General features: G+C 32.5%; 8 protein-coding genes and 1 long non-coding RNA gene across 10 annotated transcripts; 6 read left to right on the top strand and 3 right to left on the bottom strand.

Moving 5' to 3' along the window:
• The first annotated feature begins 1,405 nt into the window (after positions 1-1,405).
• On the top strand, positions 1,406-10,058 carry LOC120332855 (scavenger receptor cysteine-rich domain-containing group B protein-like). The gene is made up of 12 exons (XM_078119554.1): positions 1,406-1,645; positions 2,289-2,426; positions 2,572-2,697; positions 4,587-4,925; positions 5,183-5,497; positions 6,424-6,738; positions 6,974-7,297; positions 7,689-7,814; positions 8,215-8,337; positions 9,079-9,230; positions 9,347-9,404; positions 9,485-10,058. Exons 1-12 carry the CDS (start codon positions 1,546-1,548, stop codon positions 9,508-9,510), a joined length of 2,142 nt encoding a protein of 713 aa, XP_077975680.1. The 5' UTR covers positions 1,406-1,545; the 3' UTR covers positions 9,511-10,058.
• A 4,669-nt stretch (positions 10,059-14,727) lies between these two features.
• On the bottom strand, positions 14,728-17,802 carry LOC120332990 (uncharacterized). Its single transcript, XM_039400336.2, has 4 exons — positions 17,165-17,802; positions 16,322-16,454; positions 15,865-15,902; positions 14,728-15,481 (listed from the first exon to the last, which is right to left on the bottom strand). Exons 1-4 carry the CDS (start codon positions 17,240-17,242, stop codon positions 15,428-15,430), a joined length of 303 nt encoding a protein of 100 aa, XP_039256270.2. The 5' UTR covers positions 17,243-17,802; the 3' UTR covers positions 14,728-15,427.
• A 2,188-nt stretch (positions 17,803-19,990) lies between these two features.
• Positions 19,991-23,314, bottom strand: LOC120332648 (uncharacterized). Of its 2 annotated transcripts, none has more exons than XM_039399942.2 (4): positions 23,198-23,314; positions 22,018-22,169; positions 21,643-21,683; positions 19,991-21,401 (listed from the first exon to the last, which is right to left on the bottom strand). In XM_039399942.2, the coding sequence occupies exons 2-4, from the start codon at positions 22,154-22,156 to the stop codon at positions 20,961-20,963; spliced, it is 621 nt and encodes a 206-aa protein (XP_039255876.2). In that variant the 5' UTR covers positions 22,157-22,169; positions 23,198-23,314; the 3' UTR covers positions 19,991-20,960. The 2 variants fall into 2 exon arrangements, with proteins under 2 accessions (XP_039255876.2, XP_039255877.2); XM_039399943.2 differs by lacking the exon at positions 23,198-23,314 and adding an exon at positions 23,062-23,194.
• A 3,000-nt stretch (positions 23,315-26,314) lies between these two features.
• Positions 26,315-28,066, top strand: LOC120333285 (uncharacterized). Its single transcript, XM_039400680.2, has 3 exons — positions 26,315-26,422; positions 26,707-26,854; positions 27,263-28,066. Exons 1-3 carry the CDS (start codon positions 26,345-26,347, stop codon positions 27,364-27,366), a joined length of 330 nt encoding a protein of 109 aa, XP_039256614.2. The 5' UTR covers positions 26,315-26,344; the 3' UTR covers positions 27,367-28,066.
• A 1,043-nt stretch (positions 28,067-29,109) lies between these two features.
• LOC120332171 (uncharacterized) lies at positions 29,110-30,101 on the top strand. Its single transcript, XR_005568076.2, has 3 exons — positions 29,110-29,193; positions 29,735-29,888; positions 30,041-30,101. It is a non-coding gene; the product is annotated as an uncharacterized LOC120332171 (long non-coding RNA).
• A 6,482-nt stretch (positions 30,102-36,583) lies between these two features.
• Positions 36,584-38,165, top strand: LOC120333345 (uncharacterized). The gene is made up of 3 exons (XM_039400745.2): positions 36,584-36,757; positions 37,305-37,458; positions 37,676-38,165. Exons 1-3 carry the CDS (start codon positions 36,680-36,682, stop codon positions 37,825-37,827), a joined length of 384 nt encoding a protein of 127 aa, XP_039256679.2. The 5' UTR covers positions 36,584-36,679; the 3' UTR covers positions 37,828-38,165.
• Positions 38,166-41,616: 3,451 nt separating this feature from the next.
• Positions 41,617-43,386, top strand: LOC120333015 (uncharacterized). Its single transcript, XM_039400362.2, has 4 exons — positions 41,617-41,866; positions 42,208-42,364; positions 42,625-42,665; positions 43,060-43,386. The coding sequence occupies exons 1-4, from the start codon at positions 41,768-41,770 to the stop codon at positions 43,384-43,386; spliced, it is 624 nt and encodes a 207-aa protein (XP_039256296.2). The 5' UTR covers positions 41,617-41,767.
• A 1,404-nt stretch (positions 43,387-44,790) lies between these two features.
• LOC120332917 (uncharacterized) lies at positions 44,791-46,659 on the top strand. The gene is made up of 4 exons (XM_039400260.2): positions 44,791-44,901; positions 45,311-45,464; positions 46,150-46,178; positions 46,399-46,659. Exons 1-4 carry the CDS (start codon positions 44,830-44,832, stop codon positions 46,450-46,452), a joined length of 309 nt encoding a protein of 102 aa, XP_039256194.2. The 5' UTR covers positions 44,791-44,829; the 3' UTR covers positions 46,453-46,659.
• Positions 46,660-47,613: 954 nt separating this feature from the next.
• On the bottom strand, positions 47,614-55,504 carry LOC120333016 (multicopper oxidase mco-like). Its single transcript, XM_078119466.1, has 15 exons — positions 55,402-55,504; positions 54,704-54,903; positions 54,412-54,513; positions 54,167-54,298; positions 53,075-53,268; positions 52,741-52,860; positions 51,449-51,650; positions 50,727-50,983; positions 50,501-50,597; positions 49,955-50,096; positions 49,371-49,534; positions 49,192-49,294; positions 48,751-48,808; positions 48,422-48,574; positions 47,614-47,671 (listed from the first exon to the last, which is right to left on the bottom strand). The coding sequence occupies exons 1-15, from the start codon at positions 55,502-55,504 to the stop codon at positions 47,614-47,616; spliced, it is 2,085 nt and encodes a 694-aa protein (XP_077975592.1).
• Positions 55,505-56,447: the final 943 nt, after the last annotated feature.

The following is a 56,447-nucleotide window of genomic DNA, read 5'->3' on the forward strand; positions in this document are numbered from 1 at the left end:
TGCCCCATCTCATCCAAGCCTGGATATAATATAGAAGGGCGCGCCCTATTGATCCCGAAGACGAATTTAGCTATTTTATGAGATGAAGGGAATACGAAATAAAAGTTGATAAAATCTTTTGGTAGCGCATATATGCTTATTATTTATTGTATTATCACCAGAACTCTGGAAGTATACAAGTATTTTTCTTATTGAAGAAGAGATCGAAATCAAGTCAAGTGTTTCTGGTCGGGTGCTTGTTTGAGTTCAGGTTTGAGTACAAATGTACAAATAGTTAGCTTATTCATTCAATGAATTTTGCTCTACAATTTTATATTAATTCTGCATGTCGTAAAATGATATTTAATAAATTATATTCAATAACTATATTGTAAAGCAGCTCAGTTGGAACATTAAATTTATCACGTTAAATTCAACTTAATAAATTTTGCGTAATTTTTCACTGAGGTTTAGTTTAGAATAACCAGAAACTGTATGTTGCAAAAATTGTCAATAATTCTTTTTCTTTTTCAATATTGATAAACTTTTTTTTGTCCAGCCTTCTCACGAATGTGGTAAAGCCGAAAAAAACAATAGTTTTTGATTTCCATTTTTAGTATATTGGGAGGGTTTGCGGTGGTTAGCTACTACAAATATAATAGGAAATCCCTTAAATACCATCACATCTCCGTGACGACGGGGGATAATCACACTGGAAAAATTAATACATATAACTTAAATATTGCGGTATTTGCAATAAAACAAACTTTATAAATACGGAAGTGTTTTGTATGAATTCAAAGAAATAAAGGAGATAATTACGTAAAAGGTACAAAATTCGAAAGCAGTTGAACAGTAAAATTATTATTAATTTTGCATCACTTTAAAAGTATCCTATTACAGAAAAAGTTATTCCGTATTTCATGTCTAGTCGAGCATCGATATTGTGGCGGCTTTCCGCAGCACATCCTTGGTCTGCTTATTGATATAATGATATGGGTATATATATGACTTTCGTGAAAACAGACATAAATTACCCACTTCAAATTGCGGAATGGGTCAGGGTGTCTGAACGCCAAAGTTTAGTAATGTCGCAGTAATATGGTCTGATACTATATGTATTCCGATGTGCCAAACAGTGAAAGATTTTTATAATTTAGTTTCAGAACTGCTATAAAAACTAACAAAGTGTGGGTAAATATACTGTAATTTGCGTTTCTTGATTTTACAAGCTATAGACCAGACCAGACAGGGTCCTGTAATATTACATTGATACGCTGATAGAACACATTTTTCACATAACTATAATAGTTATTGGGAAGTATTCAATCGTCTTAAATAATGAAGATTTTTATTTATTTTTTGACAAATATTTAATATTTAAAATTTTTATACCAATTTTCGATAGATAAGCAAAATGGGCGGAAAATAAAAAAAAATGGTTCTTAAAAATTTGAGTTTTAATACTAAGAAATATAATCAGCATGTAGAAAATAAGAAAACAAATATTGTACTGAAATTTTATTCATTAATTTTTCAAATGAGATATAAAGCTACTCTGCTGCTATGTATTCTAATATACTCACTACGCTTGTAATGTTATGTATCCAACAATTCAACAGTATCTTGGGATTAATGGAAGATCAATTTGATAAATCAGTGAACGGTAAGGGTAAATGTATTGTTTGTTGCATTATTATGTTAAGATTTATTTTATTTTATTGTATTGCTTCTCTCTTTTGCTTATTGATCTTATTTTGATATTGATCTGTTTTGATATTGATTTGACACGTAATTTAGGAAAATCTTAGAACTTTAAATGATATAGATCTATTCACTATTGTATGTTACATCATCGTTGATATAATGATTTTGATATTGGTCTCTTATAATTGAGCAAACAAATTAAGCTTAAAAGGATCCGAACCAAAAACTATGCCCTATCGTAACTTCATATTTTATAGACATATATACTAAAACAATAATGAAAATAAAATACCCAAATATAATAATTCAATGATTTTATTGAAACAAAATATACCATTGTGTTAGGATTCTATATTAACAATATTGAAAGAATAAAAACGTATAAGAGAATTAAATAGTGGTACGATACAGTTTTCAAATACAATGAGCTAACAAGCCTAAAAATTAGAAGTTCAGATCGAACTAACTACTATAAATGCAATAATAATTACATAGGTCATAGATGAATCTTTATCAAGAAAAAAATTCAGCAATCCTCCTATTGTAGTTTTCTGTTACATTATTCCATTTTTATATGAGAGAGATAAAAATGTTTGTTACAGAGGAAAATGCAATCGCTGAATCAGTAAGAATTTCTGATTCTTGGAATTCTATGGTTGATCAGTCAAGAGTGGAAATTTTCAATGCAGCATCCTCTTCTAGTCATATCAGACCAAGAAAGAAACGAACAGTTTCAACAGGTGAAGTAATATGTTTAAAAAGAGGAAGGTTTTCAAGGCTCGTATGTTTCAACATTCGGGCATCATCAAATCACATCATTGAATTATAACTAAAAAAGTTTAATCGAGTAATTAAGGCAATTTATTGAAACAAGTTCTATTTCAGAAAACAACGCGTGTGTAACCGGAGAGCATAATTGCGGAGAAAATGCAGTTTGTTTGATAACTTCGTGGTCTGATTACAAATGCAATTGTAAGATTGGATTTGTATGGAATGGTAACCAGTGCACAAGTGAGTTTTTCAATCCTGAAATAAGCTGGACGGTACGATAACTTTATGATATTTAGACTATGAAATCTTAGATTTACAAATAATTAATCAATTTTATTTGGGGAAATCGCTTAATTTTGGCCATATATTATATCATGTGAGTAGAATTAGAAACATGACACTTTAAAACAGAAACATGACACTTCAAACAAAGCGGAAGTAAAAAGGAAACTCGAATCTTATCACGTTTTAAAATAATTGCGGAGAACATAGTTCGACAAATCCACTTAGCTCATAGACGAGGTCAAGATGTCTAACATGATTTGTCAAATCTTTTAAAAAAAAATGTAATGATAGATTTGTAAACTATTAGTTTTTGTCCATGAATACAGGTCACATTCACGATTTAATTGTAAAACTAAAAATTGAAATACCAAGTATAGGCAAAAGTAGCTTTTCGTAAGCTATACTACTACTTTATAATATATTGAAGTAGAAAAATGCTCAACATGTGAACTAGAATCTTGACAGCAATGTCTGACAATGTCAGAATGTCTGACAGCAAAATTTTGAACAAAGTAACAATTTATGTAAATATGTAATTTTCATTCCGCAGGAGCTAAAACTATTTATATGGTATCAAATCAAGGAATTTCTATACAGTTGTCGCTAAAAAGCAATACATACACTGTAAAATATTTTTGTTTGTTTGTGAAAAAAATAAGTATATATCCGTAAAAATACGAGCTGTGGTGAGGGGAATTTCGCATTAGGAAGCCATTGCGTACGAACATTTTGTAACACTTCGTATTCTTACGTTTGTTTGGCCAATTGTCTGAACATTTGGGTATATGTCTGATTGGTGTCGCGTTTGAAAACTTGATTATTTTTTCAAACAACAAATATTCCTGCAGACGTATTGCCAGAATGCGCAATATAATGGATCAACTGTAAATCCACAGTCATTCTGCAACTTTTGAAAGAGGTTTTCTCATTAATGGCAAGTTTGTTGTATAAACAACAAAGTTTTGAAAATAGACCGAAAACACCCTTCAATTTTAAAAAAGTCGTACTGCAAAACAGAAACCCTGTATTAGATTACAGGAAGTTGTATACATAAATATTACTTCTTGCTCATCCGCTGTTGAAAATGTCTGAGCAAAATAGGGTTAAGATTAGAATTGATTTCACATTTTTCTTTTAATTCAAATTTTATTCAACTTACAGATAGTTTTTATTTATGAATTTTTAACCAGTTTCTCCCAAGAAATGGATTGATATAATAATTGTTTACAAAAATAAATTCTCATTGGACCTCCTGAAGTATGCGCACCAAGATGGCGCACAGCCTGAAATCAGGTTGTGTACCAGGTTAGGTTTCAGGTTATGCGACATCTTGGTGCGCATACTTCAGGAGTACCGTCTCATTTTTGGATATGATATATATATGGTCCACACTATTTATAAAAAAAAATGAACGCAAAGATTATCCGGCATCATAGGCTATCAATTAAGGGGTCTCATTTCAACATCAAAGAAATTGTGATGAATCTAATACAGAAAGAAACAAACTTGCATATATACTAGCCTTTCATAAGCTCAAACGTCAACTAAGAGTCTCAAAGCAGCACAAACCAAAAAATGAATTTCAAATCAAAACACCATGCTATTAAAGGACGAACAATATACGTCACCAGGGTCAAATGTCGTGGCTGTTTTATGCGTTGCTAGATTTTCAGACATAAATCAACACAAAGTACTGTCCTCCGAAGAATGATTTGTATTTGCTACATATATAATTTGATTAATAAAAATTTCTGCGTATTTCCCCAAATTTTTTGAACTGTTGCTGTGTGATTGTTCGGTTACTTTGATAAAGTCAGCTATTCCCAAAACAATCATTTATACAGGGACTGATGAAGTATACGTTCGTCTGAATGGAGTATTTTCTTCAAATGCTGGAGTTAATCGTGGAAGAGCAGAAATTTTCCACGACGGTGAATGGGGAGCAATATGTGATGATGGATTTGGTATAGAAGAAGCACAAGTAATTTGTAGAATGGCGGGATTTATAGACGCGTTAGAGGCTCCTTTAGCTGGATATTATGGACTACCGGATGTGGATGTAAAAATTTTGATTACTAGTTTGGATTGTGATGGAACGGAAACAAGCATAAACGATTGTAAGCATTCTGGGTGGGGAAATCATTCTTGTAACAGAGGAGAGGAGGCTTCTGTTGTATGTACAGGTATAATTTTCCATAATGATTTTTACATATCTAAATCCAGAATAAAATTATTCCTGAGGGTATTAAATGAGATAGAAATTTAATACTATATATCGGAGTTTGGTGAAAGATTGGAGGAACTTAAATATTCACAAACAAAACTATTCTACGTAATAAAAACAATTGGAAATGAAATTTTTTTCAAACAAACAAAATACTGAATATTTTACGAAAAGATAATTTTTTTTAACTCAAATTTTGTTTTTTCTAATTTCCAGGTAACACAATTCGTTTAAGAGACTCAAAATATAATTATGAAGGAAGAGTTGAAATATTTCACGACGGAGAATGGGGAACAATTGGTGATGATTCATGGGATAACCTCAATGCTTTGGTAGTTTGTCGAATGCTTGGATTTCCTGGAGCGGTATGGGGAATCCAAGACGCCTATTTTGGCGAAGGTACAGGAAAAATTTGGTTGAATGACGTCTCATGTAGAGGAGATGAACATAATGTGGAATACTGTCGACGTAGTGAGTGGGGGAATCCAGGTGCCGATCACAGTGAGGATGCATCTGTTGTTTGCATGCCAAGTAAGCAGCATTATCCGTGGCTACCGGTAACTGACTTTTTTCAAAAATTTAAATAGTGAAATTTGTTCTATAGGAGAGAGTCGGAAACACTTTTTTTCTTTTACATCTTTTGGAGTAATGTAGAGAAGAGTAAAATGTAGTTTTTAATCAGCGACTAAGATTATACCCAAGCAAGATACACTCACCACCAAAATACCTTGTAAAACGTTTGTCACGAGCCTACTTCACCCCACTGGTTGAGCACATTCGGACACACTTTGGTGCACGGTGAAGGAATTTGTTCAACTCAACAAAAATATCAACAAATCAGAATCGTTATTCAAACATTTTGAGGAACTGCGGAATTTCAAATTTGGAGATTTATTAGTTTGAAATTAATTTTCAATCAAAATATTCCAGACCTTTTTCAGAAAAATTCTTGATAGTTTTTTTCCACATTGGCAGTATAAAGCTATCTCAACGACATACGTATCTGAATAGATTTTTATTGTTGAATTGTCTGTTAAATATTTTAGATCCTTATTATTAAATATGAAATAAATTCATTGTGTTTTCCTTTGAATAATGCGTTATTCCAATCAGGTGAAAAGGCGTTTTGAAAGTTAGATTCTCGACAATTATAATTTTCTTGTAAAAGGGCCGAAGAGTCTCTGAGTGCTTAAAAAGAACAATAATTGAAAGTGTAATTTTTTCCAATGGCCTGAACTGTTCACGGTGTTAAACAAAACAACGAAATCACCAGATATAGAAACATTCGAAATGCCTGGCCAGAGCCCAGAGGCGACTAATTTCCTCTTTCGAATAAATTCAAAAATTTTATGTTTGAATCTGGGAATATATTCCAAATTGGCCCGGAAAATTGCACACAACATAACGCATTCCCAGGTCTTTAAGTACTCAATGGATAAAGGGCTGATATTTTTCAGCAATTATGGTGCGTCTCTATGGATCAACAGGAAAGCATCAAGGAAGAGTGGAAGTTCTGCATGATGGAGAATGGGGGACAGTTTGTGACGAATCATGGGACATACGAGCTGCTGATGTCGTCTGTCGGATGCTTGGATATATTGGTGCAGACTCCGCACGTAGTGGCGCTTATTTTGGGAAAGGAATGGGAAAGGTTTGGTACAATAACGTTAATTGTACTGGATATGAAGATCACATGGATGAATGCAAAATATCGATTGGAGACGGGAGCTGTGGACATGATCGTGACGCCTCAGTGATATGCATACCTTCAAGTACCCCTTATCATACTTTATTGTTTACGCATTGCGTATTCTATATTGTCTTCGATATTATTTTTCCTTTATATGATTCTAATTCAATATTCTCCCAAGAAAATATTTTGATCTATGGTATTACAAATCAATTTACGTTGTAGAAAAGATGATATAAGTGCCTTGTGTGAGCGAAGAAGTTATGTCCATGAGATTCTATCATATGCTTTTTCAAGTTATAAATCTTTTATTTCAGTATCTCCCAGCAAAGTTCGTCTTGTAGATGACAAAACAGGTTTACAAGACAGAGGTCGAGTTGAAATTCTGCATCACGGAGTTTGGGGTACAATATGTGATGATAACTGGGATTTTGAAGACGCAAGAGTTATTTGTCGCATGTTGCAGTTTCAAGACGCGATGGATGCACCAGGTCAGGCTTATTTTGGGGAAGGAAAAGGAGTAATTTGGATGGATGAAGTTGAATGCACAGGAATGGAAACAGACATCAAAACTTGTCCACAGAGAAAATGGGGTTTGCACAATTGTTATCACGACGAAGATGCATCTGCAGTGTGCATTGGTAATTATAATATAGAACAGTTCTTCGCTATTAATTATTTATTACTAAAATAATATCTAGTTTTGAACATTTTACAATATGCTCATAAGGTGTGAATCACTAAACAATATTTTAGCTGACACATTAAATGCTATAATATGATACGACTTTCCTGCTGAAATATTGCCATGAAAATCTGCAGTGAAGTCGTATGTACTATAAGCTAAAAACACCCAACCAATTTGTCAATTAGATGTTGATTGGCCTGGCTCAGTCTAATGTTTAATGCGGTCATTTCTTCAGCTCGCGGCTGGAATATCTTAATTTCATATATTGTAGTTATAAAACTTAAATTATTTAAAATTAGAATAAAAAACAAGGTATTTAATTAGTCTTATATTATGTGCTCAAGATGTTGACGAGTGTTCTTCGTCTGATATGCACAACTGTGATACAAATGCAATTTGCACAAATATTCCTGGTCGATTTGTTTGTACTTGTAAGAGTGGATGGAGGGGGAACGGAATCTCTTGTAAAGGTAAAAAAAAATGGCATATATAATTAATATTTATATAAACATTATTGTTATACAACTTATAATATCAAGATTATGAAATATATTTTTACAAAATATGAGAACAATTATTTTCAAATTTTGTCACACATTTTCATTTGCCACATTTTTTAATACTTATGAATACTACTAAAATATTCGGCACAAGTTACTTTTACTTGTTAAAATTTCAAAACCATATTACGAACAAAGAAATAAAAGGATTTGAAAAACATTCCATGTATTCAAACCAAACGATTTTTCTCAAATAACTACAAACAACTGATATTAATAATAATTTTATAAAACACGTAAAATTGCAGTTTTTCAAATATAACCATTTTAGTATGAGTGTACATCAAACGTTTTTTTTTCTTCTTTTCAGATGTGGATGAGTGTATTGAGATGAATGACTGCGATCCACTCAATGGAATATGCACCAATACAGATGGAGGATATTATTGCTCGTGCCCTACTGGGTGGAGTGGAAGTGGAAGTGAATGCATAGGTAGATGAATTTCAGAAATAAAATGCTCTTCATTGACATTGTATCGGTTGATTGAATAGGAGCTATAGCGATAAACTATAACACAATAGTACTGGATTATGTGTATGTATATAAGTAGACAAAAGAAAGCGATCAACTATTTTTTGTCTCTCAATGTCATCTCTGATTCATCTAACGCTGACATGGGCAAACTACGACTCGCAGGCCAAATTCGGCGAGCTTAGTAATTCAATCTGGCCTGGCTGATGCCGTCACAAACAAACCCAACCTCGAATTTTGATGTTTTAGATAAAAAATAGCACAAGTAATTTGTTGAGATTGCGATTAAATTTGGTTTTGGCACAAGGATTATTGTTTTTGCTTTTGTAAAACTGTAAATATTGTTCCTAAAATGAAACTTTTTGCATCACGATTACTCGACCCGCCAGTCTATTTGGGCAAAAAATTTTTGCCCCTGATCCAAAAACCGTATCACCCCTGAATTTTAACGTTATGATAACAAAAACAAATTTATATTATAAACACAGAATATGCTCTTAGACAGTTTTTGTAATAATCCAATGAGAAAATGTAATAATCGGAAATAAAATAAAACACACAATTATCGTACATTATTCAAGTTTTTTTTATTGCAATTAAACCCATTTTTAAAATTGTAGGGACTAAAAAAAATAGGTTAGTCTGCATAACATAGAATATTTAAGAGTGTGATTTATCTATTCATTTCTCTCTATTCATCAGAGGGATTGACCCTACCGAAGTTGGCAGGTATAATAGCCGGAGTAATCGTGTTTTCACTCATCGTTGTACTGTTGATAAGTTGGAAGTTTTTGAAAGATAAGGAACTGATAATTTGCTGCATGCGCACGAGAGGAAACAGAGAACGAAATCAAGTATTTATATTTTATACTTATTCATTAAGATCAGATTGTATTCTCAGATCCCCTTTTTCTCGTCATTATCTTAAAATTCAGCTATAATACTCATGAAAATATTTAATTTCACCCAGGGATTAGATGAGGATGGGACACCGCGTCCGAATGAAAGAGCTGGAAACGTATTTCATGGTAAAATGAACTTTATCAATCAAATGTGAAATGCCTCTTTGTGCATATGTATATATTTATATTATTTTTTTGTTTTTCAGTGAACGGAAACATAAATTTGGCCTAGCAATTTAATGATGGCCCGAAATTTTATGAAATTTCATGAAGTGATTCGAATATGACTTTGAGACATCACAATTTTTCGAGCAATGCCCTTCTTTGCACCACTGAGAGATGCCAAAATAAACAATAAATCATTTGACCGAGGCGAATATGACAGCGGAAAACACATTTAACAACATTTCTTTTTTAGCTCTGTGATATATTTTGTATTTTATGAACCTATGGCAATCCCAATTATAACAAAAAATTCTCGTATGGATTTTAGACGAAAATAAAATATTAGTAATCAACATTTTTGAAGCAAAATATATGACATGCTTTACGTTGTATTATTTGCTGGCCTGTCCTTATAATAGAGAAACCATAATTATTAATATAATTTTAATTGCGGGCTTTAAAAAACTAGGGTATAACCCATCATATTCAATATATATAAGAGTGCGCACATTCCGAGTTGAAATTTACTTCTTGTATTCTGTCATTTTATGTTTCTTTGCCAAAAAAGGTTCGTAAAATTCTTAAATCATAAATAATACACATTAGTTATGAATATAACAATCTCGTCGTTATTACAAACTTATGGTTTCTCGGTTTCGCTTTTATCTGAAACTGTTGATACTTCTTTTATTTGTCCAGTTGCATAGTTATCGCTGATTGTCGTTCCGCTGGATATTTCCGGTTTATTCAGGTAAAATCTAACTCTTGCATAGCTTTTGCGAACCGGCCCTTGTTGTTGAGTGTTGAGGGCGGTCTGAGTTGTAAGTTTCTGCACAGAACCATATTCAATTTGTTTGTAATTAGCAAGTGTCAAAAAAACTACCAAAAAACTTATTAAAGCGCCTTAGTAATGTATCATCCGCAGGTCTATTCCATACATTATTACACTGAACTAAAATCGATCTAGTCATTATAAATTGGACTAATCGTGTGTATTCAAAATCGGATAAATACTACTTTTTTAAAATTAATTTTCTCGCTGAAAAAAACTGTAGCTCAACTTGCGCTAAGCAAGTAAAAACGTCGTGTAAAACAAATATTACGATTTAGTAAAAATAATGAATTTTGAAACTCACAGTACAAATACATATGCTGAAAACGCATACCAATGTCAATAGGACAACTGAAAAAGAAGAAAAGAATAGGAGATTTATAGAGTGAACAATATTTTCTAGCGGATTCCAGGAGTTGAGACGCTTTTGTCAATCACCTAACGATACAAAAATTCTTCTAAAACACAAGGAGCATGCAAGTGGAGCGCCATCTTGTGGCGTTTGCGTTTGTTAATAAGCATTACAAAAATAAAATGTTTGCAGTTGTCACGATAAAAAAATCAGCCTAATATCATCAAAGTGAAACAGATATGACATCACTTCCAATTAACTATCATTGTATTTATTTCAAAATAGAATTCACGACTGGGACTGGGCTAAAACAACGCTGCCACCATACATTTTAATAAAACTTACTTATTACTAATCCTACGACGACTATTGCAATCCAATTTGGATTAGCACATGTGCATTCACACTTACAAATGCAGGTAAAATTTTTGTCGTCTTTAGAATTTTCCTCAATCTATTTAAAATAATATGTGTGAAAAGTAAGAAAATCCAAACGATTGAATATTCAAAATCGCATGCAATTATTTATTTTATTGACTCAACTTTAGAAAAGCGTAGAAATTTGTTTTGTAAGTTCAAACATTACAGAGAAATAGCTCCCATATGTCAAAATGCAACAAAAAATGTCACATTAAAGTTTAATAAAAGTATGCCTGAAATATAAAATATTATATAATATAAATGATTAACTGGATTCGTGACTTAATCTGTTTTTAAAGTTAATAATTTGAAGGTTTTGTCGGGAACCTTGTTCGAGATTAACTCAAATGCAACTTGAAAAGCAAGGTCGCCGAATGACTCCGATTACAGATATCTGTGTAAAATGAAAATTCAGGTTCACGGGGTTTTAGAAATTTATGTCTTTGAAAATTAATCAAAATATTTATTATCAAATAACGTCATTTGGTGATTCACGACTCTTAAAATTTTGTCACGGGCATTTTAGAGCCTCTTTTCAATTATATTAGTTCATTTAAAAAAAGTTCTTTTGATCAAATTATTTTCTCATAAAAACCAACAAAAATCGTTGATAATTAAAATTAGAGACTTTTTCTATTTTTGCTAAACTATACAAATGGAAGTGAATGAGCCAACTGTGGACATGGGCAATCAGCTTATAGTGATTTGAGTACCTCTGCTTTAAGGAAATTTTATGGGAATTCGTTACATTGCTTTCAATAAAATAAAATTCCGTATGATCAGAAAACAGTATCTTACCTCTTGACACCATGCTATACTTGCTACGAATAACACGATTACTAATTTCCGCATTTTATCTAACCACAATAAAGCAATACTAATCTGATATTGACCTTTGATCTCAGTCACTGCCTCGTTATAGAATCTTTAGCAGGAATAGATGAACTACAAATGCTTTGAATGCACTTTTCAAGAAATCAAATATTTTGGTTTTAGTTTTTAAACTGCATTACTACTGATGAACTATTTTCAAATCTATTTTTATAGTAAATAAAAAGATTGAAAACCGCATAACCAGTGACAATGCAATGTTCGTTTTCAATTTTTCAAATGCAACTTTCTACAGAAATTACCAGTTACCTTATACCGACTGAATTAAATATACGAAACAATATGTTTATATGCAGCAATGACTGGCTGTTGCATTGTTCGCATGACGCTTGTCACGTTCACAGATGTAACGATTAATGAACAAAATTTCGACTGAGACTCGAGATTTAATTATTTGTCTTTTGAACGGCACATATTTTAAAACGATAAATTAATGAGAAAATTGTGTCGGTAAATTCTACGAGAGGTATGACAATTTTCTCAAATTTGGGAAAATTTCCGGACAATTTGATGTTGCCAAATAAGACTGTTGGAAACATTTTGTACACTATAAAGTTAAAATCTAAATATAATATGAAATTATGAATGTACACAGGTTTAAGCGTGACATAAAGTTTGTTTGTAGCACAACGCGTGGTGGACGCTGGTTGGACACGTTAGTGGACATAGCGATCGTTTTGTTATAATGTTGTTGTGGTTCTTGTTCTTCTTTGTCACAGAAAAAATCGCTTTTTTCTCTGATCACCGGAACAATAGCTTTGGAATTTTCAGTGCTCAAAGATTAAATTATTCTCTAAAATGCTATTACTTTTATTTATTTTAAATATTCCGGTGAGCTGTATGGAATTCGATTTTTGTGTTCTACCACGTCATTAACATTTGCCACTATGTAGCGCTACGTGTCCATATATTTGAGCATAGCTCTCTTGTTTTTATTTATATCATCAGGTATACCATATCATTTTATATTATATCGTTCATGAGAAAATATGACAAACTAAATCAATTACTTGCAAATATTTTATTCTAAATACGAGTTGTATCCATTTTATTGCTTATAGTTATTGGGATAATATATTTAATGCCCGTTGATACCGTTGTTTAACCTGGGTTCGATCGAACCCCTGGGGATCGGTGGAGCTGTTGCATGTGTTTTAAGAAGGTCTTCTGGAATAGTTTTTCTCACAATTATGAAAATATCCAAACTTGCGTTGCGTTGTCTCGCACAGATATAATCCTATTGGAACTGTCAATGACGGTTATACTTTAGAAAGTTCACTACTTCGAAAACTCGATTTATCGTCACAGATGGAGCGAGTGTACTTCTGTATGATAGCGTTTTTAGATGTTTTCTGCTTATAGCTTCACAATATCTTAGGTTGTTAGTTACAAACCTCGGGGGTTTAAGCCCAATATTTGCGTGATCGACACCTCATTCAAAATATACTATTAAAAACTACATGTTGCAGACAAGTTGAAAGTCGAAATTAAGATAGCATGAATGAAAGTGAAATCAGATAAGTTTGAAGATTACTGACTGATAAAAGTTGCGGCAAAGGGTATTATAGCAGTTCAATATAGCAGCTCTTGTTGCAATTTATGTTGTTATAACCAGTCGAGAATCCATAGGGTTGATGGTTGATCCCTCTTTGATAATGCATGCCATTTGAATTCAAACCTAAAAGCCTAACCTGTGCACAAAAATAACGCAAAAAATTCATAGTCTATCAATTGAAGACGGTTGAATTTTGTATAACCTGCTGCACAAAAGTAGCTTCCCCTTTTTTTAAGTGCAAATGCTCCTGGTTTTCAACTGTTCGAAACGTTGGATTTCGGCGGAAGCTTGCAGAACAACTTATGAATTCAGCAGGTTCACAAAGGTTAAGAACGACTACTACCTTATACCCAAGAGAATATACTATTGCTTACTGCGTTATATCGCTATTCGATTCAAAGAATTTGGTTTTGGATGTGGCGGCATAAACTGTTCTAAATCAGTATGATCGTCCCTCGACTGACAGCGTTTACAATTCTAGCGGTTGAGTGCACGCTTGGTTTGAAACCAGAGAATAACTTGACTGATTTCAATAAAAACGTAATGACCACTCGTATAGTCACATGTGAACAAAGTAGCATTACATTCAACCGAACCATCAAGCCAAAGTACTAACAGTGTATTGCAGATATACTTTGGGAAACGTCTTGAAATTAAACCATTTTTTTACTAAATACCTCCCAAAATCTGCCTGTTGGTATATTCAGACGGTGGTATGAAACATTCACTAAAGCAATGTCTTACTCCAAGGTTTTTGAAATAGGTTTATGGTTTCCACAAACTTTTCAAATCAATTGATTGTCGAATAAATAACCTTCCGTACATATGCCGTCAGGCGAAGCGTCTGATACCTGCGACCAGAATCATCAACTTTGAATGTACAATTGATTGTTCATAGCGTTTGCTTGAATTTTCCACACTCAGAAAATTTGTATATCACATCCTATTTTACAGTATTGATTTGCTTGAACTATTTTTTGTATAGTTGTTTATCTTTTATCATTGTCTATCATGGTAACTTCGCGAGCATGAGTGTAAATGCAGGAAGTTGAAGAAATTTTGTATTCGACACATCAACTGGGGCAATAATAAGATTATTATGCCAAACAAGAGACAAATCATACACGAACGGAAGAATTCTAACTAATAAGAATTTAAAACAATTAAAAGGTCAATGAGATGAAAAATCATTCTGATCGTTGCTCCTGAAAGAATTTTCTGCTTTTGTGTACTATTTATATTTTAGTTGTGCTCTGATATAATTGTTCCATAATATTAATTGGAGGGTATTTATTATGATTTACTCAATTACCTAATTGCAATAGTAAATAAAAACATAAAAAAGGCAATAAAAATAATTTGACGAATGATTAAAGAGTTCCTGTCGTTTAAAAAACAGAATATTATATATAGCACCAAAATACTTTTCAGCGGTGTTTTACGAAATCATATTCAGAAAAGAATTTTTAGATTGATGAGTCCACACACAATATCAAAGCCGTATTCGGTCTAGACCGGAGATACATTCTACTTGAAAATAAAAGCAAGGCCAAATAATTGAACATCATTCATTTAAATGAATAAATGAATTTATAAATTTAGCACAAAATATAAGTAATATTTTATTCAAATTAGCGGATGAATTTTCTGTAAATAATAAAAAAATTAATTATAAACTATAAAATTATACGGGTCATGTCAAACTTGCTTTAAAAATAATTATGAACAATTGTTGGTAATTTACATGTCAGTAAATCGTATGCCAATAAGTGTCATGGGTGTCGTGAAAATCCTAGAGTGTTTTGCAACATGTATTAATTAGAAAAATTATTTGCAATTTTCATAAATAGTATATTTGCATAATTTTGATAGCTTGCATAAAAAGGTTGTGACAAACAGGTAAAGATGTATTATCGCGAAACCTATTTCGAGTGTCAGACATCGTTTGCTAAAATCGCCCAGGGCGAGGCAGCATCCGCAGACTTCCTCTGAAAAATAATTTATAAATCACATGAATGTTGAATACTTGATGTAAATAAAGGTCGATTGGGTTTCCGTTTTGGTCACATCCTTACATTGAGGAAGGTCTGTGGTTTCAAGTCTGTGGTTACTTTTGAAGCGTTTAGTATGTGAACCGAATCTCATTTTACACCCGCGACATCAAATTTCAAGAATTGAAACATTTTGTAAATATCATTTGTCGGCTTGGTCAAATTAAAAGGTTTGAGGTGCAAAGAATATTGTAGGAAGTAATGGGATATATAAAACTGATCAAAATTCAATCAAAAATGTGTATTGAATGCTAACGAAACTTTTTGTTTATTAGATACACAATTAGGAAAATTATTTTCAAAATTACTAATATATTTACCGATAGACATTTTATGACAACAGCCGCAAGTAGAATACCTGAAAAATAAAAAAATGAACATTAGAAGTTTGACACGTTGAGCTTGCTATCCGTATATTGGTCGTGATATGGTAAATTGTTAAAATTTGCTACAAACTTGATGAAAATTTTATTTAATTGAAAAAAAAAAAGATTTTATTCTGAGAATTTGACTTCAGCAAATTCATATAGGCATTGTGTTTAAATATTTATGCATTAATTGGGATTAGTTTTAAAAATTTGTAGCAGCCAAACAGTCGGTGTATTATGCTGAGTTTTCAAAATTACGACCACGACTGATTATTGACCAGCTAAATTCATGCATTTAGTCGGTAACATCAACAATTTGAAGTTGTCCTATCGGTTTACCACTTTCCCATTATATGTTAAGTATATTTCATGTTTCATTTTTTGACAATTTCTAGTACTATATACTTACATAATATTACGACTATTATAACAGCTTGCCATGGTACTACAATTATTGAGTCATTTCCTTTGCAATCACATTCATTATCACAGTTACATTTAGGCGTTTGGTTGGCTGTACTCGTCATAGCAGGAGTTGTAATCTTGATGTAAAAACAAGAGAGATCAAAAATATTTACCTTTACTGAAGATTGAATGAAACAACTACAAAATAAATTAAAAATAGAATATAGTAAAGATCAAAATAGTTGTTCCATATATATCTCAATACCATGTTAGGGTACAAACGCACAGAAAAAGGATGGATTTCAATAAGAAATCGATAAAGATTAACAAACTTATCGGTAGCATGGGGCCTCCTAAAATAAAGTCATACGACCATTTGTTGGCGCTTCGTAGGTTTTCTTACCCAAGATGACGTACAACCTGAACAACCCTAACCTGGTACCCATACTATGTTCAGGTTGTGCGCCATCTTGATACGAATACTTCGAGAGCACCCATTTGTTGAAAATTATAGTGTGACATAAAGTATTTCAAACTATACGGCTCGTGGCAAGGAAATGATAAAATGCAACATATATTGCAATAGTAAGCGGTAGACTTTTGCTTAAAATGTAAAAAAAGTACGAAAATTACCTATGATTACTGAAATTATAATTGGATCAGCTATCAATGAAATAGTCTGAGGATTTATACTTGTTAAATTGGACATTATCAATTACAATTAAAATATTTGTTTGTGATGAATATTGCAAATTCTACCATTACGATTCTACATAGAATAATATTAATTAATAATGTAGTTCTATAATAGCATGTATTTGAACAGGAAGAAATCTTGCCCACTTACCGCCAATACAAAGCCATTCATCTGAAACAACATCAAGCAACGAATGAAAATCCATATTCTGTTTGCTACCTGAGCCATTTCCTTTTCGAAAGCATTTAAAATGTAATTAGTATATAGTATTTTACAGTGGAATTGAAACCACTATACAGTAAACAAAATAAATAGGAAATCATTAAACTGACGTCACTTCATTAACGTTTGAGGAAATAATTCTGCATTGGGAACATCTATCGTTGAAGAAGTCGTGTTTAAATGAATTCTATTGACTTGACTCATGTCACTTCACTCATGCTAATTGTTAAGATTACTCTCATGTAGTAAATTTGGTAGTCCATAGCGAACCTAAAAGATTCCGGTCCTCGTTGCTTGTTCAGCGACATATTTGTAGTGAAAGCGAGAAAGCGACGTATAAAATATTTTCCTCAAAAATTGACATCCACTTATGATAAAGACGAAAAAGCACAGTTAACAAAATGCAAGTCATTCATTGTCCATTGCGGTAATTGGCCGTGAAGTACGAGAAGTTATATTGGATCGCATGCTTTATGTTACATTGCTTGACTCTCGACACAGCTATTGCATTTTTGGAATATATCAACTCTTAAACTAAATTCCATCCAACTTTGGTAACTTTCTACGTGCTAACGATCGAATTTAAAAGAAAAAAACGATACAGACTTTTGATGATCTGATTAAATACTAACTACTTCAACCTTGTCACATTTGAATCAACATCTTGAAATTTTGATAAAAAATTTTAACAAAAAAAAAAACGCACCTAAGCGTTTGCTTTGAAGGGAAATTCCACCGTGTTGTAATAGTTTATCTGGAGGGCATGAGAATAAACTCTCGGCGTGACGGCGGTTCACATTTTTGCGAGATTGGGCAAGCGATACTGAATTACGTAAGACTGGAATTCAAAACTTCGTAGATAATCGTTTAATCTTGGCCGTCGATAGTCTGAACGCAAATTGCACGTCTATAACACGTCTGACATTTAGCAATGAATGAAGAATTTTTGAATAGCGCACGCTATGACTACAACAATCAATATTGCGCTTATATTCAATACGCGACATTATTCATATAAATCTAAATAATATTAAATACTATCTTGTCCTATTGATTTGATACGACTCGCATCACCAATTTACATACCTCTTGCTGTGTTTCGTTTTTTTCTACTTCTGTAAGTCTGAAGCTGGTTTTTAAAATGCTACAACTGTTATTTGCAAATGTATCAACTGTTGAACAAATGTAAAGATGTCTTTGAATAATCACTCGACCACGATGGCTTAGTCGCGCGTATCGAGATTTTTATCAATGGAAATATTAAGACATGTAGCATGTCCGGAGTTAGTTGACGCAAAATTGTTCATGAAGCCTTTAGCATCTTGGCATATATATATTTGGCATGAGCATGTGAAGGCCAAGAAATACCTCAACCACGTTTAAAAAGGATGTAAACTCAAATTAGGTAAAGATAATAACCGACCACTGCAATATTGAATAATTATAAAAAAACATCTGTAAAATTGCGGCGTTGTACTATCCAGCGCATATATTGTCGTGGTACTTAAAGTATATGGACCCCTAATAGTCAAAAAATACTCAGCATGATTTGCTAATAAACTCATATACTTGATAAAAGATTAACTGGACTTCATTCCCTTCAGTAAATATTGAAGAAAATTTATTTTTACCAGAGTTCGTTTTGAATAACTAATCGCCAAAAGGTAACAAATCAATAAACCCGAGCGCACTTTAACAGAGCTAAATCGAAAGTATTTTATCATATTGAAAAGTTCATCAAATTGCGTTCTGGTATTTGAACAAGTTAATATTTCAAATACTAGAAGTAGACAAATAATATATATACGAAGCTCACCGATCCAGTCTCAATATAACATTGAAAGTAACTCACAAAAGAATTGTGTTTACTTACTTACTCTCAGCTTGAGCTGCTCGTCAAACGGATTAGGTTTAAGCGAAATTTTCTTGAATAAATTAGCAGATGGATAATTCAGCTTTTAGATCGCAGTATTGCGAGAATTAATTTTGAATAATAAGTCACAATAAAACATTCATCATTCTTAAAATAGGTTTCGTTGTAAGAATTCACACTATGAAAACTATGGCATAAACGTTAAGTCAAGCGATTTAAAATTTGAATAGATCAAACTTGCCATTAACGTCCAAGTTTACAATTACCCCTTTAATTAACCCAATCGATATCTTGGAATTTCCCCCTCAACTGTCATATTTTGAGCAAAAGCGGTTGCCACTGCGAATTTTTCATACTGAAACACATGAAACACTGAGGATTGAGAAAGTGAAATTCTCCCATGATGTAATTTCTGTACACGAAAACACACATAACGTCATTCGCACGTTCAATTCAAGTTCAAACTATTTTTACATGATAGTGAATCTTAAGTACAGTTTCTTGTGAACAGTGCTCATGAGTTTTGAAATAACATATTTTGTGATAACAGGTATGTGCTACTAAACGTCAAAACCTAAGCGGAAATATTCTTAAGCGTCAAATGTAAGACGCAAAAATGCGAGTTACCGTGGCAAAATTCATTCAAAACTTAGACTTTGGGTAAAAAAGTTTCCGTAATTAAATAATAATTTTTTTCAAATTTTATGTTAAATCGATCTGTCATGATAACAAGATGACATTTTGAAACAAAAGCTGCTAAAGTTGCAAAAGTAAGAAAATCCATTTTAAGCTTTTTTTTCATTTTTGAGAAATGAACAAAGTCAGTAAATGTATCGTTATTTATTTTATTAAATAAATCGTATATTCCATAAAAGTACAGGTAAATGTTGTTAGGTAATATGTCAATACAAATTTACTATAACATTTAATCTTCCTCGTATTCATAGAAGTTTTCTGCAATACTATTGTTTTGTAAACAGTATTTCCGGCAACAGAGAAATTTTTACAGCTATCAATGGCACATATTTGATTTGCATCTTACAAAGATATGAGAAATTACCTGTTAGATATTTAAAAGAAATCAACCAGAAGCTATTAAAGATTAAGGAAACAAAAACGAACGGTTTAAATTATTATCAACCATCGATTTATTTCAGATTGTATATATCGTATTTTAATCAAGACGTATAGGCTACTAAAGAGATGTATATGCTACTAAAAGAATATGTATATCCAAAACAATTGATGCGCTAGACTAGACAGAAATAAATGCAATTTGGGCATCTTACACTTTCTTGATTAGATCAGTCAGTAGTGCAGATGGTTATCATATATTTTTTTAATATTTGAATAAGTTGAACTCAACCAAATGACGCACCCAACGTTTTGTTACGTAATCGAAACCTAATTACACGCAACCAATTGTTTTTGAATTTGGACCAAGATTCCAAAACATTTTGCCGTATACTTTAGTTTAATTTCTGGGATTTGAATATAATATTTTTCTTTATAGTGTGTCTAAACTTTAAATCATGTGTGGAAATCGAAGCAAGTAATAATATATTTTGATATCAAATTCTTTCATATGTTCTTTCAAATTCTTTCAAGTGCTTCAAAAGTGTTGAAACTTTCAAAATAGAAGGAAATAACAAATCAGGTTGAAACCTTAACAATAACTGAAACTATTGGAAACAAAATGTTTCATAAAACTAACAAAGCAAATTATAGATTTACGGAATTCTCGAATATCTTGGACAAACCCATCCACCTTTCACAATCGCCCCCCCAACTTTATATTAAAAGAGAACGATCGTTTGTTCCACGCATATATATGCTAATATAGGTGACATTTCATGGGTCTTTATCTTTATTATTGTTTTCCTCTTTCTTTTTTGTTCCAATTTGATCATTAACTTCCATATCATTCATAATTATGTCAAATTTTTCTATTCGTTGTTGGTGTTGGAGGTCTTTTTCGGGGACTTCATTTTCTACAATTGCCTCAGTTTTGCTGTTTTTATGCTCATTCTCTGTGCCATTGGCTTTATTATTTTCTTTATTAACATTTTGTTTTTTGTCAGCATTGGCAATATTCAAATTGTGAGACGACATAGGTCTGGCAGGAACCACTCTTTGTTCAAATACACGATATTCATCGTATTTTCTTAATGATGGTTCGGAAATTTGACGACCGTCAATGTCGTAAAACCGTATTTCTCCTCCTTTCCTTCTACCTTCTATAACTCGAGATGATTTTTCGGGATCATATGCTGATTGTCTGCTGTATTTGTACTGAAAACAAAAATATTTTCAAGAACCATATAATTAATTCATGCGATTTGCAAAATGAAAGCCTTGTTAAGGCATTCGAAACACGACATAAAAATTTTGAAACAGAAAATCTAAGAATAAATACGACTTAAACACATACAGATACGTGGAACTGATTTATACACCAGCTAAAAAGTGTATTCATACATCAAGAAGGCTGGACAACATATCATTATTGTAATTCATAAAAATATTTACTCACCTTGTAATTTGCATAAATTAACACAGCAATACAGAGTAAACCTGTAAAATAAATAGCCTCATTATAGAGGTAAACTGATGCAGTATTAGCATGATACAATGATAGTGTCAATAATTTTTCTAATATTCAAAATGAAAATGATTTAACGAAGATATTTAGCAAAATTGGCCTAATCACGTGATTGTGATTAATTAACACGAGGTGCTCTGACTAAATTTATAATAAATATTATTAATATATTAAAATAAATATTATTTGTATACGGAAATCTTAAATCACCAATTTTGTTCTCAAATCGAATCTTGATAGAATGAGTGAACAAGTGAAAAACGCATAATATCATATGACTTTTCTCTTCTTTCATGTATTAGGTACCTGCAATAACAGCTGGAATAATAATCCCCCATTGCGTTGATGACGGATCATCTTCAACAACACATATACAAACGTTGTGACATATCTTTTTCAAGCCTTCGGTACAATTGGCATTGACAGGAGTTGTAAAAGTTGTCATTCTTGTGTGTTATCTGAGAGATTCATGATAAAGTTTTACTTTATATAAAATTATTTACAAAAAATATTCAACATTATGTGAAAGTGAATGAAATAGTTTAAGGCCCTCACGCCAACCCGATGCTATAGACCAGTGTGGTTTCCAACCTTTTGTTTCAAGCGGCCCAAATTTTGTAAAAAAAATTATTTTGTAAAATCTCGCGATTCGAAGATATATTCAAATACTTCACGACATGTAGTGCTTTTATATCCACAAAATTAAATACAAAAACAAAATCATTTTTACATAACATTATCTCATTATTTCAAAATTATTGCTTGCTTGCCCTCAACGATTTATTTAAATCATGGCGTGGATACTTTTTACGCTGTGATACTTCCAACATATACAATTACGATTGATAAACACTTCAATACCAGAAATAAAAAAGGCAACAACATTTACAAAAAATGAAAATCAATACATTTTAGGTTTTCGATGAAAAAATTAGCAATTCTAAAAAAATTGGGTCGCGAGCCATAGGTTGGGAAACACTACTATAGAATGGTGATCGTACATTTGAATCCACGTACATTTGAACCCATGTGTATATCCACGGGTTCAATCTATATGCGGGTGCTCAAACCCATGGGTTAAGGTTAGTATAGGTTCGAATATCCGCAAAACAAAAAAAATTCTATAGGTGCAATAAAATGCAGGTGCAATTGTCGTGGGTTCAAATGTACGGGAACCCTATAAAATATAGAGACTTGAAAGTCGCTTGAATACTGTACTATAGGTACAGTGAGTACCAAATGTTCAAAGAAGAAAGCAATCACAGGATGTGGGTTTTCTCGTTTTATGTTGCGTTATCATTACTATCATTACATTACCTCTAATGAGAATATTATATTAATTTAATATACCTGTCATAGTTGGCTAATATTGCTATATGACAGTTACTGATTGTGCTATACTATTTCCTGCAGGGCTATTTATTAATACAAATACAATCTTTCACTATCAACTATTCTCAATTCGATAACACACTGCTATACATACCATGCAGGAAGAACCAACAAAATTATTATTGCTACTTTAGCATGACTGTCTGTTTCTTTTCATGCTACTTTCATGCTGTTGCAGACGAATCCGCTATGTTCAAAGTTTACATTAGATGACACATCAATGACCATTGCTTAACCGGTTTATGTTGAATTAAATTCACATATGTACCACACATCAAAAACGCATTTATCTAGGCATCATCCTTGATCGGAATAACGACTCATTGTTCGGTCAGATCAATATGTACATTGACGCAATTAATCATGTTGTCACGTGACTTCCTGTGGTCCGTCCAAAGTTTCAAACTCCAAGAAATATGGCGCCTAATGAATTGATTTAATGAATCTTATGCATTATTTTTAGAAAAGAAGTAATGTGTTTTCTGAAACCTATAATTAAATTGCGAGGTTGGTTGTAATTAGCTGTCAGGTTTTATTCCCTGGCACCATTGATGAAGTTGTGTCAAATTATTAGATATTACTTTCTGTGTACCATTGTCAATTCAAGATTGAAACCAATTGATAATAAAATAAAATTAACTTGATCATTCTCTTCGTATTTATGGTGATATTTGAATCTTATGTACAGAAAACACGTTATGGTATGTGAACTGCTTGATGATGAATTGGCCTGAAATTTCCGTATTACGGAAGTTCAACAATCGAACGATAAAATAGTTCTAATAATTTTAATTTCATTCCTGTATTTAGCAATTTCATTTTTATTTCATATGTTCGATTTATTATAGTAATTATACGTAAATGTATTATCAACATATGGCAAACTTTATAGATTTCCTAACAAATTTGAAAAATCAAGACTCTTCTTGTCATATAACTGCCTAACGGCGTGAACAATATCAATGAAAACATTCAAATCTGTTCCCGCATATGTTGAACCCAAATTTAACCCAAGCTATGTTTGCTTAACTATAAAACTGTGTAACGTAGATTTGTCAAACAGATGTTATCCATGCACACGAGGACAACTAGTATTAATTTATCTCCCTCGATTAGTCAGTTCTATGGACTTGTCTCTGACGTAAATAATCGGCAGTCTATAAATAACACCAAAAATGTAGCCATAAAGTGTCACTAAAATGCTCACATTTTCGTTGACTGATGTGACATCGTATTTGGCATTTTTCAGTGGTTATTCTAAAGTGAAAAAAAAAAACTAATTGAGCATGACAATGAATGACGTTAACATCTACCACACATACTGCACTTTTATAAGTAATTTATTTTTAGAAATTGCAATTTGTTATTTTAGATATAACTTTGGAAATTTATGCAATATTTCATGTTTATTTTATTTTTAATTTTACGTTCAAATTCATTTCGGATATTGTAACCTCAAAATATGACAAACTTGGAGTGAGGTCATAATGGTTGCAAATTACTAATATATAGCGATTGGAAAAGCACCTTTGGTTAGAATTTAGCGCTGAAAAACACTGGACTTGCTACTGATGTAGATTTTCCCAGTAAGAAATATCCAAACGTAGCTGAGGAAACTTCAATATCAATTTTGGACAAAAAAAAGTGCAAATATAGATATGATAGTTTTTGAATAGTGCTTATTTTTTGACCTACTTGAAATAATTCAAATGTACATAACTATAGCTATAATTGGTCTAAAACTTAAGTCACTTGACTCAATTGTATAACCTTTTTTACCAAACTTCAAATTTATATATATATATACTTTAAGTGTTGATGAATGCTGCCTAACATGAAGAAGACGATGTGCGCAATGTTTATTTTATATGACTCAGTATGGTTCGTAATATTCGGTCAACAGCAATTTATTTCTTTCATATTTATTACCTATATTATTATCCTATGATTATTAATGACTATAATATATATTTAGTCTTTGTTGTTTGATGTATGGTAGGTGGTGTTTCTTGAGTGCTTTGTTTTGGAAGTCAACAAGAACCACACGTTGATATTGAATATTGTGATGTTTGATTATTTTTTTGTATAAGTTTGCCCAATTGCAAATTGTGAGCTGTACGATCTGGAACAATTTACCAGCACCACTGACACTGGAAGGTCTTGTAAGATGAAAATGTATATAAGGATGTATAATGCAAGAGTTGAGACTTAAGACTATCAGGGAAACATACATAGTGAAACATTATAAAAAAAACTTTTTAGAAACAAAATGACACAAAGGCATTGTCAACAAAGACGACGTTATTAGATTAAGACTAGTCGATAATCCATTAGATCCCCCTCAATGTTTAACTCACAAAAATATTTGATGTTCTCGTCATTTTGATCAAAGTATGCTAGATACTTATGAATACACCCTGAGGCGTATCACTAGGGGGAATCACCGTTGAAGAGAAGTTAGTTTCGAATAACGTTGAGCGAAAAATAACATACAATTAAGTTGGATTCTCCTGTTCCATAATATTAGTCAGCTGATAGAATTGAAATGAAAATTTAAACAAAAATTTCCGGATTTACGTAAGATCGTAATTGTATGGTACAGATATTTAAAGAAGAGAAATCCATATACCATGCTATTCGGAGTATTTTCGACAAAGAGGCGCGTCGCTTATTATCTCAATTTTTACCAAATTCGTAAAGATCGGCCTCATCATATGAAAAGTCATATCTTGAATATATTATGTCTATCGCAAAAAGAGCTTTGAAAAAGACGGATCCTTTTCGTTCCGGAGAATGTTTATCGTCTGTATTAATAATTCGCTTATATAATATGTCATGTACTGCTCAAATATCATGAATACCGTTTTTTTTTATACTTGTTTTTGTTCTTGACAAAATGTGGATTTACCTAATTTATTTTATACCGATTATGACTGACCGTTCAAGATGGCGGGAACCTGACTGTAGTATGTGTACCAGGTTAGGGTTAGGCCACATTTTCAGGTACAAATACTACGTAGGTCACTTGGATAGTCCCCGAACTCGTAATAGAACTAAAATAAGGAAAATTGGAATAAAATTATGACCTAACCTGGTACAAATACTACGTTCGGGTGTCCGCCATCTTGGTTCACATATACTACGAGAGTACCAAAATCTTTTATGTCGCTTCACTAGATCTACTACACTTTGTTTCAGTTTAATCTCTTAATCTGATTTTCAATTTAGAAATTGTAATATAATGCATGTACCTGATATAATAATATTCTTCACATTTTCATTTGCTGCATTTCTGTCGACATATTCAGCATCAACCATCGTAAGTAGTAGAAGTAAAAACGAAAAAATGTTCTGAAATGGTATTTTCATTTTATATATAGTTCTTGAAACTTCAAAACTTCAAAAGCATAAAGAATGAATATTTATATGACGGAATTTCAACTTCAAGCTTAAAGCTTACTTCACTTTTTTATAATTTTCTATATTTTTATAAACCCATTGAAACTTTTACATTTATGGGGAATAATGAATTGTGCTTACCCACTATTAAAACTATATTGTTGGGTATATTTAAAAATTTGTACATAAATATTATACTTTCAGACTGCAAACCTGGACAAATCCGAACTGAACAACTCTACAAACTGTACTAACAGTGCAAATTTGACTGATACCAAAAATTCAACTAGCTTTACGTGCCCAGAAGAAAGCAAAAGCCGTGCTTGGATTGCTGGTGTTGTTATTTTTATAGGTGAGAGATAGTAAAAATAGTAATATTTAATAAATTATTTTGTTTAGTTCAAATTTTTGAAGCTATGGATCTTTATTTTTAATGTTGCTGAAACTCGCAAGGATATTATTAAAAAATCGAGTCTACCGCAACCTACGTCTAGTTTTTATAATAATGTTTTACAATATTTCTTAATTATCTTCACTATAATAAGTTTTAGATAAACGAAAAATCAAAATAATTTTAGTAAAAATAATAAGTCGTAGATTGCAATTGTAATGTATATGCACCAACCAATTGCAATTTATCAGACCCATTGCATCAAAATATTTGCATTAGTAGTCTCATTGTAAAACAGTGCATATCGTCAAAAATTGAAAGTACATGAGTTACCATTAGGCAAGTAGAAATGTACTATATTTTTTTCAGTGCTCTCCCTATTTGGCGGTATTTGCGGAAAAGGAAACGTATCCGTTTCAATTGGTGGCGGGGGTTTCGGTGCTGGAGGAGGGGACGGCGGGGGTTGTGGATGAAGAGATTTTGTTTTTGAGGTTTTATAAGAAAAATGTAACAATATATAATTATCATCAAGCACAGTTTTTTTCATACGTATTTATGTATATTGTAAATGTTTCATTTAACGTAAAATCAACGTTCTATTTTAAATCAGACGAGTTTTAAAAATAGTAAGATCTATATATCATTGGTCATTCCGTACATTTCTAAATATTTTAAACATTATTTCATTATTATTCGTTTTTGTGTGCATAATAATGACATGTACCCAAATTTTGTATGGTATATTTTTACTTCAATAAAATAATAACCAATAAGTAACAATATATTATATTTGAATATTGCTTTTTTTGTTACGTGCTAACTCATTATGTTCAAGCTTAGAAACAATTAATGCCTATTTGAATAAAGTTAAACCCGGTATAATATGATCTATGAAGTACGCTCCATGTAAATAAAAAAAGCTATTGCACTCATTGAATTTAAACTAATAAAATACTGTAGATAGAACAATAATATTGCTATCGTTCATACGATTTTTATGTTTAAATTGCTCGTACTATTTCATAATTTTGATTTTAAAATGGATGTGCAATTTCGGTATTGCAACATCATTTTCATAATTAAAACATATGATTTTGAAATAAATAATTCTGACAAAAACAAGAATTAGCAATTTTGGATGAAATAGTAAACGTGAATAAAATGAAAAACGTCATCGCCATGCGATCAACACAATACTGATTGATAGCCCGGGGGTTAATGAGTAGGGAAATAACCTGCACAAAGAATTTAGTTTTGGCATAACATGTCAGTCGATACCACAAGCAACTGTGATGGAGCATTTCTTAACAATTATGTCCAAGTCGAGAGACATAGAACCCAGAACAATACGAAATCGAGACAGCGGAAATGTAAAATGATAATTTTATGTAGCATGTAGTGAAACATTTTTTTTTATCTTTGTCGTATTTCATGGAGTGCGTTGAAATACTAACTTAATAAGTGCGCGTATTTCGTCTTTGATTAAAAATTCTCGTTGAAAAAGGAATGGTCGCAAGATGATCAAAACTATTTAAAACTAATAGTAGTTTTACTAGCCTAGCAAAGTCAGGTCTAATGTTAATATATTTGATTATGAATATTGGCGGACAAAATGTTAGACGTTTAAATTAGTTCCCATTTTCCCAATATTGGAAGCTCACAATACAATTTTGAACGAACTAAAAATCGTCACACAAAATTGTGGAAACATGCATTGAAATGACGTATGATTTATAGATAGTCAGATATTTACTGTTGACAATCATTGAGCGTGTACTACTAACATAAATGTCTTCTATAAATAATGTCAAACGCAAGCTGAGAGACATAAAATAAAAATGTTTGTAAGATAACAATCGCATGTAGCAGATAATTGGAGAACAACAGGCCAGATACCATACCAACAGTAATATTTCTTCAAGTATCAAATGGAGTTACTTTATTACTATAATTTGCTTCCATCACGAAATATTATCCAATATACCAAAATATGATTTGCTAGGCATTGCCATCGTAAAAGTTATATTGCTAGAACTACTTTAATATTTATACCGGGAAAATTGAATAAAAAAATTAACGTTTTGACATTTGGTACGCAGTTTCCTAAGTTTTCGAAGGGTATAAAACAGCTACTCAAAAAAATCATTTGGGGCATACGAATTTATTTTCATATTATTTTTTCTCTTTGTATTTTGTTATTAAAGTTCAAGAAGCGTAACAAAATGAGTATTTCTCAACTTATGATAATCTACACATTCTGTTTTTCTGCATTTCTTTTGACATATTCAGCATCAATCAGTGTAAGTACTACAATACGAATTCAATTTTTTTTTAATATATCTCACTTTCTGTGAGGAAATATTTTGATTGGATTTACTAGTCATAATCATTGACTCGGTTCTAGTTGGAAATCAGTCATCATTTGTCAAAGAATCTAACTACCTTGACGTGTCTGAATGGAATAACTCGCACATGTCATAATTTAATCACCAGTGAGACTTAACTGAGTGATAGAATCGACTTTGGGTCAGAATCGACGCTTAGATAACCATAAACAGATTTGACTACCACGCACTGCTTAGATTTTTATCATATTCCCAAGTTCTTCAAATTCCCATTGACTGCAAGTTTAGCCCGTCACCTTCTTATATTTGCCGAACATGATAATGGAACCGTTAAAATTTATAGGCCTGCGTCTTATGAGATCAGTGAATGAATCAGGTGAAACTAATATAAAAGTGGAAGTGTACATAAATGTTAAATATATCAGAATTACCTTTGTTAGTTGTTGTCGTATATGAACTTCCAGTATATTAACCATAATTATTGTTTTAACTCTAGACCCAAACACCAGATATCTCTGAACTCAAAAACTCGACGAAATGTGCTCAGGGTTCAAATTTAAACAACAAAGACGATAGAAATAACTTCCCGTGCCCTGAAAAGACCAGACATCTGGGTTGGATTGTGGCAGTAATTTTTGGTGGCATAGTAGGTGAGAAAATGTACAATTTATAAAAGATATGCAATAATATGATATATATGTGCAATAAATAGTTGTAATATAGCAAGGTTCATTGGTTTCTATATATATTATGGGAATTTCGGCTTCACCATTAGATTGCGTTAAATCCTGTTTTGTTTTAGCTCTCTTCATAATTGTAATAAGTATGAAAAGATTAATTTGCGGGGGACTATCACATCCAGGAGGAGGAACAACAAGAGGAGGAGGTGGTGGAATAGGTTTTGGTGGCGGGGGGTTCTCTTCTGGAGGAGGAGATGGGGGTGGCTGTGGCTAGGAAGGATTTATGAGCATTAATCATGATTAAATCGATTTTTAAATAATACCAGAATTCCAATATAGAAAATGTTTTTTTTGTGTCATCGTTCGACATATTATAATTGAAATGGAACTTTCGTCTAGCTTGTTTTGTAATACATCTTGTAGACTCATCGGAAGTTATCAATCATAACAATTTGCTTTAAAGAGAAGTGCCGAAACCCAGTGATTTGATATTTTTTCTTTCACTTGATTTTCATTGACTAAGTGTGCTAGACAAAAGCTTCAGTTGCGTTTATACTTTGATAGTGATTAATTGCTAAAATAAAACCTCCCATAGCAAGTTGAGTAGCAAGCACCCTTACAACGTATAGGTAAATAACAATCTTTGACAAAACAATAAAGTTTGTGAAATAGTTATTGGGTATAAGAGTTTTGAAGTGTAGAATCATTTATTTCGTTGCTCATGGGGTAATCTATAAAACTGAGTTTAAGGTGGGATATATAATCAATCAATTCTTATATCAAAAATATACTGAAACGTATTCAATATTATAATATTGTTTTCAAACGTGACGTAAGGTCGGCGTCTAGATTTAGAGCCACCACTTGTTTTTATGTGTAATTCATTTTCTTTGTAAGTTAATGTTTCAAAATTATTCCATAATACGTTCAGAATCCATAGTTTCTATCTAAAGTTTTATAACTCAACAAAGTCAGTAATGCATTGTCTGCCTGTGATATATAATGCAACCTGGTCTGAAGCTGGTCAAAAAATTGTGTGTAGGGCGGTATCTGAAATTAAAGATAGACATTTAAAACGAAGTTGAAATTAATCATTACTGCCAAAAGGGCATTACTGACGTTCTTTAAAAAATGAAACGCAATGCTCACGTAAATAATTTTATTCATAAGTAAAGATTTGTCAAAAATGGCTCTGATAGTCGGTGTCTTTGATAGTTGGAATTGGTGATTGTGATATGGTATTTTTCCAGTAGTTTCATATTCCATATTAAAACAGGCCCATAGGAACCCAGGATCTCCACTGTTATATGAAGCGGCAGCACTCTAGTAAACCGTTGCCATCAGCGCAAAGTTGTACCTTAAACACCTGTACCTGTACTGCAGTGACCGGGATACCGCATCTCGTTAACGGCATAATATAATAAAATATGTTCACTAAAATTCCTAAGGCTTACCCAGTTTATAAATTAACGAGATGAAAAATGGGTTGTTTAATTAAAATAGTATTTGCTGTTGTCTTCTGTTACCAGGTAGTTTTCGAGAAAATGGCAAAAAAAGTGTGGAAAAACTAGAAAGTATTCAACGATCGGCGCGTTTTCGCTGATGCCATGTGAATGAAACACCAATCCTGACTTTTGGTGAAACGCACATTACCAGGATGACAGCATAACCCACGTAAAATTTTTTAACCAGATTGACCCAGCAGTAAGCTACAACTAGACACACAGACAGAACGACCGAGAATAGGGGTCTGCTAGCGCGGATATCCAGAGAATATTATTATCATTTTTTTTTATTAAATGGAGAAATGAAAAGCACTCCGCAAAATAGCTTTTCGTGTTGAACAATGGAAAATATGTCAGTCAAATGTTGTGAAAAAACAACCTCCAAGAGGAAAGTTCCACAATAAAAACAGTTAAAAGTATATAAGATTAAAGATGTCTGAAACAATTATTCGAGTAAGAGTAAACACTACAAATTGCTGTAGATAGAATGATTCACTTTATTTTACCAAGCTATGCGGTATGTTTATTCAACTGTTTACAATAATAGTGCATTAAATAGAATATGATAGTACCAGCTTCTAAGATACATAAAACGACAAAAAGTATTTTCTTATATAAAATAAATCGATTTATTTATTTTTATCCTGCATTTTCAAGATATATGAGTTAGAATAGGAAATCAAGTCAAGACTGTGACAGAATTTAGGAAGCTTAAAAAATCTACACATGCTGTTTCGTTATCGTATTCGTTAGGTGATGTCAGTATCAGAATGAATGAACTAAATTGTACCAGCACGTAAATTATAAAGGTAAAGTACACGAGAGAGGAATTTTCTCAATAAAAATGTGTATAAATCTGATTAAAGTGTAGTGAACAAAACTATTGCATGTACTAACTACTAACTATTGCATATCGCATGAACTAACTTTAACAAGACTGTAGCAAAATGTAATGCAAAATGTAACCAAATCAGTATTTTGTGACAAATTGGCCACAATTCAACAGAAAAATATTGGTCAAAGATTAGTAAAATATTGTCCTTCATGTGCGAACATATATATTGCTTTTTAAATTATGCTTTTTCTTTATTTGGAGTCAGAACGCTACAAATACATTAAAAATGGGGTTATGTTTTATGCAGTCGGAACCATCTCAATAACAACGTTTAATAATTGGATCTCCGCTGTATAGGAGACCCTTATTGTCAGTCGTTCTGTTGGATCTCCGCTCTATAGGAGACCCTTATTATCAGTCGTTCTGTCTGTCTGTCTGTCTGTCTGTGTATCTGTCTGTCTGTCTGTTTAGATGTAGCGTCTTAATGGCTGGACCAATCTGGATGAAATTTTTCACATGGGTTATCCTGTCACCCTAGTAATGTGCGTTTTATAGAAAGTCCAGATAAATGTTTCGTTTCCATGGTAACAACGAAAAACGCTCCGATCGTTATGAAATTTCTATTTTTTTCACAGTTTATCGCCGTTTTCTCGCCAACCAAGTCGAAAATTAAAATTCCAAGAGCGCTTCCTTCCGCATGGCAAAGTACTCTTTCCAATAAGTCGTCTTTGGTCTCGATACTTCATAAACTGGAGAAGCCTTAGGGATTTCAGTGAACATAATTTCCCCATTTAGTCACAGTATATCAGTCACGTGAGTATGTCAACGGAACGCGCAGCGTTTGAAATGAACTCAACGGAACTGGTGAGCCGGTGCAGGTGTTCTTGATATACGGAATTATTATTTGCTTGAGATTTGATGTACTTCTCGCTGTTAGTGGGTGGTCTGTCTGTCTGTCTGTCTGTGTATCTGTCTATCTGTCTGTCTGTCTGTTTAGATGTAGCGTCTTAATGGCTGGACCAATCTGGATGAAATTTTTCACATGGGTTATCCTGTCACCCTAGTAATGTGCGTTCGAAATGAACTCAACGGAACTGGTGAGCCGGTGCAGGTGTTCTTGATATACGGAATTATTATTTGCTTGAGATTTGATGTACTTCTCGCTGTTTGTGGGTGGTTCACCCAAACGCTGGCTACAGTTTTTTTAACTATTTAAGTCTATAAATTAGGATTGCTATATCCGAATCAAACTGGTAAGCAGATATCGTTGTATAAATATGATAAATAAATAATCCTATTAAACCGTGAAGTACCGGGGAAAATGTTGAGTCTTGCATGTATATATGTTCCTTCAGCTTAAGTTGTAATCATAATGCCTAGGCGAAAGAAAACTATTAAGCGATTATTGGAAGCACAAACACGCCAAAATTTGGACGAATGTTGCAGCAGCAGTCAGATTGAAGATGACCCGCATAGCGTACAGTCTACTACTTACTCGCAACGTTACTGACGTTACACAACATTTCAGTAATAGAATGAAAGTTATTTTTAGACACTTGCAAAAACCAGGTCTGTTGGGCAAATACAAAGTTTCTGACTATTTCTTCCGAATCGAATTTTAGATGCTAGGTGCACCACATGTCCATTCTTTATTGTGGCTGCAGGATGAAAATGGCAAAATTCCCCCTTGACACTTGCAAAAACCAGGTCTGCTGGGCAAATACAAAGTTTCTGACTATTTCTTCCGAATCGAATTTCAGATGCGAGGTGCACCACATGTCCATTCTTTATTGTGGCTGCAGGATGAAAATAGCAAAATTCCCCCTCGTTATGATTCAGAAGAGTCTCGATCTGCTTGTGAAGCATTTATCGATTCTGTGATAGCTGGAAAACTCCCTCAGGGTAACTCTGATATTCTGGACACAGTGTCTACTTTTCAAAGACATAGCCACACTTTTACATGTCGCAAGAAGAGTCGTAAAATTACTATTCATTCCGATGAAGGCCATGGTGTTAATGATTGTACAATAGAAAGACAAAGAATTCATTTAAACACGTGCAGATTCAAATTTCCCCACTTTCCAATGCCTAGAACAATGATCCTTGATGCACCAAATGAAAATGTTGACCCAGAAGATCGCAAAATATGGAAGAGCGATTATGTCATGCTTAGAAAATGTATTTTACGTCAAACTCATTCTGATCGAGACACTCAATGTAATCAAGAGTTTTTGACCCTAACATTTAATGATTTCCTTCATGCAGTGGGCCTAACGGAAGAAGCATATTATAATGCGCTTCGGGCATCTCTTGCTGAGAATAAGTGTGGATCGCAGGTGTTCTTAAAGCGTGACTGTTGTGATTTGTGGACCAACAATTACAACAAGAACATTCTGGAAATACACCAAATGTCCTGGCTACCCTGAGTTTCAGAAAACTCTGATTGTGATGAAAAAGCTTCATCCATTTCACCCTTTTTAGTGGGACTTTTGAGGCCTGTTATAGTTCTGTTCATTACTGTTATTTTAGCGTTCCGTGCTTTTATTACACGCTCCTGTCGTTTGTAACTGCTTTCCATTCTTTTAATCAAAGCTGCAATACGAGCTGCAGACGCTGATACTTGTTGTGTTGCTAAAATAGCGTACTGGCTGTCGTACCCTTTTTTACGAAGGTGGTCGGCAAGTGCTTCTACGGAATCTTTTATGAATTCTGCATCACGTTTACAATCTTTGAAATACGCCGTCATTGCCCCGCAACAAATAATCGTCAGCTAGTGCAAAACCTACTCGCCTCTCGCCTATTTCTTGCGAGGAAATTTTCATGAATTCACTTCCAAGCGCACAAATTAAAGAGATTTAAATCTGAACGAAGTTAGGCCGACCACTAAAGTGCTACAGAGACTAAAATAAATTGGATCCTCGCGATATACTGTATGCCGCGGGCCTGGGTGTCAGCGGAGATCCTGGACGCCTACCGGCTTGTACTTATTTACTAAGTACTAAAAGAAGTTTTTTTTATAGTCTTTACTTTGTTCATTGCCGGAAAAGCCATAATAAAATTTTTTTTAAATTGTAATTTAAGAGTTTTTATATAAAGATTCTTCAAAAAACATAAACAATTATTGCTTTGTAATAAAACTTTAATTTATTTTCAAGTTGGCAACCATGACGTTCAAGCTTAAAAAAAGATACCTGCCTATTCGAATAAATCAAACTAGATATAACATGATTTATCTAAGAAGCACGCACCATGTAAATAAAATAAGATATTACTCTCGTTGAATTTAAACTATTCAATAGATAGGACAGTAAACTTTGCCATCATTTCTAAGATTTTCAGGTCAAAATTGCCCGTACTATTTCATAATTTTTATTTCAAAATCAATGTGCAATTTTGTGATTTGTCATATTATTTCCTATAACTACATACTTTAATTTCGCCATTGCTATCAACACACTACATATTGAAAGCACTTAGTGAGTTGGGAAATTACCTTAACAGAGAATTCAGTTTTGACAAAACATTGTAATCGATACCTCAAGCAACTGTGATGGGCATTTCCTAACAATTATGTCTAAGCCGAGAGATTTTGAATTGAACAGAAACAGTACAAAATCAAGACAGCGGAAAAAATAAACATGTATGTAAAATGATAATTTTTTGTATCATATATTGAAGCATTTTTCTTATCTTTGTGATATTTCATGAAACGAGTCCGTTGTAATACTAACCTAATGGTAAAAGTGCGCGTATTTTTTATCTTTGATTGAAACCTTCTATTGGAAAAGAAATGGTCGCAAGATGATCAAAAAATCGAACTCTTCTAAACTGATGGTGATTTTAATAGCCAAGGAAAGTCGGGTTTAGTAAAAATATAATTGGCTATGAATATTGCCGGACAAAATGTTAGACGTTTAAAATGAATTCCATTTTTCTAATATTTAAACATCACAATACAATTTTAAACGAACTAAAGATCGTGACAAAAAGTGTGACGTTATATATTGAAATAACATGTGATTAATGGATAGGCAAATGCTTGGTATACTACAGGCAATCATTTAGGGTGTACAACTAACATAAATGAGATTGAGATAATCGCATGTAGCAGACGATTAAATAACAACAGGCAAGATACCATGCATGTAGTAATATTTCGTCAAGTATTAATGAAATACTTTCTTGCTTTAATTTGATTCCAGTGTTTTCTACGCGTCGCAAACTTAAGAGATATATTGTTAGAAAAACTTTAGTGAAATATACCAGAAGAATTAAATAAAAAATTACCGTTTTGACATTTAGTACGCAGTTTTCTAAGTAGGGTACACAACAGCTAATCAAAAAACTATTTGAGGCTCACGAATTTAATTTCATTGTATTCTCTTTGTATTTTGTTATGGAAGTTGAAGAAGCGTAACAAAATGAGTATTTCTCAACTTATGATAATCTACACATTCTGTTTTTCTGCATTTCTTTTGACATATTCAGCATCAAACAGTGTAAGTACTATTATACGAATTTTATAACTACCTAAAATATTTTAATTGGATTAAATAGCTGTATTGGAAAGATCAAAATCATTGACTCGATTCGAGTTGAAATGGAGTCACCATTAATCAAAAACTCTAAGTACCTCGACGCGTTTGAATGGAATAACTTGAACATGTCATCATTCATTCGCCAGTGAGACTCAACTTAGTGATAGAATCGACTTCGGGTCGGACTCGTCACGTAAATAATTGTACTATAGACCTGACTCACGGGTTTAAATAATTCTACCAAGCACTGTACTTACACAATTACATTTTAAATCATATTCACAATTTCTTCAAACACCCATAGACTGCCTGTCATCTTCCCATATTTGCTGTCCATGATAATGAAATCGTTCAAAGTTACGAGCCTGCGTCTTACAAGATCAGTGAATGACGACTAATATAAAAGTGGAAGTGTACATAACTATTAAATATATCCGAATTTCCTTTGTTAGTTGTCGTCGTATTTGAACTTTCAGTATATTAACCATAAATATTGTTTTAACTCTAGACCCCAAAACCAGATATCTCTGAACTTAAAAACTCAACGAAATGTGCTCGGAGTTTAAAATTAAACAGCACTGATAATAGAAACAGCTCCACGTGCTCCGAAAAGCCCACAGATCGGGGTTGGATTGTAGCTGCAGTATTTGGTGGCATAGTAGGTGAGAAAAAGTACAAATTATTGAAGATATGCTAAATTTATGTAAACGAGGTAAACCGAATAACGAATGGCGTTAGTTTATTAACAGACACTTTGTAGTTATATTTTTTTGCATTGTTCTATTGTTTAATAACTAGATGTAACACAGCAAGGATTTCTATACATATTGGGGATTTCGAATTATCCATAAAATTGCGTTAAATTCTATTTTCTTTTAGTTCTTTTCATAATTGCGATAATATACCAAGTAATATGTAACAAAGAACTATCAGATTCAGGAGGAGGAGGAACAAGAGGAGGAGGTGGTGGATTGAGTTTTGGTGGCGGGGGGTTCTCTCCTGGAAGAGGAGGCGGCGGGGGTTGTGGATGAAGATATTTTGATTTGGGTTTTTTATAAATATGAAACAATATAATTATCATCAAGCACAGTTTTATTCACACCTCTTTATGTATTTTCTAAATGCTTTAATCAATGTATAATCAACGTTCCAATTTAAACTAGACGAGTTATAAAAACGGTAGAATCTATATATCATTGGTCATTCCGTACATTCTCATTTTAAACATTACTTCATTATTATTCGTTTTGTGTGCATCATAATGACATTTACACAATTTACATATGATATATTTTCACTTCAATAAAATGATAAAAATAGGGAATTGTGTGTAAATTGGTGTTTGGTGCGAAAGGCAGGGATAGGTATATGTATGACCACCGCCGTATATATCCACAGCAGTTTCCATAACACAGACACATTTATGCCTGCCACACGAATATAATACTCAAAACAATATAGCAATTTGAATATTGTTTTTTTTGTTTCGGGACACCCCATGATGTTCAAGCTTATAGAAAAGATAACTGCTTATTTCAATAAAGTCAAACCAAATATATCATGATTAATATAAAAAACACGTTCCATGTAAATAAAATAAAATATTACACTAATTGAATTTGAACTATTCAATAGAAAGAACAGTAAACTTTGCCAGCATTCCTATGATTTTCAGGTCAAAATTGCTTGAACTAGTTCACAATTTTAAAATAAATGTGCAATTTGGGTATTGTAAAATTATTTTCATACCTAAATCCTTTGATTTCGAAATAAATTATTCTTACAAAAACAAGAATTTGCAATTTTGGATGAAATAGTAAACGTGAATAAAATGAAAAATGTCATCGACATGCAATCAACACAATACTGATTGATAGCCTGGAAGTTAATGAGTAGAGAAATAACCTACACAGATTATTTAGTTTTGACATAACCTGTCAATCGATACCACGAGCAACTGTGATGGGGCATTTCCTAACAATTTTGTCCAAGTCGAGAGACTTAGAACCCAGAACAATACAAAATCAAGACAGCGGAAATATAAAATTATAATTTTAGGTAGCATTGAAACAGATTTTTTTTTCTATGCCGCATTTCATGAAACGAGCGCGTTGAAAAACTAACTTGAAGGTACAAGTGCGCGTATTTCGTCTTTGATTAAAACTTCTTGTTGGAAAAGAAATGGTCGCAAGATGATCAAAACTATTTAAAACTAATTGTGCTTTTACTAGACTAGCATAGTCAGGTCTAATATTTATATATTTGGTTATGAATATTGCCGGACAAAATGTAAGACGTTTAAAATGAATTCTATTTTTCCGATATTGAACATCACAATACCATTTGATCTAAAATCGTGACAAAAAGTGTGACGTCATATATTAAAATGACATACGACTGATGGACAGCCAGACTCAGTATCGACAATCATTGAGCGTGTACAACGAATGTAAATATCTTTATAAAAATGTCAAAGCCAAGTTGAGAGACATAAAATAAAAATGTTTGTAAGCTAACAATTGAAGAACAGATAGATACCATACCAGCAGTGAAATTTATTCAAGTTACTGAAGTTATTTAATATTATGAAGTTACTTTATTACTTTAATTTGATTTCATTATGGAAAATTAACAACATATGATTTACTAGGTATCGCTATTTTAAAAGATATATTGATAGGAATACTTTAATCAATTATACCAGGAAAATTAAATAAATTGACGTTTTGACATTTAATTAATGTCATATTATAATTACGTATGTGTCAAGTCTTGCGTCCTGGTGGACATTGGCGTTAGTTTTTTTTTATTTATCGCAGAATTGTGGTGCGTTCTGTTCGACGAACTCGAAAGATATTTCGCGATTATCGGGGATGAACGCTGATCGCAATTATAGGAATGAATTTGGAGCCTAAATTTGCAAATTATTTTCATTTTGATTGCTTTCTTTCGTATCGGCCTTGATTGTCTTTATCGTCAACGTAAAATAAATACCAATAACTTTAGTACTGGCTCAGGGACTCATTTTATGTTTGTATTTTTGTTTATGTTATGTTTTCCTTAAGTAAGATTTCGGCAATGTCGTCAATGCGTATCCGCAAATAATTATATTAAAATTGACTTAATGTCATTACTACATATTCAATTTAGTATATATCTATGTGTCCAGTAATCTTTGTACTGTTATTTTATTAAATACTTGTATTGATGTTTCAAAATTTACAAAACGGCGCACTAAACTTGATATTCCCGCGACATTGGCGCACACTATGCTCATTTAAACTTTGAGACAGTATCATAGACACTGCAAATTAATGAATTAATGAATCTCTATAACACAAATAATACTATCAGTTTAGACGTTTTTGTTTATTATTGGAAACTGTGTCTAGATTCTTGTGTGGTCTTCAGAAATTCGCGAGTGTTATGTCATTAATGATTCTTTGATTTGGCGACCCGCGAGTGTCATGTCCCCGACCCGTGTTACCAGATATTCGAATCGTAAACTGCTATTCTAATATTCGATTTGATATTGGAATAAAGTATATTATGTGAAGTATACCGAAATCAGGACTTAGCTGGTATTTAAAGTTTGGTATGTTTGCATCCCGGAACGAATTTCGTCACGTGAAAGAGGAAAAAGGTTTGGCAGGCCTGGGCAGGGTATCTGAAATTTCAGAATTGCCATGGAAACGAAGTTGCCATCAACCATTACCACCAAAAGGACATTACTGACCATCTTTAAAAAATGAAACGGAATGCATACGTAAATAATTTTATTTATAAGTAATTGCTTGTCAAAATGGCTCTGATAGTTGTGTTTGATAGTTGGATTTATTGATTGTGATATGATATTTTTCCAGTAGTTTCATATTCCATATTAAAACAAACCGGTAGCCACGCAGGATCTCCATTGATATATGAACGATCTTCTAACGATCGGCGCGTTTTTCCCTGATGCCATGTGGTGAAACGCACATTACCAGGGTGACAGCATAACCGCGTAAAAAATTGGAACCAGATTGTCCCAGCTGAACGCTATAGCTAGACACACAGACAAACAGCCAGACGAGATAGCACAACTGAGGATAAGGATCTACAAGAGAAAAGGGTCTACGGAGATCCAGGGAATACAAAAAAATTTACGTTCATAGTTTTATGTGGCTGGACTGAACCAACATATCCGAAGATGCCCAATCAAATCAAAATTGCAAGTTCCACATGAATCAATTTGCTCTTTATTAAAAAAGTTGCAAGAATCACTGAATATCAATCACTAGAAAATGCGGTGACGAACCATATATATGACTTCAAGTCAATTTACTAGACAATCGATCAAACCGAATATTATCATTTTACCGAAAAATGATTTTTAATGAGAAAAATAAGTTCTATTTTACCACTTTTTACTTATTATTCTGTTCTTTTTTAGTATTATAATATTGTATGAAATAAGGAATTAGTCTCCTTCAAATTTAAAAAAAAAAAAAAATTTTTATACAAAGATTCGGTCAAATATAAAACATGACAAAATAATATGACGCAATCTCAAGTGTTAAAAATATATTACTCACAAATAGCCTCGAGGTTATCAATCGGGAAATCACCTTTAAAGAGAATTTTTTTTATAATTTGTGTGAAACAACGTGAGACTGGCCGCGCTTATATTTAGGCTGAACCTTCAAGTGGAAATTTCCACAAAAAAGTTAGAAGTATATAAGATAACAGTTGTCTAAAACAATTATTTGAGTAGGAGCAAACAGTATCAATTGTTGTAGATAGAATCACTTTATATTAAGCTGTGTGGTATGTTTAGTCAGATGTATGTTTAGTCAGACAGTAATAGTGCTTTAGATTAAATAAGATAGTACCAACTTCCAAGATAATAAAAAAAAAACACCAAAATATTATCTGATATAAAATAATTTCTTTTTTATCCTGCTTAGCTTTGCAAATAGTATAAGTCAGAATATGGAATCAAGTCAAGACTGTGGCAAAGTTTTGAAAGCTAAAACAATCTACACATTAATTTTTGTTATATTTTTATCGACATATCCAGCTTCAACTATTGTAAGTATCAGAATAATTTGTGAAGTTCTATTACTAGATTTGGACTCTACAGATTAGGATTAAACTAAATTGTATCAGAACGTAAATGATAAAGTTATAGTATATCAGAATGAAATATTTTCAATAAATATTTGTATAAATCTGATTAGAGTATATTGAACACTGTTCCATTTTTAATGAATACATAAATACACATATTCTGACGTTAATGGCACTATAACAAGAAACTTTTTTTTTTAAATTCAAGACGAATGATGTAGCCTACCTTAATAGGTATTTTGTTTTAGCCATAAGGAATTTGATAAACCTTAGAAATAATTTTTAAATAAACATTTATACAGAGAGAAGAACATTTAAATGCATCCACACAACAGAATTCAACAATGTGTGTACAATGCACAAATTCAAATTGCACAAGGAATAGAAATGAATCTATGTGTCAAGGTACAACTAAGTATCGCGTTTGGATTGCAGGCGCTGTTGTTGGGGGTTTAATCGGTTAGTAATAAAAAATGTTATAGCATTAGCAATTTAAGGATTTAGAAAAATATACCCAGAAAAGAAATCTAAGTGTCAATAATTTTTGAACATACAAAAATCTTTAACCTGACATTTTCAATAGAAATGCCATTTTTGTTTCAAATTACCATGTTGTGGATTGAATGTCGAGTCAAATTGATCACATTCGTTAGTCTAAGAGATAAAATAGTGTTATTATGTAATAAAAACGCCTCTCATTTGTAGATTCTCATTTTCAGCTCTCCTCGTGATAATTTCTGCTTTAAAAAACTGCCGTCAAGTGAGTACAAATGTTTTTTGAACTTTCTTTAAAGCTTCATAAAATACAACAAGTAAAATAAATAGAAAATTTTCAACAAGTGTTTATGATTATACATTGTTTTCAACAAAACTATTATATTGAATTCGGTGCGAGTTTCACGCCCTTACCCCAACCAGGAATTGAATAATTTATTAAGAATCATATTATGAAATAAAATAATCATATTCGTCCGGAAATAAAACGATATTTTGCAAATACATTTGTAACTGCTTTTACCTATACTAGTTTGAAAATACGGCGCGCAACACTTACAAAGATTCATAATTGATAATAGTGTTAATAACTAATAGTATTTTATAATCCAAAATAAATATTTGGATATTTCAATAAAAAGAAATTGTCATTTTAACAGGTAATTTGTTCAAAAAGTGATATACGATTAGGAAATTCAGGAAACTCAGTTGTCCAGTTTTGGGCACCGAGCAATGGATATAACAACAGAACGCAAAATCACACCTTGCAATCGAGTTCAACTACAAATAATCACTTTGCAGCAGACAGCACAAGCAATTGCAACGTAATAAGCAATCATTGTTTGCCTCATGGTGGAAACTATGATGTTGGTTGCCATTCAGGAGGATTCGAATCGAGTGGAGGCGGAGGTGGCGGATGCAGTTTTAGTGGCGGAGGAGGATGTGATTCTGGGGGCGGGGGTTGTGATGGAGGAGGGGGTTTTTAAATAATAGGAACTGAGTTTACTGTACAAATATATTTTAAAACTACAATGTAGTTTATGCAATGTAAATATTTACTTATATTTTAACCCTATTAGAAAATCCGCATTTGTCTCAATGTTTAGTACTGAAACATGTTGCAATTTCTCTCGATATTTTGTTTTATTGCTACATTTATTAACAGCTTTTATTTTGAATAAAATGAGTCGTCCTCAATAACTGATTATTCATGCATTGATTACAATAGTTTGTTATTTAGGCGCATTTTTAATAACTTGAGCTATATAAAATTTACCAGGGTCAATTTTCATTGCGGGGTACGTTTTAGCGCATCCGTAAGGGATGACCTTATCGGTAAGGCATTTTTAACTCTTGCTGATAGGCCCCGCCCTCTTCATACAACGTCAAAAATCTGTCCTAATGGGCAAGTGTTTCCACTTTCGGATAAAAGTTTGTATTATTCAATATTGATTTGCATTTACTTTAAAAATATTATGAAGTATCAATATTGTCGAAAAATAAAAGTACATTTCAAGAAAAGTGGTTACTTTTGTCCCAAAATTATAACCTCAAAGTTAATCGACCAAATATATATATACTTTTACACATACTTCAATTTTGTTCAAAAATTAACAACATGAAATTTCAATGTTTAGGCATTAATTAAAGTATACCTGGTCCATATGTTGGGTTTCGGGCGCCAAACTTGTGTTCTCGTTCAACGTATTAGTGATATTGGTGTTGTTACAAAAAAGGGAGGCTGAAATGCTATCGTGAGTTCCGATATAAATTCCAATTCTATCAATACGTTAGACACGGTTGAGTGGTTGATAAAATGAAATTTGTCGATTGAATGTTATAACACGATGCTAATCATGCGCATAAAAATGATTCTATTATTTATATGTTGTCGATATGTGAGAAAGCGATTTTGCATTCGTAACGCGCTAACGTAATGTAAAGATAACATTTTACGAAGAACTGGAGTTAACCTACTTGCACTATTTGACAAAAATTGTGCTAGACAGACATTTTCACGAATTGGTAATGATTCATCGAAAAACAAATATGATCAATAGTTTATGAGACAGAAAATAGTTTATTGATTTTGTGGAAATGACTAAAAATTATTACTAAATATTACTGCAATAAGTTAACACAGAAAGCATATGTGTTGTATTACAATGCAGGAAGTTTTATTTTATCATTTAAATAAAAATATGATGGGAAAACATTGTATGCATACTTTAGGAAGGTAATATATTGGATATTATCAGTTTGATCAAATCAGTAATTTGTGTCGAATTGGCCACAATTCAAGAGGCAAATATTGGTCAAAGATTAGTAAAATATTGTCCCTTATGCGCAAACGTGTATCATGTTTTTTTTTAATTATGCTCTTCTTATATAGAGTTAATACGCTACAAATACATATATAAAATAGGGTTATGTTTTATGCAGTCAGAACCATCTCAATAACAACGTTATTTCTAGCATTGGAAATTACAGCAAGTAGCAATGTAAGTATATACAATTTAATAATACTTATTTACTAAGTACTGAAAGAAGTATTTGCAGTCTCTATTTGTTAATTGTCGGGAAGAGACATATTAAAATTTTGCCTCCGTTGTGAGTTGTAACAATGAAATCTTTTTATGTAAGATTATTTCACTAAACTTGAAAAAAATGTATTGCTTGGTCATAAAACTCCAATAATTTCAAGTTGCTTACAATAAGTTTAATGCACTCTTATTCATAATATATTCATTATAATTCACATGCATCTTGGCACTGCTGAGTCATAGTCTGAAATGGTTATGAATTCATTTTTAAAATGCGCTCCTATGCACAGTGGTAAAATCCTTTTTATTTTTTATTTTTTCAAAATTCTTGGTTAATTAGGTCTTGTCTGTGTTATATATTTTTTAGAAAAACAAAGCAGGTGGAGTTTATACCATAAATTCAACGCATTGTGAATATTGCTACAACACTACTTGTAAAATAAGACACGATGCCATATGTGGTAACTACAATCTATCAGATAACAAAGCTATTGGGATAGGCATATCAGTCGGAGTTGTTGGTAAGCACGAAACACAAAATTAAAATTATTTTTAACAAGGAAGTAATTTGAATTGGAAAACACAATGGATGTGTTCATACATTAAGTTTGAAGTCGCTTCATGTCCACAACCTGCTATGCTCTGATAACGCAAAACTAGACGTGATTTAATTTTGGTTATTATTAGAGTAGAGAATTGATAGATAATCTTTTACTAAAACAGCAAATAACATATAGCATTGGCTTCGTCTTGATTTTTTTTTCCGATTTCCAATTTATTCTTCTGCAAGTGATTTCAAATTTTAAAGAAGAGAAAGGGAGTTGGTTGCAATAAAATGTCAAAATATGAATTTCGTAATTATGCTGTTAAGTAAAATAACCTAATATAAAAAATTAATATTGCTGAATTGTCAAAGTAAAGTATGTTTACTGTTCATAATATTCACGAAACAATATAGCAGTACTGTCCCACAGGCTTTAAAAGTCTTCCGCTGCAGTTAACAATCTGAGACAACCCAATCAGAATAAGCCCAAACCAATGAGAAAATCCTGGTGAATCTCAAATAATTTACTCGCTTTAGAGGCGCACGATTCAAATTTAATTTTGTGATTGTGTTTTCTGTTTCTACTCATTGCTTTCTAGTATATTTAAAAAAGAACTTTTTTTTCCAGAGCGCTATTGTTATCATGTGCTTTTATGTTTCAGGTTTTATTCTGATCGTCTGGCTATGTAATGTGAGTATGTATTTGTTCTTAATTTGTAAAGGCATGTAGAAAAGGTTATTAATCATCTATAGAAGTAAGGCAGTATGATGGATTGATATCGAAACATTTTCAGCATTATACTTCACTCGACTAACTTACAAAATTCAAATTAAAAAAATATATTGTTAACTTAAGATACAAAAAATATTAGATAAAATTCGATTAATAAGATATACGTTCTTATATACAGAAGCTACTTTCAAGAAAGAGAACGAACACACTTCCAAACACCCAAGATTTGTAATTAATTTTGATGGCGAATTCCCTGACGATGGGATAGAATAGGATTTAAAAGACTGTGTGATACTGATACCACGGAGTGTGATTGGATAGTGCAAGTGCAAACAATGGCAGAATTGATGAAACGACTCGGATGGCAAAGATATGGATAATACTAGTAATAAATATACAAACTTGGTAATCAAGACACAGTGTACACAATGTATCTCCTTTAGTAATATAACCTTTATTTTCAAGTTAAATATGCATTATTGTTCTAAGCTTCGTGATTTTGGTGTCTGTACATATGAATACATTCTATGTCTGAATGTTCAATGCTACAGGAGGCAGATCATGTTTCTGGGCCCAACGTGGCTTAATTGTAAGCATTTGCATAGCCAGCCCTAATTTGTAATTTTGTGCAATGACATTGGATTTAAGACACCACTTCTTTAAGCAGAAAAAAACCGCATTTGGTCAATAATCAACTAATTTAAAATCTCGGCTGACTTTTCGTAAATACAAAATCTATTTTCCCAAACAACTTTTTATTTAAATTTTTTTTTTTTTAACGCAATCTGAATCAGTAAAAGACATCACCACGATTAAAAGTCCATTCTTCGCTTTTCGACAACTATGCTCGCCACAACCCGATTGATCTTCTTATCAGAGACTATTTCACAGTGACAATGAAGAACACACAAATCACAAATCAGAAATACGATTGGACGTCATTGATGAGCGCAGGCATGCCTTCATCCTTTATTTTAAGGAGAAAGAACGCTCAGCTTCAACATTGTTGCTGGTGGAGTCATAACGATCTGTATTGTTGTCTGCACGCTTTAATAATCTCTAGCGCTCAGAAGAAGCTCGTCCAAAATTTCATCGTTGATTACGGAGCTCAAAGAAGCTTTCAACAGTCTCTCTCTATTCTGGAGGCTACCCAACAAATGATTTGGAAAAATTGTGCGATCCGCGGAGTAGTGATAATTTTGAATAATGTGCGGTCCGCATAACGAGTGCTGAAATTAGTTTAATCTAGTACGTGCAAGTAATTCCAAAGCTCTATATCTGAAAAAGACGACGAATTCTCACTACTAACGACACCGCATTTAATATGCTATTCTATCGCATTAGATTTCACATGTACAATGCAATGAAGTTCACTTTGTAAAAATTAACAATACTACACTATATCGTTGTGACATTTTTCTCTCAATCTCTCAACTCTCAATTCAAAATAACTGCATAAAATTTGTATAGTTTGTAATCAATTCATATAGATTTCAACAAAAATTAATCCAACAGCAGTTGGTAACTTCTGAGAGTTTATTCAAATAAATCGGATTACGTGCTGCTGATTACGTGATTGCAAAAAATTAAACATCCACATTTTTCGGATTTTAAAAAATAGGTAACCTATTACACCTATTACACTATTCTAAACTTGCCAAAACTTTAAAATTAAATATTTCATAGTTCAGTATGAAAATGTGTGTGATTAGTAGCCTACTGATCAAAGCACACATAAGTATCCATACCAATGTAATCCAAGCTAAACAAACACTGCAATCAAACTAACAATATATCGACTGAATTTTTGCCAAGGTTCGAATCATACCCCACTAGTATCTAAATACCGTCCCCAAACAAGAATTGTACTTTGACAGGAAAATGTGACACAATTCATCATATAATCCGTGCTCGAATTAGAAGCATTTCTTTATAAATATCGAAATAAAGTTTGTTTAGGACCCGATATAAGTTGCTGATGACATGGTCATTGTCTCGTCGTGGGTTCGAGTAAAATGTTGAACATACGCACTTTAGTTAAAATATCATCATGGTCCATCTCTCTATCTGACTAGACACTTAATTCAATTTCATCAAAATATAAATGAAAAGTTAGAAATGTAGAATACTTTAAATTAAAAACATCAAATTAAATATATTAGAAATAACTCCATAGACAAGAAAAAAGTATATAGGCCTACTTTAAATTCATAAAGACCATATCCTCAACAGATGCTTTTGTCTTACAATATAGAAAAATAAACACTGAACCAGATACAATTGATACAAGACAGACAAAGAATAGAACAATAATTGTAATTTCTTTTCCGACCAATCCTTTTTGTTCTGTTTTTCTAAGAAAAACAAAAACGAATAATTATTTTGCATATAAGCGCATTTGACATTTTTAAACGATTTTCTTTTAGCGTAATTGGAAATTGAAACTACTCACAACTGGAATAGAAAAGCAGGTAACATTTAAGAACAAGAATATGTAAATACGTAGAGTGAATGTGATCACAAGGCTTACTTTTCAACTTCCTTGCAATTCAGATCTTTTTTCGGAATATACTTCGACGTCTTTATATCTAGGAAAATAGGAACTTGACTTTATTTTTTTTTTACATAAGAAAGTTAGTGCTAAAAAGGAGAATAGTATAGTATATAAACCATGCTAGAAATAGTTTTTTAAGATATATTTCATACCATTTCTTCCATAAGGCCCAGGACAAGGAGCCCATTGCAGCTGGTAGTATAAAAAAAAGTCTACCGGCTGGAAATATTCGGTAAACCATCAATTAGGAACATTTCACATTATGTGTGGGTTGATTTGCTTTCGATTGATTTCCAAATTTTAAATTCGAACGAAAGAAATACCCATTGGGTCATTTTTTCTCAACCACTGAGTCTTTACATTTGTTATCAACTTGCAAAACAACAATAAATAAAACTAATTGCAAAATTCTATTACCCTTGACAGAATCAACAGTCAGCATCATTCCTAAATCTTCGTGTTTTAAGACATGACAATGCATCACTACTGGGCCATCGTACTCATGTACATTGAATCGAACCTAAAAAAAAGTTTTTCTCCAGTAGGATATACATGTAACTAATTTTTCGAAACATAGCACTGTGCACTGGAATTACCGTTATGTTAGAATAAGGTGGTACATTGATTACATCTCTCCAATCTCCTCTTTTCGCGTAGCCCACTGATTTCCCGTTTTCCGCGCCTTGTTTTAGCGCCTCCCAGCGTTTCCTGTGATTTATGAACTTTTTGTCCGGATGATCAGGCCAAATAAAGTTTGGATCTCAAAATAAGAAAATATGACATTGTATCAGGCCTGCCTAAAGTTTATTATTGGCCAATTTAAAAAAAAAAACTCTTTAACTCTTTTAAGTTTGTTTTGCCTGGAATCTTTTAAACGTTATATATACTAAAGCATCATATGTACGGAGCGTTAAAATTATAGTTCAATATTCAAGCCGTATTTGAACATCAGTGAATTACCTAAATCACTTAGTAACTCAAATACTGCTTTTCTGCAGACAATGGATTTAAAAATGATTATATTTGAGTTCGTTTTCAATTTAGAAAGTTTTGTGTAGTAAAACTAAAACAAATTTTAAGCAATCTGTCAAGATTGTATTTGTCTTGTAATATTTGTCGGTCGTTATTTAATCCAGCCTGTGGACTGTAAGATAAAAAAGAGGTTTTTTCTGAATCCAACCTTCGTATTGAAGTGAAGGGATAGCGTACGTATCGTTGCAGAGGTCACCCTTTTGAGATCGTAGTACAGACGTTGGATATTCCGAGAAATAATGCTGTGATCTACCGCTCAGAGGGCCTGTATAATCGTTGTAACTAATAACCTGAAATAAATCAAAGTTCATTTGGATTATTGATGAGGTCACATAATCAATATGGCTTATATAAATTAGTGTTCAGTGTTTACCAAAGTAAACCATATAGCTAGCCCTTTATATCCGCACCAATGCAACCATCAGTATATATTCTATTTAAAATAAGCTGTTAACATAAAAATAGTTGCAGCTAGCTTCTTCTCTTTAACTGATAAATTTTACATCAACATATATTTATTAGTAAAGATTTTTTTGCTGTGAAATTTTTCCATCACGCGGGAAACCTTTTTGCAATTTTTATTTATTGTGCCTGACGTACTTTTTACCTATTTAAAGTAGTAATATGACGCGTATTTTTATTTGTTATTGTAGCTTCCATTAAAAATCGAAAGTTTCATATACTACTGCTTTACCTGAAAGTGATTAACATGAATGTGCAATGGGTGTGGCGCTCTTTGAGCAGAGTTAACAAACGTCCATTCCTGCACGCTTCCGACCTCCATTCTATGTCTGGGATAAATACAAAAAAGCTAGGCAAAACAAAGATGCTAAATTGTAAAAAACATTTAAACGGCCGTTTGAATTTCCCATGAAAAACGCAAAACCTTTAGTTTGCGTGCAGGGCTATATGTTACTTACCTGTAATCTTCTTTTTTGGCAAATTTTTGACGATTCATGAAAAAATCGTCCGAAAGTTCAACAATGAATTTGTTTTCTTCTGGTACGTTATTAATATTCCGCAAGTCACTGATGAACTCTGGTCTGGTGGGCAGAGCAGTTGAAAAACTCGGAACTGACAAGTTGCTTTCAATAATATTAATGGTCAAGAATGTACCGTTGTATCTACGAAATGTTCCAATTGACCATTCACCATCGGGCAGCGACATTGAACGAAGCTAATAAAAATAATAAATAAAAATCCAATAACAATATATTACAAAATTCATATTATGGAATAAATTATAACAGACTAATATGCTATTCTATTGCATTTTATATTACACGTACAATGTAATGAATTTCACCTTGAACAAATTAACAAACTTTTTCTTGATTTAGCAATTTAAATCAATACCGTACTATATCGTTGTCATATAATTCTCAAACTTTCAATAAAAAATTACTGCACAATATTTGTATAGTTTCAAATTATTTTATATGGTTTTCATCAAAAATTAATCTAACAGTCGTTGGTAACTTATTAGAATGTATTTTAATAAATGAGATGCAAGCGATAGTATCTAATAACCTTGTAATTGTATATTAATTACTCATCTTTTGAACAGATAATCATTTTATTGCAGATCACGTGATTGCAAATAAACATCCATATATTTTCTTATTTTAAAATAGGGAATTACTTGATATATTCCTGGCGTATCGCAATAAATCATCCAGTCAACTCGTGCAGCAATTGCAACATAAGTTTGTTGATATATTTGCTTTCTAGGAGCATCGAGATAAACACCATCAAATGCAATTTCTCTGATTACGCATTGTCCAGTACCTCCATTATTTGCTATTTCTAACTCGAGTCCAACATATCCTCCCGCATTAACAATTCTAAAGTTTATTTGAAGTTTTCATATCTCATATCAACACTTGAGCAAGCAATGTGATAAACAGGCCAGTAGACGCCTGGAATCTCCGCTGATACGTGAGGACAGCATCAGGCTAGGCGGGGTTTACCAAACTTTCTGTTCATCCGTACCCCTTGGACAATTTATATTCGCTCGTTTAGGCCTACCCCATAACTATTTTCATATTTTCAACAGCTTAACTTAATCTGATGCACATTTTATTTTTTATAGTCAGGAAATATATGTTACATCCACCTGAACCTTGCTAAAAAAAAATTTTTTTTTTTCCATAGTTTAGTATGAAAATCTGTGTGATTAGTACTGATCAAAGCGCATTCATACAAATGTAGCTTAATTCAGGCTAAACTAACCCTACAATCAAACTAACAATATACAGACTGTATGAGCCCAGCAGCCTAGCTAGTGTGGTGGATAAACCTGCTTTTTAGCAACAAGTAGTTCATTAATATGAGGCGAAACATTCAGGTCTTCAAATTAATAAGATCAGGTAATAACAAATATTCTAATGTAGTCGAAGCGAAAACTGCGGTAAGAATATCTTTATGCTTGATGTAATATACCCCTGGTGGTACATGTACCCCAGTTTTGGAACCCCTTGTCTTGGCTGTCGCGCGCATCCTTACGTTCGTGTTGTTTTCGGGCTAATATTTAAAACAAGTTCACTAAAATATCCAAAGTTTACGAGAGATATAGGACGGCTTGATGAAAAAGCAATATCTTCCACGGGGAACGGTGAGGGGGTAGGCCCGGTAGGTCAATCTTGAAGTTTTAATCTCCGACTTAGTTTACGAGAATAAGGCGACAAATTGTCAGATTACAAATTTTTCACCAATCGGAGCGTATTTTTCTGCTGCCATGGTCACGAAATATCATTCCGGACTTTTAAAAAACGCACTTCACTAGGGTGAAAGGATAACTCACGTGAGCAATTTCCTCTAGGTTGTTGCAGTCGTTTAGCCGTTACAGTAAAACACACAGACAAACAGTTACACAGGCAGGCAGAACGATTTTGATTAGGGATCCAATATATATATATAAAAAAAACTGTTCACCGAAATCTTTTCATCTGATTTTTCTGAATCGTTAACGTAGGATTGTACAGACCATTTGTTGTGAAATAATCAAATCCGTTTTCAACATTCATAAGCCAATCTTCAGTGGATTTGTTCAACCTGGCAATTAATTAGAAAAGAAAAGGGATAAAATGGACAAAATAAAATAAAAATTTAAGAAAGTTACATAAATGGCATCACAAAAAGTGTTGAAAGGGAGAAAAAAATACTATAGAAAGTTTAGACTAAAGAAACGTTTATTTAGAGAATGTGGCGCCCGGTCAGTATAGAAAAATAAAACAGTAATCAAAAAAGACGAGAAAAACGTAGTTACCTAAAAGGATCTCCAATCTGTTCTTGGGCTTCATGTATAAAGTCTACCGAATCATTGGTGTATTGCAACGTTGATTGAAGCAGTATATCAACGTCATGTTCACAATGATTCGGGCATGAAACGGCATCTAGTTCCACATCCATATTGGTCGATTCATCATCAACAATCAACATTCCAGATAAACCACTCGTAACCTACAATAAAGTTTTAAATCAGTCTTTTTGATACGTCTGACAATTCCAAATTAGTATACCATGAGTAAGGTTTGGGGGTTTGATGCCAAGAATATATCCTGCCGTGCGTTAAGTTTAATGCTTTATCCGGGGATGTTAAACCTGCGGCAGCGGGTCAAATGCGACCCACAGGGAAAATTGTGCGGCGCACAAAATGAGTTGTTATTTAATATAATCTGGTATGTGCGATTATTTCCAATCTCTTTGCGTTGCAAAGTCTATACCGGAGTACAATTCCTTTTTAGTGCGTGCAACTACTCGAGATCCTTTTTCAAATAAAGGTGCTGCCCGCAAGTTCATACAGTTATTTGTATCTGACCCTCTTGTATTAAAGGTTGCACGTCCTTGCCTTAAACCATTAGTACCCAACCGATTTCGATTTATTTTTTCCTTCGCTTATTTCGGATACCAATATTCTTCCCACTATTTATGTTAAAACTCTGCTCCGTTGATTATTCACTTTTTAAAGTTTATTAGCTGTTGTTATGCACAATTTACACCCTGGATTTTGCACGGTTTAAGTAGTTTATTATGTGTACATGAATAAGTAATTGGGTTATAATAAAATACCCCAAAATATCAGCAATGCTAAAGCAAATACATAGCAACATTCCTCCACAGTATGGAAACGATGATTAAAACATTATGCTGTCGCACCCGTAAAATTCGACCCAAAAAATATAAAAAATTTTTTCGCAACACTAGCTCAATTTTCTTTACTTAAATCTCAAAATTGGAAGCAAATTGGGAACAAAATACTATGTGACTGCTACTCTTATGCAGTGCATTATCAAATTCAATGTATTGTTATTTTTTTGATGTATATATGTTTACTAAATAGAGGGAAGTCATTACAAACCTGAAAAAAGGTAGATCCGTGCCAATGAGCATGATACCAATACGTGCCAGCTGGTTGGTTTACGTTTACATTAAATGAATAATTGTGAGATTTTCCAGGATCTACTCTTGTGAAGACGTCGTCACCTGGAGGCTAAATAGAAATGAGAGAAAACGTTTGCTGACTATATTGGAATAATACTCTCAATCTTTATATTAAACATTAATTTCGAATGAAAGCATCCACGCATTGGACACATATTTCACCAGAGAAGATATGTGCAGTCCATGTGTATATATATTTGTAGTGTTAGGGTGTCTTATCTCATTCAGCTCTTTTTCCGGTTGATCTGGTCCGAGGCGGTTTTCCTGAAAATGATATTATTAAATTTGTATAAAAAGTCAGCTCATACTTCTCAATAGTTGCATATCTCGAATTCATTTTAAACTACACAATTATTTATTTGAAATATGATTTCAATTACCAATTTTATTGCTTTCAATGCAAACTCACTCTTATTTATCTTATAAAATGGGAATAATAAAAACACTGTTTTACCAAATGAACATAAACGGTGTCTCCAGGTTTCATTCGTATTGTTGGTCCGCAAAGATTTCCATTATAAACTCGGCGTTTGATTTTCAGCCATTCAATTTCGATATCGGCAACATCAACTACCAAATTGACGTATACGTTGTTCCCATCACGTCTATACACTGATGAATTACTCGATCTACAATCTCTGAAACTCTCTCCTCCTAAAACAATAACATATATAAAAAGTACCTCATTGAAATTGTGTAGGTTAAGCCTGAGAAAAGTTGTGCAAAATTAGATACTAAGAATACACCAAGTCTGTGCTCTGGTCGGAAGAATTTCAAAATGTATCCCACATCCCGTATAAAAATGTAAAAAAATTAGTAAAAAAGCTTTTTTCTGTATCATACAAAGGCTATTTTCGTAGCTTGAAACGCTTTTTCGACCGCCAAGTCTTTTAACGATCCACATTTTCCGAACCCGCGACCTATTTTGGTCTGACTTGGCGATTAGAAATTTCAGAATACCCCGTTTTAAAAATCAATCATAAAAATGCGTGAACTTATAGCCATAATGGAAATCATAACCAACACTATTAAAGTCAAAACATGTTTATCATCAGGTAGTTTACCTAATTATAACGGATTGACATACAAAGTAATACCCACATAATTTTTAAAGGAAGGTCAACATTTAGGACACCTTATACCATAGCTTACCCTTTAATGGTTGACATTCATAGCACCTTTCACAGTCCGTATAAGTCAAAAATACAACGATTAGACCACATATTCTTAAAAAGATGAGTATTTGATTTTTCATTTTATTCGGTGTACAAACTATTCCAAACGATGTCTCAATATTCTGGCAAAGGATCGTACTTTTATATGCAAATTACAGTATTATTTATAAAGAAAAACAGATAGAAACGTTATTATTCCATTGATCCATCTATTTCTCTAAACTAAAGCACCTTTCTGGGAAAGCACAGGTGGCTGATATATGATTTGTAAAATATTTAAATAAATACAGTTACATTTAATCAACATGGATGAAATGTTGACAAACATGCCCTCCATGCGCTCCAATTTTTAGGTTTAACTTTGATCTACCGCCAGTTGAAGTGTCCCATTGTACCATGAAATATCTGTACATTGTAAATGGTTGCGTAAAATTCTGGAATCTTGTCAAGTTTATCAAATATTGATTTTAATCGCAATAAAAGTACGATCGCAATGAAGTTCTGTGAATAAAAACTTTGAAAAATTATTCCCGGTTGATTTAATACTTTTTTTAGGGAACGCAATTCAATTAATAATTAAATTTAATCTGACTGAATTTCAATATGTGTGATTTCAACAAACGGTATTCTTTTATCACGTCATATCAATCCAAATATATTTTGGTTTACTTTAGAAGAGGGAGAAAGCCTGTACGTCTTCAATATTATTTATACTGACAATACAGTTTGTTGTTTTCAATCGATCGGTCGATCAATTTACAATCGAGTATTAAAAAATACTTGAAGGAACAGATGACCTTTTTATTTTGAGGTTTGAACCATATGCATTGTTGGAGCTTCCGATTTCAACCAAAATGAGAACTCTTGTTTGGTAAAATTACAATACAGGTCTTAAATAAAAGAAAACTTTACCAATATTTATTTACATTTTTTTAAATGTAAAAATGTTTGCACTAAATAAAATTGTGTTTGTATACTTGATTTAAACGCTATTGTACCGTAGCTGAAACCTGTGATTATTGC

The sequence above is a fragment of the Styela clava genome, chromosome 13 (assembly GCF_964204865.1).
Source record: "Styela clava chromosome 13, kaStyClav1.hap1.2, whole genome shotgun sequence".
Classification (NCBI taxonomy): domain Eukaryota; kingdom Metazoa; phylum Chordata; class Ascidiacea; order Stolidobranchia; family Styelidae; genus Styela; species Styela clava.

Bases quoted from the DNA above. Each gene is read 5' to 3' on its own strand.
- LOC120332990 (XM_039400336.2), bottom strand. From the start codon at position 17,242: ATGGCTCAGGTAGCAAACAGAATATGGATTTTCATTCGTTGCTTGATG. The intron at 16,455-17,164 runs GTAAGTGGGCAA...TTTTACATCAAG, and splicing joins TGAATGGCTTTGTATTGGCG to ATTACAACTCCTGCTATGAC. The intron at 15,903-16,321 runs GTAAGTATATAG...TTTATTTTTCAG, and splicing joins TATAATAGTCGTAATATTAT to GTATTCTACTTGCGGCTGTT.
- LOC120332855 (XM_078119554.1), top strand. From the start codon at position 1,546: ATGTATTCTAATATACTCACTACGCTTGTAATGTTATGTATCCAACAA. The intron at 1,646-2,288 runs GTAAGGGTAAAT...TGTTTGTTACAG, and splicing joins ATTTGATAAATCAGTGAACG to AGGAAAATGCAATCGCTGAA. The intron at 6,739-6,973 runs GTACCCCTTATC...CTTTTATTTCAG, and splicing joins AGTGATATGCATACCTTCAA to TATCTCCCAGCAAAGTTCGT.
- LOC120332648 (XM_039399942.2), bottom strand. From the start codon at position 22,156: ATGACAACTTTTACAACTCCTGTCAATGCCAATTGTACCGAAGGCTTG. The intron at 21,684-22,017 runs GTACCTAATACA...TTTATTTTACAG, and splicing joins TATTCCAGCTGTTATTGCAG to GTTTACTCTGTATTGCTGTG. The intron at 21,402-21,642 runs GTGAGTAAATAT...TTTTGTTTTCAG, and splicing joins TAATTTATGCAAATTACAAG to TACAAATACAGCAGACAATC.
- LOC120333016 (XM_078119466.1), bottom strand. From the start codon at position 55,504: ATGAAAAATCAAATACTCATCTTTTTAAGAATATGTGGTCTAATCGTT. The intron at 52,861-53,074 runs GTAACTACGTTT...ATTAATTGCCAG, and splicing joins CAGATTGGAGATCCTTTTAG to GTTGAACAAATCCACTGAAG. The intron at 49,295-49,370 runs GTAATTCCAGTG...ACTTTTTTTTAG, and splicing joins CACCTTATTCTAACATAACG to GTTCGATTCAATGTACATGA.
- LOC120333015 (XM_039400362.2), top strand. From the start codon at position 41,768: ATGGAATCAAGTCAAGACTGTGGCAAAGTTTTGAAAGCTAAAACAATC. The intron at 42,365-42,624 runs GTTAGTAATAAA...TCTCATTTTCAG, and splicing joins TGTTGTTGGGGGTTTAATCG to CTCTCCTCGTGATAATTTCT. The intron at 42,666-43,059 runs GTGAGTACAAAT...TCATTTTAACAG, and splicing joins CTTTAAAAAACTGCCGTCAA to GTAATTTGTTCAAAAAGTGA.
- LOC120332917 (XM_039400260.2), top strand. From the start codon at position 44,830: ATGTTTTATGCAGTCAGAACCATCTCAATAACAACGTTATTTCTAGCA. The intron at 44,902-45,310 runs GTAAGTATATAC...TATATTTTTTAG, and splicing joins AAATTACAGCAAGTAGCAAT to AAAAACAAAGCAGGTGGAGT. The intron at 46,179-46,398 runs GTGAGTATGTAT...TCTTATATACAG, and splicing joins TGATCGTCTGGCTATGTAAT to AAGCTACTTTCAAGAAAGAG.
- LOC120333345 (XM_039400745.2), top strand. From the start codon at position 36,680: ATGAGTATTTCTCAACTTATGATAATCTACACATTCTGTTTTTCTGCA. The intron at 36,758-37,304 runs GTAAGTACTATT...TTTTAACTCTAG, and splicing joins CATATTCAGCATCAAACAGT to ACCCCAAAACCAGATATCTC. The intron at 37,459-37,675 runs GTGAGAAAAAGT...ATTTTCTTTTAG, and splicing joins AGTATTTGGTGGCATAGTAG to TTCTTTTCATAATTGCGATA.
- LOC120333285 (XM_039400680.2), top strand. From the start codon at position 26,345: ATGCATGTACCTGATATAATAATATTCTTCACATTTTCATTTGCTGCA. The intron at 26,423-26,706 runs GTAAGTAGTAGA...TTATACTTTCAG, and splicing joins CATATTCAGCATCAACCATC to ACTGCAAACCTGGACAAATC. The intron at 26,855-27,262 runs GTGAGAGATAGT...TATTTTTTTCAG, and splicing joins TGGTGTTGTTATTTTTATAG to TGCTCTCCCTATTTGGCGGT.